The sequence below is a fragment of the Prionailurus bengalensis genome, chromosome C2 (genome assembly GCF_016509475.1).
Source record: "Prionailurus bengalensis isolate Pbe53 chromosome C2, Fcat_Pben_1.1_paternal_pri, whole genome shotgun sequence".
NCBI lineage: Eukaryota > Metazoa > Chordata > Mammalia > Carnivora > Felidae > Prionailurus > Prionailurus bengalensis.
The window spans coordinates 17871029-17943117 of record NC_057350.1 but is presented as its reverse complement, the minus strand read 5'-3'; the positions used below and the strand labels follow the sequence as shown (position 1 = coordinate 17943117).

The following is a 72089-nucleotide window of genomic DNA, read 5'->3' as shown; positions in this document are numbered from 1 at the left end:
ATTTCCTCTTTTTCTGGCAGTTAAATTGTTCCACAGGTAACAAGTTCTGTTTATTTGTTTTTCAATCTTTTTTCCCTCAGTATTTAGTTTGCATTTCCCACTGCTATGGCTTTCCATTCATTAATCTTTTACTGTCCAGTCTCTAATCTGCTATAAAGCCCATCCAGCGAATTGTCCTCTCAGATACTATGTTGGTCAACTCCATTAATCATGTTTTAAAAATCTTTAATTTTTTTTGTCATAATGTTCTTATTTTCATTTAATTCCTTGAGAATCTTTATGCCTTTTTTTAATTTAAAATGTTTTAAAAATGATTTCTATTTAATTTTGAGAGAAAGAACATGAGCGGGAGAGGGGCAGAGAGATAGGGAGACACAGAATCTGAAGCAGGCTCCAGGCTCCGAGCTGTTAGCACAACCTGACATGGGGCTTGAACTCACAAACTCTGAGATCATGACCAGGGCTGAAGTTGGATGCTTAACCAGCTGAGCCACCCAGGAGCGCCAATATGCTGCGTTAATATACTTGTCTGCTAATTCTATCATCTGTCATTTCTCAGTTTATTTCTATTAACAAACCTTTCTTCTGACTCTGAACTACACTTTCCTGCTTCTTTTCATGTTCAGTATTTTTTGTATGATTATAGACATGGCACATGTTATGGTGATAAGTGTATGGATTTTGCTGCCGTCATTTCAAGAGCGTTGAAGTGTATTTCGGCAGGAAATGTAGAGACTTGTGGATTATTTTGAGCTTATCTTTCAGCTTGTTTGAGGAGGCATGGAGTAGCTCTACAGTAAAGACTTTTTCTGGGGTGTCTATTGAATGCCTCAGGCACTCGACGAGTTTTCTCCAGTTTGAGTAGTCAGACAAAATAGTTTGAGACTTTTTCAGCTTATTACTCTGTTGTGGCTTTTGTTTTGTTTCAAGGGAGAGAGAAAGAGAGAGAGAGAGAGGTAGGCAGAGGGAGAGGGGGAGAGAGAGACTCTTAAGCAGGCTCCATGCAGGGCTCGATCTCACTACCGTGAGATTGTGACCTGAGCCAAACTCAAGAGTTGGATGCTTAACCAACTGAGCCATCAAGGCGCTCCTCTCCTTTGTAGCTTTTTTTTTTCCCCAGCCTTATTGTGTTTTACTATATGCAAGGTTTAACTTTACCCTGTGCACACATTACTAAGATCTCAAAGGGTCCCATGCAGCTTTCTAGAGCTATTTCTCTGAGCTTCCTCATAATCAGTACTCTGCCTTGGACATCCATCTGCTGTCATGTCCAAATGTTAATACCTACCTCATCCACTCAGTGGGACTGCCACGCTTTGCTTGGGCTCCCGTTCCCTGCTTTGAGACTTAGAAAGTGCTTCCAGAAGGAAAGTTGCAGTGATCACACAGCTCACTTCATGTTTCTCCCTTCTCTCCATGATCATGGAGAGAAGTCAGTTCATTGTGACCTCATGTTTATTTTGTGACTTTTAACATTTATATTATCAATCAATTTATCAATATTTTGATAGCATAGTTATGAAATAGATCTGTGTGAAAATAAAATTAAGGTTTAATTCAAATAAATTAATTAAGTTATGAAATAGATCTACATGAAAATAAAATCAAATTAGTTCTCTTGAACATTCGCATGTTCTTATTAAATGTAGGGAACATTGCATTTTTTACGTTTTTGTTACAGAGTCCAGACTGAACATTCATTCTCTCTCCCAACTTTTCCTTTTCACATTCTTTCTGTTTTACTCAGTGTCTCTCTGCCTCTCTTTATTTTTACTCAAGGCTTGATTTTGTTGGTATATTTCAGCCTCTCATTCATTCATTAAATGTGACTGGAAGTGAAATTCCAATAGAAGTTTAGCACAAACATGACTGGTTTATTTCAGTGTAAGCCCATGAACCAAAGGCGGAAAAAATTCCAAAAAATTCTATTTGCTGGAAAATTTGCTAATAAGCTTTTGGTTACTCAAAGGCTTGGTCACAGTGTGGGGCTTGAGGGTGGGAGGCCTGGGTGGAGAGAAGACAAAATGTAATAAACACAACAGAAATTCACTGGCATCAAACTGATTGGAGTGCACTAGGAAAACAAGTTATGAGGGAACTATGAAACCCGACTTTGCACTTTGGAAAAATGGAATATTTCAGAGATGCCGATTATAAAGATTGGAGCCATAACAGTGCCCCAAAGCAAGGTTTCTGTTTCAGGCCTGTGTAAGCACTTTTTATTCTTCATTCCTAAAGAAATCTCAGTTTGCAAACAGGATGCATACCAGACCCCTCAAGGATCTCAGAACTCGATCTACGTGGAGAATTAATGCAAACACAGGCTCTTCTTTGAGAGTGACAAAAGGTTAAGCTAAAATGAAACAAAAGGTGTTTCTTTTTTTCAGGTGTATCTGTTTTCTAGTCCACTTGTTGACCCTGCCATGAATTGAAATAAGTTCATGGTGTGTGCTTGGTTTATTTGACTTTTGATTTTAAAAAGCGAGGGGTGAATTTCAGTCTCTGAATTTGGGAGAATGCATTTGGAGTGAGGTTCTCCTAGCTTCTTGGAAGAAGTGACAGTGAAGTTGGTCCTTAGAAAAAGAGCACACTTTCGATAGCAAAATGGCGGGATAGAGTCCTGCCATACAGAAGGGATGGGGTCCTTCGATACAAGTACATGGGTTGAGGGCCAACTCATTTTAGATGAGTGAGAGTGACCCTGTGGTGCAGGACAAAGGCAAAGGGGCGACAAAGTGAGAAAATTAGGCTTGTGTATGCCCCAGAGTGCCAGAACGGGGAGTTCTGTTTGAACAATTGACAATCGGTAGACACTGACAACTTTAAGTAGAACTCCACGAAGAGAACGTGGGTACCCTTAGAAAGGAGGATTAAAGAACAACCAAAGTTTCAGGAGCTATTCCTCTGTGCTCTTCGTTATACAGGCATGCCAAACTCCCCATTTTACAAACAGGGAAAACAGGGCCAAGAGGTTGAAAACGTGCCAACGTCTGAACCCTTAGATCCAGGTTTGTTGAATGAACAACGCCTAAGCTTCAGTCAGGACAAGGCGAAAGACATGGCTCAGGACCAGAGATCTGGCATAAGGCATGGACGCCAAGGTCAAGGGTAACAGAAGAGATCCTCTAGCCTACGTCCAGGTAGAGCTCCTAAGTTGTATGTAATGTTACAGAAGGTGGGGCAAACACCAGAATTCTAGCTTTATTACTTTGCTCTGGCTATCAAAGTTAGTAAGATTTCTGGATTATTATTACTTTGTTCTGGATTATCAAAGTTAGTAAGATTTCAGCACACTCAGCACGCTTAATAAAATACCTCTTTTATTTTTAAGTTTATTTATTTATTTATTTATTTATTATTTATTTATTTATAAAGAATAAGTGTGTGAAGAGAGGAGGGCTAGAGAGAGAGGGAAAGACAGAATCTCAAGTAGGCTCCATGCCACCAGTGCAGAGCCCGGCCCAAGGCCCGATCTCATGACCTGTGAGATCACGACCGGAGCTGAAATCAAGAGTTGGAGGCCTCACTGACTGAGCCATCCAGGTGCCCCTAGTCTATCTTTTTTTAACTTCCTATTCCAATACACACAATGATACACAAAGTAGCGTGATCAGATATGAAAACGGACGTGTGGCTGGAAAACTTGGCTGGGATTTAAATGCTCTGAGGACCCATCATCCATCATCTGCTGGATTCCAGAGTCAGGCCCTCCAGGATGAAGAATGAGCCTGTAAATACTCTTCAAAGCGCGGAATTCCCGCAAATGAGAAGCCACTGTCTTTCTAAATGCAACAGTGCTTTGGCAGCTTGTGACTTTGGCCGAGTAAACCTAGCCAAGAAGATTTAGTTAAACATCTAGGAGAACAGGCTGCTTCCAGCATTTAGTTTTGAACTGACAGAAGGAATTAGTCACTCGCCGTCTAGATCACGTGCACAGCGACTCAGAACGGAGGTAACGTGTTCTTAGAGATGGCCCTCAATTCTGACGACTCTTGCGAACATACCAGTCACTGTGTGTCAGATTTTGAATTGAGCCAAGATCGACCCTTATGATGGAGCACCATTTCTGCGAGAGAAAAAACAAAGCACATCAAGAGCGCCAGCGTTTTTTTGTTTTGTTTTGTTTTGTTTTTTTCAAATTGTACACTCGCTTCTAGAGATGTAGCGTCTTTGGCCTCGACTTAAAAGCTGCGGTGTTGAGTCTTTTAGGAGGTGGAAGGTAATGGCTTTAGACAGCAGAAATAAACGAGAACCTCAGGAATCCTTCTGGTTTGGCATGATGAAATCCAGCGGCAACTACGCGGCATATATCTGAAAATGAGTAATAGCCTCATGAAAATGTAAGCGCACTTCCATAGTGTGTCCTCCCCTGATCCCACGATCTTACCTGCTCTTAACCAGGACGCCAGTGACCTACTCTCTACCACGCCCCCTCAGTCCACCTCACATCTTCCTAATCTTCAAGATATTGTGTATTGTGCTTTCTTTTTGGTTTTGACAAAATTTCCAGCATTTGTACTACTGGCAATTTCCTTTCTAAATTAGGAAACTCTGGAGGAGAAAGAAGGGAAGAGAAAACCCCATCCACCCCCCCCCCCGACCTTAGTCAATTACAACAGCATTAGAGGTATTCTAAAAAATCAGCTTGAGAATGTATATTTTGGCAAAAAATCTTCGTATACAAGGCTTTATACAGCTCTTATCCTTAAAACAAATTCTTTATTTTTTTTATTTTTTTTTAACGTTTTATTTATTTTTGAGAGAGAGAGAGACAGAGCATGAACGGGGGAGGGTCAGAGAGAGGGAGACACAGAATCTGAAACAGGCTCCGGGCTCCGAGCTGTCAGCACAGAGCCCGACGCGGGGCTTGAACTCACGGACCGTGAGATCATGACCTGAGCTGAAGTTGGCCGCTCAACCGACTGAGCCACCCAGGCGCCCCTCCTTAAAACAAATTCTTAAAGAAAACCCTAATATCTATCGTTAGTGACTCCCATCGAAAACTTGAATTGGGATTGTCTGTTGTATTATGGTGTTTTTGTATTTCCTAAAGTTGTTATACTTCTAAAACTCCCCCAGAAACTGAAACAGGCTCATTTATAGCGCTTACTATTTAAAAATAAATAACATTTTCACCTAAACTACAACATCATGTAAAAATGCCCTTGAAGGAACAAAACTTTCATTCTTCTCAATTCATTTCATTTGGCTATATGGAAAGTATTCTGCTTGGCTCATTCAAAAAATGTGCAAACCTGGCTTTGGGCACAATACTAATTTTCTAGAATGGATGGGCCAAGGCTGACCTCCGTGCATTTCTTGCAATCAGTTGTACGTGGCTGGAAGTTAGACTAACAGTGATTTATAATAATTGCCTATCATCAGTCTATGTCATGCTCACCTGAATAATCCGTCGATTGTCCCAACAATGCCCAGGGCTCCGAACCTACCCGAGGTTATTTGCTTCACATGTGAGGGAATACATACCAAGTGCCAAGGTCGCAAGAATGAAGCCCTGACTCCCCAGCCCCTGCCTCTCTACCTTCCACAGCAGCGAGAAGAGTCACAGGCATGTTGACTCACATCCACTTACTTAAGAAGTAGTCCTCTGAGAATGTGTATCACACAGGTAGAGTGAGACGGGAGGGATCCACTAACGTGGTGTTTTTCAATCTCACCGCTACTGACATTTTGAAGGGGATAATTCTTTGTTGTAAGGGGGCTATCCTGTGCTTTGCAGCATCCTTTGATTCTACTTTCTAGAAGCCAGTAACATCCCCCCTCCACTCCCCGCATCGTGACAATCAAAACTATCTCGAGACATTGACAAATATCCTATGGGGATAAAATTTCCCCTGAATGAGAACCACTGTACTAGGGAAAAAGTAAAACTAAGCTTTCATGATTGACAGCATTGCATAATGAATGAATACATGAAGGGAACATCAGTCTATAGGATGAATAAGATAAATATTTATTAAATATACTTAAAAGTAATATATATATATATATATATATACACATGCATACACACACACACACACACACACACACTGCATACCTTGACACTTTAAAAAAATTTAAATGTTTATTTTTGAGAAAGAGAGAGACAGAGCATGAGTCAGGGAGGGGCAGAGAGAGAGAGGGAGCACAGAATTTGAAGCGGCCTCCAGGCTCTGAGCTGTCAGCACAGAGCTCGATGTGGGGCTCGAACTTGTGAATGATGAGATCATGACTTCAGCCGAAGTCAGACACTCAACCGACTGAGCCACCCAGAAGCCCCATACCTTGACACTTTGAGAAATTTTTCACTGGAGGGAGAAGTAAGAAACCTTTATAGTTATGCTATAAAGTAAGAAACCTTTATAGTTATGCTATAAAGTAAGAAGCCTTTATAGTTATGCACAGTTGAGGCAACTGTGTTTGAAAGAAAAGCTGGAATGTGAGAATGGCAGGAGCTATTTTCTACATTGGTCCTTATTTTGACAAACGCACCGGTTTTAAATCTACCCCCCCCCCCGGTTCTATAAAATAATCATAATTTTTCTTTCCCGTGATAACCTGTCAACTATTTGAAAACGTACTACGTTCTTCTCCAGTTCCTTCCCAACCTTTTCTATCATATGAAATAGAATGTAGTTTGAGGGTCCTCTATCTTTCCCTTTCCTTTCCCCCAGTGGAGGTGCCTGCTGACACAATTCCTGAATTAGGATTCCCAGGACCAAAACGAGTCCATTAGAAATGCTTTGGAAAGAGAAAATCTAGTAAGGACTTAAAACCTTAAAAAAAAAAATTCCCACTGACAAGAATTTCAAAGGTGGTGGACTGCTGGCATTGGGTGAACTGGTCAAGGACCCAGTCTCCAGCTGACCATCTGCCCCCCATTGTTCACATGGACGCAGGAAGGAAGGGGAATGGATGTTAGCATTAGCAGTGTCTGCAACGTGCAGAAGAGGAAGAGAATCTGGAAGTCTAGCAGCACATTTCAAAGTCTAGCTCCTTCCTTGGTGACTCTCTTACATGAATGATGCTGTTTTCAACCGTTTTGTAGAAATGATTCGACTGCAAGATAATTTCTTTTTTTCTTTTGTTTATTTATTTATTTAGAGAGAGAGAGAACAGGGGAGAGGCAGAGAGGGAGAGAGAGAATCCCAAGCGTGCCCTGTGCCATCGCCAGTGTGGAGCCTGATGTGGAGCTCAATCACAAACCTCAAGGTCATGGCTTGAGCCAAAATCAAGAGTTGGAGGCTCCACTGACTGAGCCACTCAGGTGCCCCTGCAATATGATTTCTTTTTCACCTGTAGAGATCTCTTTCTGCCTTGAGGTCCTTGAATCCTGGAACTGTGTATTATTTGCTATCATGCCTTATCACAGACCACATTACATAAGGGATCAGTAAATACATTTTTAAAAATTATCAGTGTATACTAAATATGCTGTAACCTTAGGAGCAAAATTTTCACTTGCAAGTTATTTATTAGAAACTTGTCATTTACAACATGTGTATTTTTCTTTCTGTTACATTGGAATTCATGTTCAGCTTCCAAAGTCCTCGAGTTCTCTAGAAATTGTACATAATATTTTGCATACATGTGCATTTATTTAAGAAGTTGAACTCCTTATACAATATAGATTTTTCCAAAAAAAAAAAAAAGGATAAATGGAAGATCAAGGGAAGAGTACTTTAAGAGGAGGATTATTTTCAGGAAAACTGGACAATCAGAAAGACCTGTGTTGGAGATTTCTGTTTCTTCCTATGATCAAAAAAAAAAAAAAAAAAAAGTTTTAGGAATCTATCTTTATTGGATTATAGGAACAAAATCATGGGCTCCGGAGACACTCTACCAATATTAAAATGGTTTTGTTCTTTCACGAGGAGGAAGATACAACATCTAAGAGTCCTTTCTTTTCTTTTTTTTCTTTAATTTTTTTTAACGTTTATTCATTTTTTGAAAGACAGAGTTCGACTGGGGGAGGGGCAGACAGAGAGAGAGAGAGAGAGACAGAGAGGACACAAAATCTGAAGCAGGCTCTAGGCTCTGAGCTGTCAGCACAGAGCCCAATGTGGGGCTCGAACTCACGAATCACGAGATCATGACCTGAGCCGAAGTCGGATGCTTAACCGGCTGAGCCACCCTGGCGCCCCTCCAAGAGTCCTTTCTTAAAGCTCCCGACCTAGAGTTGTATGGGTGGCTCATTCATTAAGCACTCGACTTCAGCTCAGGTGGATCTCACAGTTTGTGGGTTTGAGCCCCACACTGGGTCTGCGCGGACAGCTCAGAGCCTGAAGCCGGCTTTGGTTTCTGTGTGTGTGTCTCTCTCTCTGTCCCTCCCCTCCTCTTGCTCTCTCAAAAATAAATAAACATTTAAAATTTTTCAAAAATATATAAAAGAAAAAGAAAAAAAGTTTCTGATTCATTTTCAACAGTACATACCTTCTAAAATCCGTGCTGATGGATTTATATACCGATTCATCCATAATCTGGTCTCCTGTAGGACCAATGACAGAAGAACTGGTAGGATTAGGAGTGATGTGTGTCCCTTTAAAGGAATGGGAACTTGATCATTGCATTACAGATAGTTGAATTAATGTGCTATTTGTAACTCCTTAACAGCTCATTTTCTGAGTCCTTATCCTATAATAGAGGGGCTTTACTGGCTCACGAAATGACTTGAAGGTGATTGAACAATTTATTACGCTATTGCATACAGCGTATATATTGCATAATATACTTTGGAAAATAAAGGTTTATTATTTATGTAAGTCCACATGTACGCTATTGCATACAGCGTATATATTGCATAATATACTTTGGAAAATAAAGGTTTATTATTTATGTAAGTCCACATGTACCACTGATACCAAAACCTGTCTTTACAACATTAAATTTGGGGCCTTCTTAAGTCAGGCACTTGTGGTCCCATAGAACAACGTTTTAGACATGTTGAAATGTTATTTTAGGGAAAGGCATGCAGATTGGGAAAACAGAACAAAAAAACAATAAAAATCAATTCATCTTCCCCACCCAACCCGGGGGACTCCCCAGAGTCAGGGCCGGTACACCAAGTTAATTATAAGACTATGCGACTCCTTGTCTGTAGCTTGCTTATTTTATACAGAAATAAATATAAAGGGTAATGATTTCCACTTGCTTGTTCACTCTTATGCCTCTCTGATTCTGAACAGTGTTGTTTCTGAAACAAAAACCTCCATTTTTATGTGTGTAGAAATGACAGGTTAGCCAGAAAAATTAACCTTAAAGGTTGATTAACCAAACTTACAAAAATGGCATATTGTACAATCTCTTAACTTTTGGAAGAATCAAGAAAAGGTCTTTGAGTGTTGCCAATTCACACATAGTAAAAAAAAAAAATGTGTTTGTTTATTTATTTTGAGAGACAGACAGAGCATGTGAGCAGGGGAGGGGCAGACAGAAAGGAAGAGAGAGAATCCCAAGCAGGCTCTGAACTACCACTGCAGAGCCCTACGTAGGACCCGACCCACGAACCATGAGATCATGACCTGAACTGAAGTCAAGAGCCGGATGCCTAACCAACAGAGTCACCCAGGCACCCCACATGTTGAAATTTGTAATTAGTTGTGTTAAAATGGTATATTCTGGAACTTCCAAGTCTTAGCCATAAGAAGGCTAGTAGATTCCATCTGGTAGTCTGGTAACACCCACTCTTGGAACCCAGAACCACCTTGTAAGCAAACTCAACTTGGTGAAGATACCACAGGGGAAGGCCTAAGACTGCATAAAAAGGGAAGGGCAGGGCTGACCCTGACCTTCTGAATGCACCTGTCAAGACATTAGGTGTGTGAGTGAACCTATCTTAGCCCCTCCACTCCAGTCCAGCCTGATGCATCTCACCAAATGACCCCAGTTGACCTGTGGAGTAGACATATTGTTCAACTGAACCCTGACTCACAGAATCATGAAGTTCAATAAACCACCGTCTTAAGCCACTAAGTTTGGGGATGGCCTGTGAATAGCAATATATAATCAGAACATTCTTATTAAAATTTTCACTTATTTGGTGAAAACCTCTACATTTATTTATGGCAACAAGGGATTTCTTAGCCACACTTTGGAAAACATTGCTGCGGGCAGTAGATTTTCCCATCCATCCGCTCCTATCTCTTTGAAACCTGTTTGTGCTTGTTCTTATCACTGTGATTCTGACTTCGCACCAAGATTTTAACTAAGTCTGTCCTTGAGTCTGAGTGTATATATGGACCTATCCTCTAGCAGCCCAAGTGACTCTATGTCAGTTAGCTTAAATGGGAGTCTCATTCCACAACTTTGTGTGAGTTCTAATAACTCAGATTCTGTGTTTGTCCTGTGTTCCCCCCTTGTATTCTAGCCCCAATAACTGGGTCTTAACCTTATTCATTCCACTTAAGCGTCTAAGCTAATAGCCTTTCTCATAATCCCTTGTAGATGGGGATCCTTCCTGGTTTTCACCTGTGTTCTCATTCTCTGTAGGTACCATAAAAATTGTCACACATTTAGCAGCTTAAAGCAACACCCATATATTACCCCACAATCTTATCAATGTCTAGGCTCAGAGCATGGCTGAGTCTTTGAAATGAGCCCACCTACAAGTGATTAAGAAATACGCTTTCCTGCTCCCCAAGATTTTGATGTTTTCAATAATGAATAACCACCGCAACAAAAGTCTGTACCTGCAATTCGAGGCCAACCCTGACGAAGGCTGAAATAGGGAGACAAGGTGCTGTGGGCATCTGGAGGTGAAAAGAGAAACCGAATATTACAGCCGAATTCATGAATTCATGTTAGATGTGGCCCTGGGGCTGCTCTGTATCTTTCTCTATTTCTAGGAACGACCCAGGTGGTTGATCATTCTGAGATTTGCTTCTCTTCACCTTGGGAGATGGACACGGAGGGAAACTGAGAAAAATAAAGGTGCACCCTTCGCTTGTGTCTGCATTGGGACACGTAGTCATTCGTTCTGTGGGAAGATAGGAGTTTAACTGAGCAGACAAAACAATGAGCTATCCAGAAAGATTCCCACAGAACCCAGGAATTATGGGTGATTTGGACTTTTCCAGGGTCTATAGTGCCGTTTCTAACCATCTTTGTTCACTCCACTCCTGATCCAAAAGCACCCCTCAGGACCATTTTTATGCCTGTGACCTTGTCTGAACCAGCTCATTATTAGCTGTGAAGGAGACTGTAAGGTTAAATACTGCATTTTTTCTAAAATTCTTCCCGGCAATTTACTAGTTTTCTAAATCAAATTCTCTTTCCTCTCTCTTTAAACAACAGTCCTTTGTACACTCGGAGCACTTGCCTCTTTTCTTGCTGCTTGTCTGATTCTCCATAGTTTCCTTGCTGTTTTTATTGGAATTTCAGGACTACTCTTGGATTTACTCAGGGGGCCCACCACACATAGGGCATCTAAACACTTCCCTGCACTTCTCCAATCTCACACAGTCTGCCATTCACCCCATAGTCCTTCCCTCAGACTCCCATTCCACAGGGATAGAAGACTCCCAGCGCTTCAAGAGGGTGAAAAGTGATAATAAATATCTAAAGTGCTTATAACAGTGCCTACACTTGGTAACAACAAAATGACCACTAACAGTGGGATCGTCACTGGGATTGTTATAATGGGATCGTCATCTGTAATATTGGGATTTTTTTTTAAGTTTATGTATTTATTTAGAGAGAGAAAAAGAGCATAAGCAGGGGAGGGGAAGAGAGAGAGAATCTCAAGCAGTCTCCACACGGTCAGCCCGGAGCCCGATGAAGGGCTTGAACTCACGAACCATGAGATCATGACCTGAGCCAAAGTCAAGAGACTGGCGCTTAACCGACTGAGCCTCCCAGGCACCCCTTTAATATGTGGATCTTAAGAACAACCTTATAATGGTCATGGAGAGAAAAACATGCAGGAAAGTTTGTGAGATGTTTCTCACAGGTCCTGACCCAAAGAGTTGTCCAACCAATCTTAGCAATATTATTATGGTTAAGTTTCTATACCGTCTTTTAAGAGTTTAGGTGTTTGTAATTACTTATTCAAAATCTATATATCCTGCTAAGCGGCACATTTAAAACACAACAATTCTGAAACATTGTTTGGTATATGGGAGAAATTCAACCTGAAGCACACTAAATAGCAATGATTTCAGGCTTAGAAGGAATCAGCGTCCTTAGGAACCTTAGTGCCATAAAGTTTTTCCGCAAATGGAAAGGCTTTTGCTAGTGAATGAATGTCAATTCTTTTTGAATTTCCATGTGTGCATTGTTGACTCTTTCCTTGTCTACCTAGAATAAGTTTATCTTTAAAGAAGGAAAAATGAAGGTGACTACGTTACTTGCTGTTACTAATTTAACATCAGAATTTCAATACCAGACAGACTTTAGCGAGTGATACTCAGGTAAGAACTTGAAGTAAGAATTCCAAAGTCCCGTAACTAAGGTAGAAGTACTAAGCCAAATGGAAGAATGGTAGAAACTGCAGAGAGCCTAGGACTTCCTTAAGGACTTCCTTAAGAGCTGGCTTGGGGGGCGCCTGGGTGGCGCAGTCGGTTAAGCGTCCGACTTCAGCCAGGTCACGATCTCGCGGTCCGTGGGTTCGAGCCCCGCGTCGGACTCTGGGCTGATGGCTCAGAGCCTGGAGCCTGTTTCCGATTCTGTGTCTCCCTCTCTCTCTGCCCCTCCCCCGTTCATGCTCTGTCTCTCTCTGTCCCAAAAATAAATAAACGTTGAAAAAAAAAAATTAAAAAAAAAAAAAAAGAGCTGGCTTGGTCCTACTCTTATGAGAAAATTAAAAATAAATGGACACTATTTTCCAACTCTCAAACATATTATATGCAGTACATACTTTAACCTAGTTTACAATTAACATTTATTATGCCCACTGAAACCACAAAGCCAATGTTTAATTTTACAGTTTGAAGTCACACATAGGGAAATGCTTTACAAAATAGGATATTGTTCCTCAACGAAAAATATTACAGTATAGGTCCCAAACGAGTCAGTTCAAGTGGTTTACCTGAATAACAGAACTGTCGTGGAATGCAGGCTACAAGACGCGGTAATGCTTTCAATAGCTGATTCAGGTTCAAAATTTGCCAAAGCGGAAGAGACATTTTAAACAAGACCCGTCTTAGTTTTCCAAGAGTTTTGGTTTTTCAACTGCATTACATTTACTGAAACATACCATCACTTCTGACAAATTGAAGATAATAAGCAGGTCACATTCTACTGCTTATATACAACGACATGAAAATCTTCGGTATTTTACTCTGGCTTGAAATCATGTTTCAAGATATAAAAATCTCCGTCATACCCACTTAGGTTTATTATCTGTCTTTACTCACAAGGCTCTTCTATAGAAATCAAAAATTTGTGCCACGGCTCACATCAAATTAAATATATTTCTGCAATCTGTTTAGTTATCTGCAGTCTATTTACAAAGCATGTGCATGATTTCCTCTAATAAACATACTAAATGGAAGCAGTATTTGTCAACTCCTACATTGATGTCATGGCTGAGCGTGTAACGCAAAGACACCATCCGGAGACAATATATTTTTCTTAATCGAAAGTCTAGTCTTACGAAGTCACACACAATATGATCTCCTATTCTAATTATACTCTCAGTCTGAGGTGTTTCTAATATGCTGTGGGTTGTTAAAGAAAAGACCAAGAAAGAGTTGTCAAGGGTTTACCATGGACATAAAATATTGCAAAGCTTAAAAAAAAAAAAGTCAGGCTAAATACACACAAAAGCTTGTGTATCGGAAACAAAAAGTTAGTTTGAAAGGAACACGGATGGTTTAGTAAGTGCTGAAACACGACTCCTCTAAAAGTCTGTTCCTCTAGCCTGACACTCTTCAAGTTTCGATGTCACCTTAAACATCCTGGATGTACCTATAGCTTATGTCACTGAACCCTGCTGATCAGGCTGACCATTTGATGCATTTCCCAAACATTGAGTATCAACTTGTGCCCCGCCTAGACCAAAAACTTAAAAGAGTTCTTTTTTTTTTTTTTTTTTGCAAATTGAAAAATCATGTAGAATAAAATAGTGAGTCCAAAGTAACATATTTGATAGTTGGTCACTGATCAATATTAGCACCTTGATAAAAATTACACTGGATGTGCCAAAAAGAAACTGAAAAAAAATATAAGCTGTTTTATTTACAAATCACAGTTTTCCTCACAGTGTTAGACTTTGGATCACTCTGATGTGGCCGTGCCTTATAAGATGATGGGCCATTTGGTTTTTCATTTGACCTATGACAGTCCACATGGACCGGTTGGTGGAGCTCCAGGATAAGAACCACAGGTAGCCAATTTATCGCTAAAGTGCTACTATATTTGGAAGGTGCAATTAACTGGGTTGGCTAATATGTACATTTCAGTCTTCCTCTCTTTTAAAACCAACAACTTCTAGCAACTATACCTTCATTATTTTCCCCATAAAATCTGCATTGAGAACTATGGTATCATTACACCAGAAAGACATTTGGCAGATGAATACTTTTCTGATCTGAACATCATGTGTATTTCCAGTTTCTTTATCTCACTAATGTAACAGGTTCTTGTTTCAATATGTTCCCATGCGCTAACTGATTAGAATATAATTATGCATTATAGACTGATGTGTTTCATGATCCTATAACTTCAGACGTCATTTCTCTAGTTCATGCTAGCAAGGAGGCTATTAGGGAGTTTTCTGGGTTTTTTTCAGTGTACTAATTACCTAAAATGGTCTGACAATCTAAAACTATAGGTGTTGGCAAATGAGAAAAATGATAGAGAAAACATACAAGTTCCTTTCCTGTGTGTTTAAATGATAGACTGGCTCTATGATAGCTCTGGACGACCATTTCTATACTCATGGTTATTCATTTATTAACTTTGAAATGTTAAAAAATATATAAGGTATTTTTATCACCTCCACTAAATCATAAATAGATCAGTAATATTCACCAATCCTCAGCCATAAACTATTCGCAAAATTTGGCCATTACTAAATCCAATCTTGTTTCACAAAGAGTGACCTCTAAGTCATACACAAGTCCTGGACTTCATTGAATCTGGCTGCTGTGCTCACCTAAACCATTACAATGACCTTGTTATTAAGGAATGAGTCAGTGGGGGAAACATCAGAGCCAGAGATGGATCTGGTCAGTTGAATATCCAAGGGTGCTTTGCCTTATTACTGTGACCAGACTGAAATCATGGTCAGAGGCAAGCTGATGTGATTAAAGATGTCCTTGCTTGTCCCAAGTCCTATTTTCACTCCGTGAGATTCTTTAGCAGTAGTACAAAGTGACATTCTATCAATGGAGACCCCATATTTGTAGCAACGTTCATGATTACTAGTATTTAAATCACTTAAATGCAATTTGTTTACTCTAACTATAGGATCCCGCCAATGCTAGAGAATAAATGGTATTAATTTTTAAGGAGTGTTTTTAAAGCAGCAAAGGACAGTATTTGGTTTTATCATCACTGACAGCTCTTGGGACATTGTGTGCACACAAATTTCACGTATCAACAGCTCCCTGTCCGCGTTTATCACTGGTATCAGGGATTCTGAACTGTGTCTTAGCTTCTGTGGGAAGCTTCCAGGCTATCTATACACCAAGTTGAGAACTTAGGCTTCAGTTGCTTGAATAAGTGTTTTTCTTATCTGTGACTTGGAAAAACTAGTATTAATGAAACCCAACAGACTTATTAATGTAACTATAAGTAACGAATACCACTAGTCAAGAAAGAGTAAGTTTAAAACTTCCTTAGAGAGGAAGACTACAGTATCAGAATAAGGATACGTGAGGAATATATACATATACGCCTGTTTCACGCAGAAAGCCTTCTGTAAAAAAATACAAAAGCAACCAGTGCTGTATATTATGTAAACTCACAAAGTGTACTTTATACACAAACATGAAGCATAAATTAAAAGTAGGACAACAGCAAAACTTTTTAAATATAGAATTTGCACATATTTTTGTTAAATAAGAATAAATACTTTTATCACACAAATTCACATACCAGTCGCAAAAACAATAAATTACATTTTTTTTTCAGTGCTGCAACTTTATTTTTGTTTGTGATTAATCCCTTCATTCTTAGTTTCATGGGATAAAACTGTTTCCACAGGAAGGCAAAGGACGTTGAATTTACTGAACAAATTAAAACAATGCCCTGAAACCTTTAAACAACAAGGCAGGGCTTAATTTGGCCTTTTCTGTCCCAGAAGAAAGAGATGTCATTTTCTTCTGGGCTCCCTTTATTTAGTGACACTGAATCCGGAGTGCTTAGTTTTGTGGGATTAGATTCTTACTATCCTGAGCATTTTCAGACAAACTTTCTTCCTCGAGGAAGGAGCCTCAGCATCGTGAATCCTGGACTCTTCATTCACGATGCAACTATGGAAAGGGGAAATGCATAGTCCAACATTAGACTGGACTGAATTAGATTTCATTATAGGGGATTTTCCCTTTATCATTCCTTTGATCTATTGAACACTCCCTTTCTCTGAATTTCAGTTTCCAGTCTGTATCGCTTTTCTCAGGAGTTTAGATAGACATACATTCCTCAAACTATTGATACTCGTATGAAAAAACTAAAGAAAACTCCTTAAAAGCACGGAATAGTGGTTTATTCCTTTTAAGTTCTCTAGGATTGTTTCAATGAGAAGTATAAAACTTCACTGTTTGGGGGGAAAATAAATGATAAATCATACTAAAAAAATCTATGAATACAGTACAGAGAAGCAGAGTAGGAGACAAACATGGCTGCCCTTCAATTATTTTTTTTTTCATGCTGCTACGAATATAACAACTAAAGATAAAAACAAATTTTGTCCCAGTTGAGTTACTTGATTAAAATTATTTTGAAAACTGGGAAAAAGTCAGGTTGGCCTGGCTATTAATTCTTTTGGAATAGTCAAATAGTCGGTATGATTCAAAATTCTTTTCTGAGTGATTTGAATAGCATTGTTTCCTGTCCCTGATATCTGGTGACCTCCATCAAATGTAGGTGACCAGCTCTATATAGGACTCATTTCTCTAATGAATAATTTATTAAGAGTAAATGACCATGTCTAAAGCAAAGTCAGTCGATGAAAAGCCAAAGGATGATTAACAGTTTTGTAAAACGTTATTTTGTTTCACCAAATAATTTCTTAAGAAAATACTTAAAACAGTGAGACCTCCATTCTCCTCACCCACTGAAATCAATGTGATCTAGCAAGATCAATTGCATAATTATTTTATATTAAAAATATTTTCTAATAAAAATAAACTCTGGTGAGCTTTAAGGGAACTCAAACAATTGTCCCCTAATATCTCTATATGCAAATCTCTAATAATAGGCACATTTGGTATGATTATTATAAAGTTTCATATAAAACAATTGGCTTTGTAATCTTTCATAAAGAAAAAGAAATCCCGATGAATTTGAACACCTTGGATTTTCTGAGCTATGGGGTAGAGGGGTGCAGTTGACCGTTTAAAAAGAGATTTTTAGGCAGTCAATTGTAAAAAAAATTCCATATCTAACACCCAAACGTACAACCTACCTAGACAGGCTATGGAAACAGAAGCAACAAACTTCTCAAAAATCATCCCGTTTCATCAAACACTTACTGGTACAACCAAGTGCTCTCCAACTGGGAAAAATCTTACGGACAGTATCAGTATACTTGGATTTAAAAAGACAATGCAAAGAATCACTGCCTGTATGGTGTGGAAACAGTCTTATTAATATTAACCACTATTTTTTTTTTCCTTTTGCAAGAGCCACATATATGATAATCACTTCTAGATGTGGCTAACTCCAAAGTGATCTTTAATACTCCTATCAAACTAAATCAACAAGTACAAAACATTGCGGGTCTTAACAGAACCCTTGAACAAAACATACAAGCGAAAACAAATGCATTTTCAAGGCTGGCTGGTAAGAGGTATACCAGTGTTGAACGTGTCGGATGCGATTAGAAAACTCTCTGCCGTGTGTTTTGTACGAATATTACACAAGGTAGGATATTAGCTGGAAGCCTCTGAAAGGGCAAGCAGTGTGAAGATATAAATGGAAAATTTATATTTGTGTGTTTTTCTGCCTTTTAAATTCTAACATGAGGAAACTAGTGTTTAGACTCTTGAATACGCCTAACATACACACACGCAAACACTACATCTACATCCTAATTATGCATTCATTTGGCTGGCTGCCTGAAAAAATACAGGCAGTTGACGTTTAAGTAAATGGATCGGTGTATCTATTTAAATGACCAGCTACGCGGAGATCCTTTTCCTTTTTAGAATTTCGCAGAAGATGCTTCCTGTCAAAACGGTTTTTGACTAAAATCTGATCTCCTGTAGTCTGAAAGTATGTGAAATCTTGTGAAAACAGCAGCAGGTTCTTAATTTCCAGTAAATCATCCACAGCTCTTTCTGGAAACTGGAAGGAGTTGAAATAGCTGCAGACCTACTTTGGTCAAACATTTTTTATAGAAATATATATATATATATATATTTTTAATAGAACCAAGTGATATAAAGTGACATACCAAGGGAGAATGATTTACAAACAGAAAAAATAAGCTACTGTGTATTACGGATGAAAATGATTATGATGCCTTTGAAGACATTCTATAAGAGGTAGGTGACAAAGGGGAGACTGTTCTGCCATCTTCAAATGTCCCCTGATTCTACATTCACCAGTGTTTTTTTCATTCTTGTAGCCCAGGGGATGTTCAATAACTCCCAAGTTTTTCTGTATTCCAAGGTCACTACTGTCGCACGAAGCAGTGCACATCTCCATTTGGTCACAGAGGGCAGATTCTGCCCATAATTAGACTCCTGTTGACAATGACATTGAAGCGTGACTTTCTGTGCTTCAGGTAGACCTCTTGTTTACCACGACTGATCACCACCATTTGCCACGACCGATCAGCGATGAATCATCCAGTTAGCTCTGCGTAAGCTCATGACCACAGGCTAACATTTCTTTAGCAAACATTGCTTAAACGCAGAAGGCCTCTGGGAGAGAAGGCATCCCTTCGCTAACTTCCGGTTTGCATCCTGGCACTGGACCGTCCGGGTGTGCCAGCCCGTATCACAGGTCCTGGAACAGGCGAGCCATGGGCCTGTCACCCACTGCAACTGTGGAGTGTGTGAGCCCACTTTATTGCTGCCGTGGCTACTGACAGAGTTTACTTTTTGGGTGGACTTCTTGGGAACGAAAAAAACTGTAGCGGACATCTAATGCTTTAGTCGGGTCTGTTGCAAGAATCTGCACTATTAGAATTTCCTTCGTGGCTGAGTAGCCCATCCCATGCAAGAAGTCATCCCTGTGGCTCCAACCACTGTAGTTCATGACTGTTCCATTGATGTCGATGATGGTTTCCGAGGTGGAGATCATGTACTTCCCATTGATAAGGTACTCACCATTTTTCTTCTTCAGGGCTAAGTAGGAAGTGAATCGAGTCTGGTCTTTGGCTTTGAACTGTCGGACTTTTATGTGGGTTGCCCCTTCGGGGATCCTCACCACATCAGTGTAACCCTTACTGGAAGCAGGAATGTCCACAGAGGAGAGAGAGGGAGACAAAGAAGGAAAAATAAGTAAACACTTAGTAAACGGATAAACAAATACGAGTTCTCTAAAAGTCTTACCTTGTCTTCACACGTTTTAATGTAGTGAAGAGATTAGTTAAAAATTGGCTTCAAAAATTAGTTTCCTTATAACAAAATAAAATTGTGAGTAGACTATGAGAGTATATACATTTTTATTGTGATGTTCAAAATTAGGATGATGTTCACAACCTGCCTTCGTTTTAAAACGTACACCAACTTTATTTAGATTTTCAAACACATTGCACACTCTTACCAAATCCTATCCTCTTTACAAAGCTCCTTTATGTTCTTTTGCCACAAAATGGGATATGTGTAAATACTAACAAAAATCCGCCCTCAGTCTCACAGAAATCTTTAAATTAACGAGTCTCAGATTTGTCTGCAGACTAAAATCAAGCAGAGGTCTTTTAAAAATTTAAATCCCCAGACCCCAGACCAATTAAATCCCATCTGTCAGGATGGGAAGAGACAGTAGGATTTTGGGAGTCGTTCCAAATGTGCAGAATAGTTGGGGAACCACGGATTTAACTGCTGAACTAGAGACACAGTAGAAGTTCTGTTTCTATTTCTACTAGAACTCTGGATTATTTGAGCAGAACACCAATGGAATGTAAAATTCTGTAAGTGGGTAACCATCGCTGACTAGTATCATCAAAACAAACAAACAAAAAAGTGAATCTTTGATGCCATAGCAAATTTCCTCAAATGCTGTGTCCATGAAACTTACGACAGAGGTTATGTGATGGGTTATGAGGTTATGTGATGGGTGACAAATAAGGTAGGTCTCGAACGACCCATCATATGCTCCAGAATATGGGCAAAGGCATCAATATCTCCAATATCCACAGCTTTTGAAAAAGGCCAGGACAGAAATGCTAATTGAGCACCAAGAGACTCTACGTGTAAGGAGTCATCTTTGTGAAAATCTCTGCCTCCGTAAGTAATTTGATAATAAGGTCCCCATATGTTTTACTTTCTTAGTTATTTGAATAGAAACAAATTGCCCGTGTAGTGTGGTGTGTGTGAAATTTAATGATCTGCTGCTAAATTCTTACTCAGGTTGAGGGGTTATGGGGCAACTAATTCGTACCCTGAAAATCCCTAAGGTATTTGCCCTGCCCAGGCATTTCCTCTGAATCCAGAGAGGGGCTCCTCCCCAGGGAAATCCTTTTGTGTGTTGGGAATCTGATGGACAGCGACTGCCACTTTCTATTGTGTTGGGAGAAAGAAGATGCAAGGCTGATGATACTGCTTACCCATCCAACTGGACTCATTATTTTTATTTTTGTAATACATTTTGCCTTAGAATTTGTTACGGGACTTACTTTTTTTGAAATATCTAGGATCAAGAGATCATAGGCAAACCTACCGTGGCTTGAAACATAACCTGGAGGGGTATTGGAGAGGATATCTCATCTTACGTAGGAAGCATATAAAGCGGAAGTATATTAAAGTATTTGAACAGGTGCACTCCAGAGCCGGTGGCAGTGCTGGGCTCCAAAGCCATGGCCCCTTACTCTTACTTTATGCTCCTTTCCCAACATCCCCATGTGCGACACCCTTACCTCTGCCAGTCATACTTTATAAACGTTACAGGAAAATACGTTCTGATTATATACAGAGTTTAAGTGACGCCGAACAGGATGTCAAGAAAATAAAGAATGAAGGGTAAGGGAATCAGGTAGGAGAGCTTTTTTGTTTTGTTTTGTTTGTTTTTTTTTGTTTTAAATCCTTATTCCTTAGCGTTCCTCGTATTCGTGAGAATAACTTGGGATTATCAGCCATTGCAGGAGGTCTTGAGACTGACCTTCCCAAGGCAGCGGGAGGTAGGAAGCCTAGTGCCTTGATTTCTTAGGGCCTCAATAAAATATGATTCTCTTACTCTCCTGATACTGAGTAAGAGGAGGATGGAGCTGCTATTTACTGAGGTGAGGAACATTGAGGGAGGAGTGAATTAAGATTAGGGTTGTATTTATCAAGAGGTGTGAGCTTGCTGAAATATTTTAATATGCATCATCTCCTCTGATGCACACAGCAATATTAACTTGCAAGATAATTACTATTAATTCCATTCTACTCTCACGAATTCTGATTGTAGGGGTTCCTGGGTGGCTCAGGCGGTTAAGCATCCGACTTCGGCTCAGGTCATGATCTCACAGATCGTGAGTTCGAGCCCCGTGTCGGGCTCTGTGCTGACACCTCAGAGCTTGGCCCCTGCTTCAGATTCTGTGTCTCCCTCTCACTTTGCCCCTTCCCCGCTCATGCTCTGTCTCTGTCTCTCTCTTTCCCCAACATAAGTAAACATTAAAAAAAAAAAAGAATTCTGATAGTAAAAAAAATATAAAAGCGACTCTTCAAAGATCACATGATGTTCGTCACTGAGTCAGAGCTTGACTGTCAAGATTTGAGCTCCAAGATCAATGTCCTTTCTCATATGTCACATTTGACCAAGGTAATTTATCTGGAATAGTTCAACAGTCATACCACACGATATAATCTTGGTTAAATCAACTGACAAGCTGCTGTGTCACCCACCACTTGTCGCTACTGTGAATTTCTTCATCTTTTCATGTGACAATGAACATGCAGATATTGGTGTCAATACAGAGACAAAATGCTAAATTTAGTACTTTAAAAAGTGGCTTCTAAGCTTATGTAGGAAAAATGCATAGCATATAGTACATAAGGTATTTTATTTCTTATTTGATTCTTGAACTTCTTCCCTTCCCCTTCCTTTTTTTTTTTTTTAAACAAGATAGCCTTCTCATCTTATGACCTAAGGCATAGCCTTTGCTTTAGTATTTAACAACCCTGCAAAATTAGGTAAGCCCTACATTTTCAGAGTCCCAGTTTCCTCATCTGTAAAACAAAAACGTATACTTCATCATTTCTAAGGTGTCTTGCACCTTGGCAATATATACAAATGCAGTATGTAATTGACATGCAGGGTATTTTTACAGAGATGGCTCAATACAGTCCGATGAATCGCTAGCAAACAAGATTAGTAATGCATCTTTTAACTCAGAATAGATTCTGCAGACATACAATTTTTTTATTATATCAAAGATAATTTCATAATAACATGGCATGTGACTATTTTAATAAATCCTTATTGTTCATCGGGTTTGCATATTACCTGCCGGTAAAGACAATACAGCACACACATCAAGAATGCATGCGTACCGGGCCAACACTACTCAGCAAAAGAGTGGTTTGAGAAAGGGGAAAGACAGTCCTGCATTCCAGCAGACTTTTTAGCCTGCTCCGTCCTCCTAGCTGATAACATAATATTTCATGCCAAAAATTGGGTACTTTATTTTTATCATTTTTTTAAGTTTATTTATTTATTTTGATAGAGAGAGAGTGAGCAGGGAAGGCACTGAGACACAGAGAGAGGGGGAGAGAGAGAGAATCCTGAGCAGGTTCTGCACCATCAGCATGCAGCCCGATGCGGGACTCGAACCCACCAACCATGAGATCAGGACCTGAGCCGGAACCAAGAGTTGGGCGTTGAATGGACTGAACCACTCAGACGCCCCCCAAAACTGGATACTTTACACATTTACATACTTAAAACAAAAGCATAATCAAGGACCATGACAGGAAGCAGACATTACTGCATATATTTTTTCATACAGAAGATTTAAACCTGCAGAGGTCACTATAAAATGGGATTGCTGTCTCCATCACCCCAGTTAACTTACAGGTCTTCTCAAGGAAAATACAGCCTAATGAAAAATCCTTTGTAAAATGAAATCGTTATGATGCAAACTGGCCATCCTTCCCTAAATTATGCTTCCGAAATAAGAGATGCTTCAGAAATAGCAAGATGGCTAGCAGGGACCCCACTGACTTTTCCTTCTGGGTGTTCCCACTCTGCAAAACCTTGACCCTGATCAGAGCCATTGCGGTTTATTTGCCACCAGAGGCACCAAGAGCTCCGGCTCTGCAACCAGAGCTTTCTCATCTCCCTCCCCGGTTCTCAAGTGGACCCTATGTTACTGGAGCCATGCTGGATCCCTCCACGGATGGCTCGTGACGTAGCATGAGTCACCCTTTCAGTTTCTCAAGGCTAAAGCTTTGTCCCATGCACGTAAGGGCAAGGGTTCTTTCTACCCCCTCACCTTTTTTTATTGAAGGTCCCGACCACCTTGGTGCAACTGGAGTTGTCTCCCCCGCACACTGCGCACTTGTCATACTGCAGCCTGGAGCCGATGATGCCGTCACAGCCAGTCCGGACACACTTCCCCCGGACGCACACGGAGTTACTATACGGCCTGCATTCGGTCCCATCCGTCACCTGAATAACAAGGCTCACGTTAGCGGCGGGAGATACTTGTGCCCAGGTGGTTTGGTTTGCACGGTAAGAGAGCAAGTCCTAATTTGTTGAGTTTTGAGTTTGATCGGGACAGTACATCGAGAAATGAACAAACAACCGAAAAAGCATAGTTCCCAGGAGTATCTAACCGAGACATCCTCGACATATCGGCAGAAGGAAGATCTGAGATAAATCTCAGTTATGCACTTTCTCTCTTGAGCCTAATTCCGAATGTGCCAGGAGACCCAAGGTCGTCCTCTCCCTTTCTGTATCCCGAGCATGTTCCCATGGTATCGTCTCGCCTTTTTACATTGCTAGAAATGATCGTTTCACTTCGCATGTGGGACGTGTCCCTTGTGCAGAAAATGAGCAAGCTCAAGATGGCAGAGATCTGGGGCGCCTGGGTGGCTCGGTCGGTTGGGCATCTGACTGCAGCTCAGGTCACGATCTGGCGGTTTGTGGGTTCAAGCCCCGCCCTGGGCTCTGTGCTGACAGCTCAGAGCCTGGAGCCTGCTTCGGATTCTGGTCTGCCCCTCCCATACTCATGCTCTGTCTCTCTCTGTTTCTCAATAATAAATAAACATTTTACAAAGCTTAAAAAAAAAAAAAAGATGGCAGAGATCCTTCTTGGTGGCATAATTGTTACTCTAGTGATGCATTTGAAAGTCTACACTTGACATCCAAACCTCCTTGTGGTTGAAAAGCATGCCCTATCGTGTGTTGAACTGTCAGATATTGAAATAGACACAAACATATTAGTGCAGAAAAGGAGTCTGGGGAAGTCAGAGCAAAGTACTTACTAGAAGATACTGAATACATTTGAAGTAAAGGAATCACACCCAAAAATAGTATATATTTTAAAAACTAGCTATAAAATAGCATGAATATGCACTCTGTGGTTTGTGCGTGTGAGCGTATATAAATAGCATATGTAGTCACATGTATAAATAAACCTGTATTTTGCATTTGGGTATCTACTACTATTTTCATATATGTGTGTGAGTATGTGAGTGTGTATATGTGTGCAAAGTGAAGTGGGGTATACTTCAGCAGACCCACAGGTCTCCAGATGGTGGCATTTCCGGGTGATCTTATTTGTCACAGTTTTTAAATGAAATTGTATTATTTTTTTTTTCTTAAAATTTTTCAAATTCTTTTTTATTTATTTTTTGAAGGAGAGAGAGAGACAGACCATGAGCGGGGAAAGAGCAGAGAGAGAGGGAGACAGAATTTGTTTGAAGCAGGCTCCAGGCTCCGAGCTGTCAGCACAGAGCCCGACGCGGGGCTCGAACCCACGAACCGTGAGATCATGACCTGAGCCGAAGTCGGACGCTCAACTGACTGAGCCACCAGGCACCACGAAAATGTATTATTTTACAATGAAGAGAGAAAGTATTTTCAAAATGACTTAAGGTGGATGTTAACTTCTGTTTTCAGTAATATGTCACACATATGTGAAGGCCAATTTCAGAGGTAGTTTTAAATGCAGCACCTGTTTACAAATTAGATAAACAGTATTTTAAATTGCTGCATACCATTCACTGTGAGAAATAAAACTGTTAGTAACTTAGCAAATGCTTTCCTGTGAAAAATGAGGGATCATTTCATGCACATACATCATAACGCATCTAACTATAGGGATATGAATTCATATTATGGGTGTAAGACATTTAACAGTCTGGGTCAGAGATGATGATCTTGAAACCGACCTTCATGAATCACCAAAGGAATTTTTTTTAATATGTTTACTTATTTTTGAGAGAGACAGAGTATGAACGGGAAAGGGACAGACAGAGAGGGAGACATAGAATCTGAAGCGGCCTCCAGGCTCTGAGCTGTCAGCACAGAGCCCGACACGGGGCTCGAACTCACAAGCCGCGAGACCATGACCTGAGCCGAAGTTGGACGCTTAACCGACTGAGCCACCCAAGGTGCCCCGCCAAAGGAATTCTTAATTAAACAATGGAAAAATAGAAAGCTTTCCCCATACAAACATACCTCGGAAATTCTAGTTGTTTTCATGCTTATTTTGAAGTTAAAGTCAAACCACACCTTCCCTGACAGAGAGCTACGCTTTTCAAAAGTAGCTTTTGAAATATTGACTTGTTTTGTTTGTACAGAATAATTTCTTGTTCTTTGTGTAAGGTTTGAGAACATAGACCTTCTAGAGATGAAAAGAAAACCCTCCAAAATCTAGCCACTCCAGGAATAATGACTGTTTATATTTGGTAGCTCTAGGTTTTATTCTACCAAATAATCTCCAGCAAGGCTCGACTGCTTCTGGACCGGCGGTGGGCAGTTACCTTTGGAGAAAACACCACGTAGTAGCCAGTCCCCTTAGCTCTGCAGGTCAGTTTGCACACATCCCCCAGCAGGACACCTGCGTATTTGGGGACCCATTCCACAAATGTCTTGACTCCTTTCGCATCAGACTGATACCCATTTTTGGCCTCACACTGTTCGTGACGGAAAGATTTCCCTAAAAAACAAACAGGTCATGTGATTACTTTACCTACTCCGAACCTGAGACATAATCTTGTGCTTTTAAATAATTTTCAGGAGAAGGCGCAAACTTCTTTCTTTGTGAGCCTCTTGACACACAAGGGTGGAAGGGTTTTATCCGTACATGGAGTTGAAAACGACCTTTATTTTCTTCCTACTCTGTGAATACCAAGTTGCTTTTAATAACCGTTTAAAAATCACTCATGCATCTGTTATTAATTCGCACACCGGTGGAACCGTGAAGGACAAGATTAATACTCTATTTCTCTAGCCTCCTTTATTTATTACTGCTAGAATGCATATTACAAGTCGCACATGGTGGGTTGCTGACACTTGGGAGCAGCGTACCGTTGGGTGGGCAGGGTGTGACGCTGCAGGAACGGTAGATGGCCCTCTTCCCCGTGCAGTAGCGACCACTGTTTCTGGGTGCGGGGTTATTGCAATGGCGATAGGCAAACTGCACTCCTCCCCCACACGAGCGAGAACACTGGCCCCAGGGCCCCCAGGATCCCCAGTTGCCATGGCTGGATGTCTGAAAGAGAAAATAGAAGGTATTTCTAACTCAGAAAGGAGAAAAACATTCAAGACGTGCACTTGGAAATCATCTGCATTCAATGACATAATGGAAACCGCATCCCAGGTGTAAATTTTCACTGAGTTGGGCATGGTCACAGATATTGGACGTTCTGGAATGACAATGCAATTCCAATTCTAAGCAATTCCTCTTTTCTGCTCCCTGCCATCCCGTGGCACTCGGATCTGAATGTTTCCCTGTCAGTATTGAGCACACTGCAAGGATCACTCCTGGTTCCTCTGGGCCTTCTGATACTGCCCATTTCCGTCAATAACCACGGCCCTACAGCTAACTTTTTGTCAGCTCTGATTCCGCATTTTTAGCAAGCTATAGGCCGCTGAGGCCTTTGCACGATGCCTGGCATGGCTGATCGTATTTATGGTTTTCTCCCTCTTTAGCACCTAAGTTCTGCATCCCTTTGTTGACATCATGCATCCCATCTGAAGCAGATCCCCTGTCACATGCATAACCGTATTTGACTTGAGTTTGGCTGAGTTCCTGATAAGACTAGAGTCCTTCTCTGTCGAGAGGAAATACGACAGATATCGAACAGCACCCACATCCCCACGCACTCACGCTGCGTGTTAACTGCACCACAGGGAATGATTAGCTCTGTTCTGACGCCCTAGGGGTCTACGACTCTGGCAACTGCAGCAGGAAGATGAGAGGGGCCGCAGGGAAGAACGCTATAAACTCCTTTGCGGAAGGAACGGGCAAAGAGCTCTGGCTGCTGTCGGGGCATCTGAGAATGCGTGGTTGTGTAACAGTCTTGAAAGACAAGCACTGTGCGTGTGTACGTCAACGTTGTCCTCGGGACCTTGAAAAGCGGAGGAGACTGAGCAAATGCTCCGCTTGAGCCTTTCAAGGAAAAATATCTTCACTAGGAAATAAAGCCTTCTGGTGATAGCACCCACACGTCACCGGAATGTTCTTCAGATCCTGCGTCCCCAGGCATTGCGTGACAAAATCACTTACTGAATAATATTTTTTCTTGGTCTTGTCCACACACTTGCCCTGCAGGCAAATCCTCCCTTTCCCACATGGCGTCCCTTCCACGGCTGGCAGCTTCTTGGTCAGACACACCATCTGGCCCTGGCGGACCACGGCACACCACAGGCGAGTGCACACGTCCATGCCAGGGCACACCGAGTACTCAGGCCCAAACGTCAGGTTGCACTGCTGGGTGGCATCATACGTCTGTCCAGGGAGCTCCTCAGGGCCCGATATCTGCTGGCGTGGTACATCTAGCAAACAGTTACCTGAAAGAAAAACCGAGATCGACTGCTGCTCTGTGTTTAGGCTTCTACCTACGCAACTCATGGGTCTGAAAACGCAGCGCTCCAGCTGGTGTGGGAGCATAAGCCGGCCACACATCTGCAGGCTGATGCCCGGGGGCAGGGGCTCCACAGGAGAGGGACGCGGGCGCCTCTCTGCATTCACCAACTAACTACCTCCCGGATTTTCACGGGCTACGTACGTGCTCTGGGGCATCTGTGACGATGACTGTGGGATGATCGAGTGAAATTATTTTGTAATAATGAGCTGTAAGAACAGTCACCGTGCTGAGGGGTGAGAGGAAATCGGGACGGACCCGGAGGAAATAAGACAATGGACACAACAACAGCAGCAAAAACAATAATAATAAATAAGCATTTACAACTCTGAGAAACAGAATTTGTCCATGCGCTCTGTTTATACCCTTCTCCACTGTCAGCCTAGGTCTTCCTCAGGTGCCCATCCACGTCCCTCTCCATTAATTCCGTAAATAATTACAAGGGGAGACCTCATTCATTCACTACATCAGCAAGCATTTGGTCAGCACCTACGATGTCCCGGCAAACATACTAGATACGGGGAAAACACAAAAACGACCCAGATCTACGCCTTCACGTCTCCCCCAAAGGTGAAGAAAATAGAAGAAATGAGGCGTTTCTCCTAGACTTATGTGAATTTTAACTACAGAGCACTCAAGAGCCGCAGAATAAAGGAGCCGTGGGCAAAGACAAGACCGAATCTTTGAAACTTTGGGACAAAGCCCTTCTTCTAATTCTTCTTCTTTGTCTCCCATTTGGGTCTAGTCTTGGACGCACCCAGTAGCTGTTGGGTGCTTGCAGCGTGTCACACAAATAAGTTGGTACTCTCCTTACATAGTACTGTGAGAAGCATCAAGGAGTGACGCTGGGGAATCCGTAGAAGTGGGCATACATGCAGGCAATGTGAACTCATGAGCTGATACACGCCTCCCCTCCCTTCAAAAGCTTCCCGTAAGTATCCCTGCTCAGTGAGTTAGCACCATGAATTGTCTCGGGGCCTACAGGAGCATGCCCATTACCCATCGGTTTCTGCACGTTTTTGTTTACATGATTTTAGGATTTGCTCGCTGATTATTAATAGTACTAAACGTAACAAATATTTACACTATTCTCACTTCTTTCTTAACTTTTTAAAGGTTCATTTATTTTTGAGAGAGAGAGAGAGAGAGACAGAGCACGAGCGGGGGAGGAGCAGAGAGAAGAGGGAGACACAGAATCCGAAGCAGGCTCCGGGCTCCGAGCTGTCGGCACAGAGCCCGACGCGGGGCTTGAACCCACGGACCACGAGATCATGACCTGAGCCGAAGTCCGATGCTTAACCGACTGAGCCACCCAAGCACCCCCTCACGTCTTTAAATGTACTCGCTTACTTAATCCTCACAAGAACTCTTTGAGGCAGATTCTAATATTTTCTTTATTTTACAGATAAGAAAACTGAGAAATGAAAACACAGGCCACTGACCCAAGGTCATGTAGCTATGAGGGGTTTATGCTCAGAGCCTGCCTTCCTCATCATATTCCTTCTCGCCTCTGCTTAGCATGTGGATAGATTTCTAGCTTTTATTGCTGACCGGGCAGGCGCGTGGAGGAATCTTTTAAATGGTGGATACCCTGGCTAATGGTAGAAACACCTGGTCTAAAGTCTAATTCTGGCAAAACACGAAGTGGCTGAGTATTCTTGACCAAGCTCAGTTAAGCTTCCCCTAATTTTCAAGCTCTGTGGAATGCCTCTCTTCTCACTAGGACACTGTAAGCATAAAATCAACTAACAGAAATATAAAGGGTGACCGGAAATTTACAAAACAATGACAGGTGACTCTATGCTCAACATTATTTAACAATTTTAGACACATTCAAGTCATTCTTCTCACTTAACAAAAGAAAATCACATTTCAATCCTACTTTCCACTGAGAAAAGGAACAGTTCAGCACATTTTAAGTATACTGCAAATGTTTTCACAACCACGGTCAAGTTTCTTCAAAGTGAATACCTTAGAATTCGTCAATCTGATGGAAGCATTATATGAAAATGAATAAAGAACAGAGTTCCTATTTAGTTTCCGAGCCAGAGCGTTTGAAGAGGTAAAGCTTCTGAAGGCAAGCCAGAAAAAGCATTAAAAATAAGCATCCAGCCAAAGAGAACTCTGGGAGAAAAACATTGAGTTAAAAGAAAAACATCAACATCAAGTCAATAGGAAAGAATGATAGTCAAACCTCACCAAGCTTTGTTTGGAAGACAGTAAGACCAGGCACTGAGAATTCTATGAAAAGCGTTATCTTCATTGCTACATGAGAAGAGAACATTGTATAAACCAGGGAATGCTTGACAGGTGGCTGATGTTACAAGAACTGTCAACAAACGTCTGAGACAGCAAGAATACTTTCCGATTCTTCAAAAGTGCTGTTTCAAGAAATTTTTTTATTTTACTGAAAAGCACAGAACTGTAAGACTGCCTAACTAAGGATTAGGCAGGGGAGCCTTTAATGTGTGTGGATACATGTGGCCTGGGTGAACTTCGTTTGTCTTGAGCCAAAATAATTTACCACCTCTTTGTGGGCTTGTAGTCACTGACGTCTTTCCACCTGGCTAGGAGATGGTGAGCAAAAAGAAACATAGAATTCAATTTGAAATCAACTTCTAACAAGGAGACTTTGGGATGTGGGGTCTCTTTAAAAAGCTTAATACCCAAGTGTTAAGTTTTGTTTTGTTTTGTTTTGTGTCGAGTGAAGTTGACACATGATGTTACGCCCAAAAGGTAAATTTTAAAAATGAATAACACATTTGCTTTGTTATTAAAAATATGGTGTCTCAGGGGCGCCTGGGTGGCTCAGTTGGGTAAGCGTCCGACTTCAGCTCAGGTCATGATCTCGAGGTTCGTTGAGTTTGAGCCCCATGTTGGGCTCTGTGCTGACCGCTCGGAGCCTGGGAGCCTGCTTCAGAGTCTGTGTCTCGCTCTCTCTCTGCCCCTCCCCCACTCACACTCTGTCTGTCTCTGTCTCAAAAATAAATAAACCATAAAAATTTTTTTTAAAAAAATATGGTATCTCAGTTCTATGGTTTTCCCTTACAGGTCACCTGGGGATGACTTCTTGCTTAAAATAAAATGATTTATTTCAGAATTGCCATTAATTTATTATTCCGGTGTTCTCATCAGGATTCGTTGCTGCATTAGTTTCTGTGTATCCTGAAACATACAGTCTATCAGTTTCATCTATATGCTTAATTATGTCCTTTTGCAATATAAAATAGGTACGGACACCTCTACCAAATGGAATGCTTGAACAATAATAAGAAAGAAGTCAGCCTAGAGCCTGATTCTGAATCACACGGTATACAATATTTAAAACCTAAATCACAGTGGGTTGGATATACATTGTCCATTTTTCTAAAAATGTGTATAATTTGGGGGAACAGCGAAAGAGGATATCTGTCAATCTTTCAGCATCATTTGCATTGACCTCTAAAAGCAGCCATCTACAGCTGACTTTTCTTAAAGTGTTGGGCTTTCATTCTCCACCACTTCTCCCCATCTATTTCCCGTATTTTTCAACTTATCCTAGTCTGAAATCCTATCTGGGCCCTGCTGGGCTCTCTTCCACAAATGGCCGAATTGTTTTTTTTCTTTTCCTCCCTGCTTCCTTTTTTCCCCCCTTTGTGTTCACATTTTCTCCATAGAAGAATGGATAGTTTCTAGAAGAAAGGCAACAGAAATGTGTCCATATTGCATATTCGTTTTTACCAGCCCTGTTCAATTAAATGCTTTAAAGGTGAAAAATTAAAAAAAGTAAAAGGCAGCGATTCGTGATGAGCTATTAAAGGAAAGACGGTGGTAGTCTCTCCATGGCCACAGAGAACGTTAAGGGGGATGCCAGGGAGGCCAGGCCTCCACGAAATGGACTAGAAAAGTCTCTGGCCTTTTTCTATCTGATTTCCAGCACTGTTTGTCTTTCATTTCAATGATTAATGAAAATCATCAGATCAAATGTGGTTGTTCTCTATTCTTTTCATATTTTCTTCTCTGTTTCTAGCACGATGGTAATTTTTCTGTTTACTCTTCCTTTCCAATAGCACAGGCATGAAATTAAGCATCGGTCCGAATACCCATGGTATATCAGAAATCAATGAATATTCCCAATGAAACTTGTCCCCTTTCACTTGCAAGCATATTTCCCTGGCAACTCATCTTTTAGGTGTTTATTTTTTTATATATATATTTAAAATGTATGTTTATTCTTCATAAACCTATAAAATGATCTTGAAGTTATCTTGGCCTTTCATATGTTCTTTTATTTATGAAATGTATTGTCAACTTGGTTTCCATACAACACTCAGTGCTCATCCCAACAGGTGCCCTCCTCAATGCTCATCACCCAGCCTCCCCTCCCTCCCATCCCCCATCAACACTGTTGGGGGGAATGCAAACTGGTGCAGCCACTCCGGAAAATAGTGTGGAGGTTCCTCAAAAACTTAAAAATAGATCTACCCTATGACCCAGCAATAGCACTGCTAGGAATTTACCCAAGGGATACAGGAGTGCTGATGCACAGGGGCACTTGGACCCCAATGTTGATAGGTGTTTATTTGAATGGCTAGCAGTAGAAGAGGAAGTGATGTATTACGGGCCAGGTGACAGAGACACCTTGAGGCCATTGACAACGCACAGACCATTGTCGCTAACCAAAGGCAATTCCAGGGATCTGCTGGTGACACCGTCACAAGCTTGCAGTGCCTGTTTAGCAAATGTTACGCCGAGGAAATTAGATGAAAAAGTCTCCTTGTTATAGGGTGAAGCATAGCTGTTTAAAAATACCAGTCCTTTAAGTATGTCCTGATTTGCAGACTCTTTTTAAAGAACACATTTGCTGTGAAAATCAAGATACTGTCATGATGGGCCTGGAGTTTTATGAGTATTGCCTTAAAAACTGAATGTTAAGATCTTGTTATTAGCGTCATAGTCTACACTGGATTCAGAGAACTGGTTCTGTATTACCATTTTATCTCCAAAGTTCTGTGTTTAGTAGATGGCTGTAAACTTAGCTCTTCAAGTATGTCCCATGTTAATACTTCAAAGTTGTCTCTAGATTTTCCTTAACAGCCTGTGTCAAGGGTCGTCTTGAGCTGCACCTGTTTGGGGGGTGGCCTTCCTCATCACCTCGCACCGTGGACTTCGGGATAGAGTGGACACAGCTATCGTTTTTGGCTTCACGGTTATTAGCCTTTGAGAAAAGAAATTCAGCAACCTGCTTTCACCGCACAATTTCTCTGCCGGTGCTTACCTTGATTTTGGGGGATCACAGTCCTCGCCAGCTTGCATAGAGCTAAGTTGTATAAACGCTGCAGAATGTCTACAAGTATCTTGGCGAGGCTGGTGGGGGAGTGCCCCTGAGACGTGGCTTCTCCTTTTCTGAATCACAAATCGGCAGTCCAATTATTTTAGCCTGTGCGTGTTGACTTTTCAACCGTAACCTAATTGTTACATACTTCTTGTTGGAATGAAATCAGGAAACACTCAGTATTAATGAATTTAAATTTGGCAGTGGGAGAGTGCTACAAATGTCCAGCTACTTATGGCTAATAATTTTAAAAACAAATCAAATCATGGGAATTTAACTGAGCTTTAAGACCTCATTTCTCTAGCACCGGTGGGAAGGAGACGGATGAGCTCTTTATCCATGAATAGACTTTCCAGACAAGGAACTCTTTAGACACCTTCTAAAAATTGTATAAATTTTGTGAGAGTATCTCCTTGGCTTGGCTGCCTTTATATTAGTGTCACAATCTAATCAATTTCATCTTCCTACAGAGCAAATCATTTTTTTCTGAGCATCGATCATTGTATCACATGGAAACATAGAGGTACCTTCGGGGATTATGGTGATATGATACCATTTTTGACCTTTAGGCAAAAGGTACCAGACCTCTGAGCTTTTAGGGCTACATTTTACAGCTTTTCTGGTTTCTCCTTCATTGTCAAATGATATCCCTTCTTGCTCTCAGTTTACCTGCCAGAAGTTCCCCCTGGCCCCTGCCATGATGACCATTTTATTGCTTTAAACTGTCAGCGGCCTAGAAAAGTAGTGCAGAAAAATAGTAGAACCATTTATATTAACTATGAATGAAAGGGCTTTGCATGGAAGTCGGAGTCATTTCCTATAAGCAAAGTAAAAGGATTTTACAATATGGTTTCTTGGTATCAGTCTAGCCTTTTAAGAAAGATGTGTTTGTTTGTTTGTCTTTCCTCTAGGATTTTGATGCTCTCCCTGGTTTTCTCCCAAGCTCTGAAGCTGAAACGTCAGAGCCTCAACCACCTCAAAATCAGGCTTACTAGTTCTTTTTTTTATGTTTATTTATTTTTGACAGAGAGAGAAAGACAGAGCATGAGCGGGGGAGGGGCAGAGAGAGAGAGGGACGCAGAATCTGAAGCAGGCTCCAGGCTCCGAGATGTCAGCACAGAGCCCGACGGGGGGCTCGAACTCACAGACCACGAGACCATGCCCTAAGCCGAAGTTGGAAGCCCAACAGACGGAGCCGGGGCCACCCAGGCGCCTCTGGGCTTACTATCACTGCACTTTCACATAAACTGACTTAACTCGATTTTTTGGTGGCAGTGTAAAAGTTATTAAATTATTTGAATTCCCACTTAAATCACAGTACATAGAGGGTATCACTGTTTCGGTATCTGTGTGTGCTGTTTTGAAATGAGCGTAATTGAGCTTTGCAATTGTACCCTACTTTCTTTGGCTCTCCATATTCTGAAATGACTTTATTCATTACAGGCTCCTGATAAAAATCAGTGTGTGTGTGCTTGTGTGTGTGTGTGTGTGTGTGTGTGTGTGTGTGTGTTAGTCATAACACAAGACTGCCTGACCAATATATTCAAAAGTGAGAGAGTCTAAGCTTCATGGAATGAATAAATTTAGGAAGTAGACTATGAGAATTCGCTGTTCCAAGAATTTTGGTAATTTAATCAATGTATTTAACATGTGAGTGGGAAATTCAGATAAGATTTTATCAATGCAAGTGATAAGATCCACATCGACTAAAAGTATGCTCTTGGTTGCTATCTACCATGAAGATCTCTGGAATGGACATAGAGACACATGTAAACTATGTAAATTTGTTGCAAAAGTTTTAAAAATCTGAGTGTGGACTCTTAAATACAGGAGTGATGTTTAAAAATGAAGACAATACTGAAAGCATATTTGCTGCACAGAAAGTAAGATCATGAATTCCACAAACATGAAATAAACGACTCATTCCAAAATTATGGCAATAAGGAACACAATTCTGCACAGCATTGTAATTAGCTGACCTAATACTTGCACAGGAAAATAAAAATGGTCCCGTTTTAGCCATAAGTATTTGCTGCCTTAGCAACTAAATCCATTCATTTAGGGATTCAAAGTTTAGCTCAAACTTTTGGAATGTGTAATGTGTATTCTGAAATAAAATATTAATGCTATCTCATTTTCAGAAAACCTGGGAAAAAAGCAGCAAAAGTGATATTAAGAGCGGAGACTAACGCCCCACCCAAGAGGGACTTTATTAGATACTCACTTGTTCGATGTGCACGGGCAGATAATTAGGTAAACATTCAATTGCAGGACTTTATCATCTTTAAGTCGGCATTGTAAACTGAGCTGCACTGAAAAATACCCCTTATTATTAGTCTTAAGAAAAAGTCTGACACATGGATTCTTAGTATTTTTTCCTAAATCTTTGAGATATTGGGACGTCCATCCAATGAGCAAAGAGCAGCTTCTATGGAGGGAAATTTTAAACCAGGCTAGGCCTGGATTGTTTCAGGAATAGGATAGTTTAAAGAGTTTAAAGTAGCGAAAGCATTACTGGTTCACCACTAACATAGCAAAATGGAGTTAATGAACAGATTTTGCCTCCAAGATACCAAAGAACTTTGCAGCAGAATTTCTTTGAAGGATTCATCAATTGTTTTGACGTTACTTAGCCAGCGTTCAAGATGGCCAACTCACTAAGACATTATGAAATGTTACGCCATTAGCTTTGTGGAACCAAGAAAAACAACTATCACGGGTCCTCTTCAGCTAACTCTAAGCCATGCCTCATGAGATAATTTTATGGACAATTATGATGATCAAAAATTTCTGTCATATTCAGTTCAACCACCAGTTTCGGAAAGAGACAAATTTTAAGAGGAAAGAAAGGAATGAGACTATGTCCATTGCTATAACCTGAGAAAATTGTGAACCACACGGTCTCTGTAGGTCAACTACCTCAACTCTAATGCATCTATCCTGTGTGTCTAGGACTTTAAAATAATAAAAGATGAAAAAAATAAAGAAAATAAAAAAGGATGTTGGGAAATTAGCAACAGCTTGTTTCAAAAACTACTTAAAGGTCAGAATTTATTATTTCTAAAAACTGTGACTTCCTTGGTATTTTTATTTAATTTACAGGACTAATCCTAGATTTACAGAATTTAATAAAGTGTGCTATGCTCTTGAACTGTATCTAATGGATAAAACCAAAGATTTTCCTTTGAAGTTCTTAAAGTATTTTCTCACCATTCAGATTGATTTTCTTGTTCTTTTCTGTAGTTTTCATTCTACTTCTAGGAGAATCTGCTGTCAGAATAAAACCAGATTCTTCCAGTGAATGCAAATCTAAAGAGCTTCCTTTCCTGTCTTTCTGTTGCCGTGAAGAGGATCCAACAGAATGGTCACCTACATTTTAACCACACCCCTGTAAGAGGCATGTAACAAATAATTCTGAGAGTCATATTAATAGCAGGGAAACAAGATGTCTGCCAATATTCTCACAGGAAGCTAGTGGTGAAAGACGGAATAGAAGCCAGGCTTTCAGGGCACTGGCTAGGCATTCTGTGTGGTCTCCCACACTGTTTCTCTTTTGAACTTTTCAATTCCAAAGCAAAAATACCATAGCTATAATGCCACCAAGGACGTTGGCATTATACAACAACAGACAGTCCCTTTGGTCCTTTTCTGACCCTACCTAAACAACCACCGTCTCACAGGGTGTGGTGGGTTTCATGAGGACGTAATAAAGTAACACTGGTAATAATCCCCCCTAAGTTTTGTGACTGAGCCCGTGTTGTCTTGAATGACACATACCATGGCCATCATCCAGGAATTCTGTGATGGTGGCTGAAGTGCACTTGGACCAGGGTTTGGACGCGTCGATGCTGGTTAGGATGGAAGACATTAAGCGCTTATCTTCTGTGGAACCAAAGTTTTCTTCACAGAATTTGGAATCATCATGGGAGAGGCCAAGTAGATGTCCTAAGGGAGAGAAGAGTGGGAGCGCAGATAATGAGCGATTTTGCATTTCTACTTTTCCGTGACAATTATACTAGCACTTGGTCTCCCTCCCCTGCCCCCAACTGTACATGAGTTCATTTTAACTGCTTTCTCATGCACAGACTGGACCCCCAGGGAAATTAAAGCTGTGTGTAGTCAGAGCAGTCACTTTTGGTGAACATTTAGAGGAAAACTGAAAAATTACACAAAGGAATAGACGGTCCCATAATCCATCTGGATCACACATGCTCAACGACATGTAGAAACAGGCCTTATTTAGAATCTAGAATTCGCAAGGCAACTGTGGGATTATGTCATAGCCCTGACTACATGTTATTTTGATTACTTGTCTAATTTTCCGCCTTCTCTGATCAACCAGGAGCCCCATGAGATCAGAGAACATCTCCTCCATCCACTGTTGAAACCTCTGTATTTAACTCAATGTTCTGCAAGTTGCAAACACTTAATAGACGGTTGTTGAATGTCAGTGACTTCTATTTTCTTGGCCAAGTTACCAGGTAGCTATCTAAGAGACGACAAGGGGGGGAAAGAAAGAGGAGTAAAATTAGTAACGTTCTGGCTCCCAACAAAGGTAAGCTTGCTGTCACCCTTTCGTTTCCTTTGTTTAGAGAGTTCTGCATGTTTGCTCATCCCCCAAATAAATGACAGATTTTGAAAAACATACCCATTGAAGAACCGTCTAGGGCACTAAGATGCCCACCGCGGCGTGTTAGAGCTTAAAGAGAGAACAGCTACAAGAAACGTCGGTGATTGTCCCAAACCACTCAGCCCCGTGGGTGTTAGTGCTCCAGCTCACTATGCATGCTCCCTGCAATCCCAGGCTGCCATTTCCAGTCTATCAAGCTCAGTGTCCCAACCACATTCTTATAATCTAGTCTTTTTTTTTTTATTGTTATATAAGATTTTCACATAGTCTAAGGATAAAATGACATTCTCCAGGATATCTAAAATTTTTTTTTAATTTTTTTAATGTTTTTAATTTATTTTTGAGACAGAGAGAGACAGAGCATGAACAGCGGAGGGGCAGAGAGAGAGGGAGACACAGAATCCAAAGCAGGCTCCAGACTCTGAGCTGGACGCGGGGCTCGAACCCACGAACCGTGAGATCATGACCTGAGCCGAAGTCGGACGCCCAACTGACTGAGCCACCCAGGCGCCCCTAATTTTTTTTTTTTTAATTCCAGAACAGTATTTTGTAGAGACTCTGAAAAAGTAGACAAGTAGATCCTAATAGCTTTTTTTTTGGTAAAGTTTCATAGAATCATACACAAAGGATCAAAAAAAGGGTGTATAAAATACTATAGAAAAATGATGACTGCATTGGGTTCCCGGATGCCAAAGGCAGGGACTTTGGTCATTCTGCCAAAAAACAACAACAACAAAAAAAACCCAAAAAAGTTCAGTGCACAACAGTAAAACCCAACAGAGATGAAATCTTTCATTCCACATTCCAGCTACTTTGGGCCAACTTGTTAAATCACCAACACCTCATAACAAAACTGTCCACCAAGCAGCTGCTTGCTGTTGTGGCTGAAATTAAGTGGCCAGGGCTCAGTGACCTTCCAAAGCTCCACATTTTTATGGTATTTATACAGTTATTTACTTCAATAGCATTTGCCAGCCTAGCAAGTTTTCTGTGGGAAACCCTCCTGCTCTCACGTTTTATTTCCTCAGTAGCACGAATGTGCATCAGAGTCTGTTAAGTATGTCCCAAATAACACGCAAAAGGAGACGGCGGGGGGGGGGGGGGCAGGGGTTGTCCAGTTTTTGGATGGTACATGGAGTTTTCTTCAGGCAACCCACAGCTCTGAAAAAAACAGGACCTTTCACCATGTCCTGTCCAAAATGGCTTCAAGTTACTTAGTGCAAAGAACACTTGTGGAGAAGGCACTCTGTGCTTCTTGAACTTTTCCGTCGTAGAATCTTTATCAGCTAACGCTGTGAGATTTGTGTGGAAATTTCATACTTGGGTTTTTTTTTTCCCCCTGGCATAGAAGAGAGAGAGGGAAAGTGGCCTAGGGTGACCTCTGCCACTTAACATTTATTTGAATCCAGGTTTTACACTCTATTTCATAAGATATTCGGATCTATTTAACAAAGCAATAGTCTTTTCCTCCAAATGTGTCGAAACAAATAACACTTTCCATATGAATTTTTATTACAGCATCAGGTGATTTTGGAGGGTAAATTTCAGACTTCTGAATTACAATACAGGCTGGGGCGCCCGGGTGGCTCCGTGGGGTCAGCATCCAACTTTAGATTTTGGCTCAGGTTATGACCTCACAGTTTGTGAGTTCAAGCCCTGCATCAGGCTCCGAGCTGATAGTGCGGAGCCTGGATGGGACTCTCTCTCTCTTAAAAAACTTAAAAAAAAGGAAAAAAAAAAGAATAGAATACAGACCATGTGGCAAATACCAAAGTACCTTTGAGAAGCCCTGAAGAGTACCTCAATTTTTTCTTTCATATAGAACAGCGACACATATAATTTTTTTAAAGATTTCAGTTCTACAAGCCACAGTTTATTTAAAAATATTTTGTGGGGCGCCTGGGTGGCTCAGTCGGTTGAGCATCCGACTTCAGCTCAGGTCATGATCTCATGGTTTGTGAGTTTGAGCCCCATGTTGGGGTCTGTGCTGACAGCTCGGAGCCTGGAGCCTGCTTTGGATTCTATGTGTCCCTCTCTCTCTGCCCCTTCCCCGCTCATGCTCTGTCTCTGTCTCTCAAAAATGAATAAACGTTAAAAAAACAAAAAAAATATTTTGTTACAGTTTTAGGAATCTTTTGGCGTGCCACTTGGCAGGATATTGTGAATCTTACGCTCCATCAATTTCCTAATTTATCAGTGTAACTTAGCTGCTGCCGAAGATACGTATAAGGAATTTTTATATGGCGACCAGAAAAGATTGCCATTCTGAGCAGGAACAAAGCCTAGTTCCACTTCAGTAAGAGCTAAAAGAAGACGTGAATTTTCTAAGATCTGCAACAGTGAATCGGGAATGGACGGCTTAGGGGTCAAGGGAGAGACAGAATCTTTGGAGGAATATTCTGTTCTCCGTGAAGAAAGTCTGTCGGCTGGTTGGGAGAAGCATGCTCTCTAAAGGACAATAGGAGTCATGGCCAACGCGAAGAACATTTAAGCACCCACAGAAACAGGCAGTCAGTTCCAATAGCTGGAAGCAGGGCACAGTGAGAGAGACCCATGTGACTTCCCTTCAGGAGCTGGACAGGAATTAAAATGGAAGATCAATGTGAGGAATGTTTGGATGCTCTTCAGGAGAGACGTGACAGCCATACTAAAGGCCGTGAGCAGCAAAAGTTGTGGTATTTTCAAATGTTGAGTCCCCCGATCATTATGCTAAGACATTAATGTCAGCCTGAGGTTTGCCAATATCTCTGAGCCCTGAAATGCCAAGATACATATAAAAGCGCAGGATATTTTAAAAGGACACTCACATTAGAGACCACACACTATGGCACTAAACGCTTATTAACATAGAAAAATCCAGAATCCAGGAAACTTAAGATAATAATGTCGTAGCGGACAATAATGCATTTCGAGTCGGTGTTGTGAAAGGTTTAATTAGAATGGATCACGATGTCCCTGATCTCCTAGGACATCTGCCTTTTCCAGTGAGAATTCGTTCATCAGTCACCCACGGGGATGTTGAAAATTGCAGATGTGAGCAGAGACGAAGCATTTCCCTGAGAAGCAGCCTTCAGCAGGATTAGCACAGCTGGGATTTGCACAAATGTGTCCCAGAGATTAAGACGGCAAATGAAGCATATGAAGCCTTGGTGGAGAAAATGTTTACAACCCCTAAATTTAGGGTGTTGGTTTATCAAAATGCATTTTACGAGGAGTCTTTAGAGCAATACAGAGCAGAGTTAGTTGAGGGGTGAAGTCCTTGGAGGAGGCCGAGTGATAGAACCAAGGAACCCACAGAGAAAGGCAATTCTCACCCTCGGAAAGCCAGGTATTTCTTTCCAAAGTCCCCGTAGAAAAGAAGAGCGGAGGGCACGTGGGAAACTCAGTCGGTCAAGCATCTGACTCTTGGCCTCGGCTCAGGTCACGATCTCAGGGTTCCTCAGATCGAGCTCTATGTGGTGCCCTACCTTGACAGTGAGGAGCCTGCTTGGGATTCTTTCTCTCCCTCCCCCTCTGCCCTTCCCCCTTTCTCTCTCTCTTTCTCCCTCTCAAAGCAAATAAACTTAAAAAAAAAAAAAGAAAGCAAGAAAAGAAGAGTGAGGAGTCGTCAAGGCAGTTTTGAAAGTAAAAGAAGAGATCTGAAGAAGCTCAACCAAGCTCCTAGAGTCAAACCCCTACCGAGAAGAGACAACGTAGAAAGTAGACAGAAGGTGATAACTCACTGTCAGGGTTTCAAGTAGAGGTCCCAAAGTCTCGCTTTAAGAAGGAATTAGTATTTGCATTTGCAAGAATTAGTGTTCGTATGAATATTAAAATTGGAAGTATTAGTATTTGTAATTAGTAGACGTGCAAAAGATTGAAGAGCAGTTTGCTTTAACTACGTTAAGTCATCTTGTTTACAAGGCTATCTTTTGCAGGCGATCTTTAATTCTTTTTTTATTATTAATTTTTTTTAACATTTATTTATTTTTGAGACAGAGACAGAGCATGAATGGGGGAGGGGCAGAGAGAGAGGGAGACACAGAATCTGAGGCAGGCTCCAGGCTCCGAGCTGTCAGCACAGAGCCTGACGCGGGGCTCGAACTCACGAGCTGTGAGATCATGACCTGAGCCGAAGTCGGAAGCTCAACCGACTGAGCCACCCAGGCGCCCCATGCAGTCAATCTTTAATTCTTGATTAACGTAGCTGGAAACCTTTCACCTCAAATCTGGAGGCAATGAAAGGAACAAACACACTTGTGTAGTGAGTGCACTTGTTAATGACATTTGTATTTATATATGAACTAAGAACATGAAAGGTATTACAGAAGTCAGAAGGAAACTTGGGAGAATAATGCACCTGGGTAATCCAATATTTTCCCAAGTGCTACGGACTTCAGAACTGCCTCTTGTTCTTTGAGATCATTATTAAAAGTCAAGATGTAAATTGCAAATGCTTTTGGAGAGAATACTTATCTATTCTTAATAGACATTCGATCATATCACAAATACAACAATCTTGCTCATGAGTGCCCATCACACAAAGCTCTGGAAAGAGCTTATTTGGATTACACAAGGAAATAAATTTCATGGTGAATTATGTCAAAGCAAAGTCTGTAGGGTAGGAGTTTGAATTATACTGTTAATCTCAGAAATAGCAAACAATTAGTCACCCAGTAATTTCTCTAGTATGGTAATTGTCTTTTTAAAGGCAAAATGAGTGAGATCTCATTAAATAAATTTCATCTTTGATATTCACAGTATAGACTTAAAGAGTATCTTGCCTCCTTAAATTCACAAATGACTCTGATGTTAGTAAATCTGAGAAAATGTATACACACCGGGTGGAGACACGTTACTACAAAGGGAAATGTTGGTCCAGCGTCTTATTCAGCTCAGGCGTTACTCTACAACTAGGGCTAACTTATAATATTAACCTCAGGAAGGAAATTGGGTTGTTTTTCTAAACTTTGGTCTGAAAATTACACAGCATTTCAAACTCTTGTATCTTGACCCTAAGCTGACCAACGGACAAGGGGACAGAGCACCACATCCTACAAAAAGTCACAAAAAGCTCTGTAATGTGTTTACTTAAGAAAGAACAGCTCGGATGAAGCATCTGTTTCTTAATGAGGTCATGTTTTTATTTTACCTAATTTTCCAGCTGGGATTATTGAGGTGTAAGATCATCTTGCCAGGGGTTGAAAAGTGAGCCAACAGCTCACGTGGGATCCGAATCCAGAATCCTTGAAGAAGAGAACCAGGAGCTCCAGGAACTGGATCCTACATGTCTATTCAAATGCAAAGCCTCATGCAGAAGTGATAAAACCCTTACAAACTCCCATTTCAAAACGTTAAGCATGAATGGTAAGTGTATCAGTTATAGAATTCGGAAGGAAGAAAACTTAATTTGGGGGCCTTCTAGCTAGCTGTGGATACAAAGGATATTGAATCCTTTGTAACCAAATTCAGGATTATCTCCTGGAAGATCAACACTAACGAACCATTATAGGATAGCATCGAAATCTTGGGTTTTAGAGCCAAGTGAATTGGGTTCACGTCTTACCCTAGCAGTATACTAGCTGTTGACCTCGGGCACGTTTAGAAATTTCTTAAAGATGCTTACATCTCTGTGTTTTTTCCTTTCTTGGGTGACTCACTGATAGTGCTTACCCCATGGCATTTTGTGAGGATCAAATAATATAAAAGATGCAAGGTGCTTAGAAAATACACTTGACAAGTATCAAAGGCCCAGGGATTGTGAGCTGACTTTATTGTTCTCACTGATATCCTCGCTTTGTTATGCTCTTGAGTACTCTAATCTTAAGTAGTTTTGATAAATTTGGATATTAACAGACAATTGAGGAGAGAAGGAGACGTTTGCTAACCATTAGAGGGGGAAAAAATCATGCATCAAGTTTGTGATGTCTTTACTCTTTATGTGACCTTCAACTTGGATTTCTACACATGTGGCAGACAATCTAGAGGCTTCCACAAGAGAAATGGGAATTGGGATAGGATACAGAAAACACAGAACCGGCACACAAAAAACCCTAAATCTCCCATTGCTGCGGGACGTAGAGTCGAGACCCATTTCCACCTTTCATCCGGGGGCCAAGAATGACAGTGTGGTATGGCTCCAGACTAGATAGAAAATAATAATAATAATAATACATTTAGCTCACGTTGATTAAAGCTATACGTTCGGGTTTAAATCCAAGTTTAATCCTAGCTTCCTTTCACTCCACATTCACAGTTGGTCCTGACATCTGATTCTGTGTGTTGGCTTCAGTCTATGGTGTTTCGAGGGCCTCTGCAGCTTTTCAAAACATGGCCTTGTTTAATCTAATCATCTCTGGGAGCACAGTCACACACATCAGCGCAACCAAAGAACTCCCTCTAACCACAGCAAAACAGGGGCAGCCGGGCTGCCGTGTCTCCACCACTTACTTCCTAAGCCTCCAGCTGAATACTTGGCTTTGACTTTTTAAGTTGCCTGACTTTAGCTCAGGAAGCATTTTGGAGTCTTTCACGGTGGAGAGATTCCCTTAGCACATTTTATAATTAACTACGATAAAGCAAAGCTTCAGCAAGTTCGCAAATGATGGATTTCATTAGCCTAAATAAAATCAGATTGTTCTCCTTCGCATATGGGGAGCTGGCCCAACATCAATAAAATTATTATTTTGGAGAACCATGTGTGCAACAGGTGAAATCTTTATTATTACAAGCCAATAATAAAAGTTTGACAAGTTAAAAATATAAACTCAAAATGTAAACTTACATTCACTTGCAAACTTTCCACAGTTCACACTTGGGTTATAAAATGGCCATAACTACATTCTTGCCTCCACTCAAGGCACACGGATGAGGACTGTGTTCCCGAGAGTTTAAAGCAACTTCTTAAAATGTCCGAACAATTTAGTCGATGTTTACATACACAAAACATGGCAAGGAGGAAGACAAATTATTATTGCCTGTGTAGGGTCTATATTTATCAAAATCTATTTTCCAGAAGCCTGCACTGGCATCAGTAGACTATGTATCTCCAAAATCTAGCTCTTTTTATGGAAACGATTAGCAGGAAAAGAGAAGTGTTCACATTAATATCTGGTCCAGGGAAAGAGTCACTTTTCAGAATTGTTCATTGAAGCCACTCTGATTTTAGCCTGATGGACAGAGAAGCTGTAAGATGGGTCCTTCAGGCTAGTTCAAGTACTTCACGTTAATTTTCAAGTTCGGAAACATTTTAGATAGAGGGGATACAAGACCAAAGAAAATTGTGATTCAAATCTGACTCTGTATTTTAAACCACTAGGTACAGAAATACGCAGTGGTGGGGCATAGCGTGAGAAACTTCAAGTCCGTTAATGGAAGCATTATTCTTTTCCTTCCTTAATTAAAAAAAACATTAAGTGTGTTCATTTCAAGACAGAGAGAGTGAGTGGGGGAGGGGCAGAGAGAATGGAGAGAGAGAATCCCAAGCAGGCTCTGCACTGTCAGCGTGGAGCCCGACCTGGGGCTCGAACTCACAGGATGCGAAATCCCAACCTGAATCGGAATCAAGATCCGACGGAGCCACAGGCACCCCGAAAGCATTTTCCTTAATCAAATACAGTAAAACCTTGCTTTGCGAACATAATTCGTTCTGGGCAAACACGTTTGTAATCCAAAGCACTCGTGTCCCAAAGCGAATTTCAAGAACCACTGGCTCAGTTGTGATCATGCGATGTTCAGCCTCATGTACTACTTGTATTGCAAGACATCGCTCGGTTAGCAAGTTAAAATTTATTGGACCTATTTGCTCATCTTGTGAAACACTCACAGACCAAGTTACTTGCACTTCAAGGTCTCACTGTATATCTTTTTACTGCTTATAGAAGAAATAAAGTAGAAAAATTATGGGAACAGCCTAGAAATTTTCTTCACGGCTTATGCTTGGAGCACAGTAACATACCTCCACAGTCTGTGTGCATGAAGCAAACTGCACATTTTGGAATGTTCTCAAGCAGATTTCAAAGCACTCTAGCAAAAACTGAGGTCACTTTACCACTGTCCACAGCCTATATATATAACCTCCCAATCTGGAAAGTGGTAAATGTCTAATAAAAGGAAGGGAAGAAATCACACGAGAAGAATGAAGTGGAATTAGAATCCAGAGCATGGTTAGCTCAGACCCATGGTTTCATGCAACAATCTAAAAATAAAGTGCCGGAAACAGCTCAGCGAGTGGCATTACCAAAGATCACACTGGCTGCAGAGGCAAGACTGAAATAACAGACAGATGATGAGGAAATATTTTGTGGGGTTATTGTCTCTAATTTCTTTAAGGCTCGTACTTTATAACATATGTTCACAATATCTAGGCAAGAGGTGAAATTAAAGAATAATAAAGCAATTAGAAAATAAAGAGAATGCAAGCCAGATCCCTTTGCAAAAGGAAAATTAAGTCCATATCCCCTTATCCCCAGATCTTAAATTTCTCAGATTAAGCTATATGTAATGCAGAAAGATAGATTAAGTGGGCAGTGTTTGACTGAAGAATGGATTATAGAGAATTCTAAAGAAGGAAACAGAGATGACCCAACCAAGAAATTAAAGGGAACAGAGGGCATGGTCATATAATCAAAGATTTGGGCTTGAGTTTTTCGCATAGAAGCCTATACTTCTCCATCATTGTTCCCTTGTAAAACTGCCCAATACTGTACCATTAAGAAAAGTCCTTATTGTACATATACAGCTTTAATAAAACATTTGTTCTCATCAGCACCTGTCTTCCTACTTCTCAGGCTGCTGGGCCTGCCCACGTTTACCCTTGGTTTAGGAATTCAGGAAGGCTGGGAAAGGTGATGCCAGAAGGTTCTTCATGCCAGCCCAGTTGTCTTGAGAGTCTAATGCATCCCCAAAGAGACTTACTTTACTGCCACAGCGATACTCTTGCAGAGAAACCTCCCAAATGCTAGCAATGCGTGATAACAGCCCATTGCAGGATTAAAGGGAGAAATAGCCCTTCCTTCAAGAACTTTGTAATCTCTTCTTTAGAAGATCAGGATGTAGGGCTCATAATCTTACGGATGGCTGATGTCACAATCCAACAGTGTCACTTACTCACAGAGTCTGAGATGAAGCAGCCTCTGCCTACCCACAGATACAGAACCTTTCTTTCGGAACTTCCATCGCTCTGAATAATGGTGATTAACTACTGGTGTACTTTCAAAATCATCTCTGCTTAATGATAATCCTCTGGAGCATTTGGGCTAATTCTTCTTAGCTTCTGCTGCACGTTCAGAATGTTGCCTTGGGCAGCTCTTGTGTTTTTCCCACTTACTCACTCGTGCACATCCGTCTATAGGTAATAAATACTGATTAAGGATCTATATTAGGCTGTATCATTATCAGCTTAATAGGTATAAATGAGAGAGAGGTAAAGACATATTCCCAGCTCTGAGAGCTCAAATAGCATATGTGTTTTAAAAACCTTTTCAGGCTTGCCAGGTCTTTTTTTTTTTTTTAATGTTTATTCATTTTTGAAAGACAGAGAGAGACAGAGTACAGCAGGGGTGGGGCGGAGAGAGAGGGGGAGCAGAGAATCAGAAGCAGGCTCCAGGCTCTGAGCTGTCAGCACAGAGCCCGAGCGGGGCTCGAACTCACAGACCGCAAGATCATGACCTGAGCCGAAGTCGGACGCTCAACCGACTGAGCCACCCAGGTGCCCCATTGCCAGGTCTTTTAAAGTAGCACACATCTCATCATTAGCCCACGTTACAGACAAGAAATGGAGACTCAGTGTCTGAATCTCTTGCGTGAGACAAATCAGAGACCACGGAGGCCGAGATGAGACTCCGTCTGGAGGCTACAGATGCCCAATTAATGTATAAATTAAATTATTATCAGTGATGCCATAAGGTGGTTATTTATGTTAAGGCTTTTATGTCCGTGTGCTGTTTTTTTTTCCTTAGATAGTAAGAAGAGTGTCAGTGGAGAAAATTGGAGTCGTGATTAATACTTAAGAATTGAAATTTAACCACTGATTTCCACTTCACTGTTGCATTGTGCTGACTTACACAATTACATCTCTGATTTGAAGTTATTTGACTCTCCAAGGAAAACACAGCAGCCAGAAACCTGCCCTCTGTGAAATGTTCTCTGCCTACTAGGAATGTGAAAAAGCAGCTTTTAATTTCTGTTTAAGAATTACAGTTTTAGGTTAAAAACCTCAATCTGTTTAAGAGAAATAGAGCAAAAAAGTATCAAAGCATACTCTGCTCCCAAGAAGATGATGCTAAAAGGTGAGCCATACGTCTAACGTTAAATGAATGTGCTACCTAAGAAGCAAAACAGAAGCATATGTGGTTATAAATAACAGCTGGTGTCTGTAACCTACCCAATTTGGACCCCAAAATAACTCCATGAAATCGGCACCATTATTCCTATACTTCAGATATGAAAACAAGCTTTGAGAATTTAAATAGTAAGACCAATGTGACACAGCAGAAAGTACTTTAGGAAGAATTGAGCCCAGATGTGTCTGATTCTAATATCTAATTCTAAATACTAAAGTACTCATATACCTAGGAACCTAGGTCACTGCCCGGGAAACACATTTCCTAACTGCTGGGATATTTTTCAACAATTAACTCCGTCCTAAATTCCCAATCTTAAGATTTAGACGTGTCTCTTATAACACACAAATCGGGTGACATTTGAAGACAAACCCTGTGGACTGTTGGTCTCAGTTTGTCTTTGTTATTAAAGACGAGATAGGACTGTTTGTTATAAGCTATTATTTACCTTTGACAGGAGCTATTATCGCTCACAGTGGAATAAACATGACAAATCTCTGTGCAAAACTGATTAGCCCTGGAGGAGTCCGGAGACTCTTGGGTAACTTTCAAGAGGCACCTCGCTGCATTTCATAGTCAACTGTGACAAATTCCATCTCAGAGTCATTGATGGATACACGTCACAGGACAGTAGCTGTCGCAAACTTCTCTTAGACGTTTAAATGACACTGTCCACAGGCAACATCTCCTGTGTGCCCGACTGTGCCTTCCTTCTCCCTAACCAGTTAACCCTACAAGTGCAAATATAAACACATTTAATCCCCAGCAGTACATCTGAACCTGGAGAGATCTGGAATTAATTGCCAAGTATTTTGGTTCCCGTTGCAGCTGTTACAAGTGTTTGATTTGGCGAGGGAAGAGAATAAGGCGCTGCATACCAATTTCGTGAGCCACGGTGAAAGCCGCATGGAGGCCATCATCTTCAATCACAGCACAGCTGCGCTCCGGGGAACATATGGTCCCAACGTCTGCCATTCCCAGGGTGTCACATGAATGATGCCCACATAAATCCTGCCGGGGAGAAAGAAAGAAATCATTAAAATCAATTTACATCCAGAAGGAGCCACCTTGGCGAGTCACTTGCTCACTCCAAACAGCAAGAGGGGGATAGGTTTATGGGATCACCTGTTCAGCTCTGGAAATGCTCCAAAGACAGATTAGTGGCATGGACTCTTCTAAACATCTCCTGGCCCCAGAGGGGATGGGACTCAACTGCATTTAAAAAGAAGTCCTGGGATTGTAGCTTGTCCGTTACAATAGCAACCTCGGCTCTCACAAAGAGGTACAGCATATACACAGGCACTTAACGGGCAGGATCACTTTCACATACAGTCATGCTTACCAAAGCCCTCAAATTCTGACCGAAAGTCATGCTAAGCTTATCAGAAGCCCGGCCTAATAATTTATTTTGCATCACAGGGGCAAACTGCAACCACGTGTTTGTGGCAAAATACAAGTGTATCAGTAACTCAAATAGGAAACTAAATTGCAATCCAAAAGCGTAATCCCTTGAAAGATTGGCTCTTCATTTCCAAATGCAGCTGTAATTTCATTGGTTACGTCTTCAAAAATGCATGCATTCTTACTCATAGCATCCGATGCAGCGTTTCTCAACCTGATCAATCTGCGGAAAATATACGCGATATATTGTGTTTATAGAAGTGAGTGGGAGCATTTTTCTGATGAGAAGTTGTATAGCTTTGAAAAGCTTCTCAAAGAAAAACATGATCATATCCCATTAAAATGATCATTAAATATGATCGAGTTAGCTGAAAGAGACATCACGAGACAATTGTAAGTTATGAAGCATAAAGAGAAAATATAAGCCAGGATTTTGTACATGATCGATCTGTAATAAGCTTTCCCTTAAATGCTATTTGAGTATTAAGAGACATCAGAACTTCTTGTGTTTGACCACCGTCTTCAATGAAAATTAATGAACATTGTGTATTTCCACATCCCCAAATGCAAGATAGTATCCTAGTGAGCCATAAATGAATTCCAGAAGAAAAAGGTTTTTTTTTAATACCATTATAAAAGATGACTATTTACCGGTTGAGATAATAAGTATTGTTTCCATCATAGCTATTATCTTTGCATCCCCAACTACGACAATGTCTGGTTCATTTGCTTAATTGAGGTGAACTGGGACATAGAGTCAGATGCAGCGTAGACCTTGCACACCTTCTAGCATACACGGTATGCTAGAAAGCTCTCAGCAGGTTCCAGGAAGTCAGTGCACGATGTTTTTACTACATAACCAACATTACCCACTCCATGTCAACATAGTCATCTAACTCTTCCCTATTTTGCTGCATACAAATCTAACCAAGGTAAAGAATATTTAAAACATATACCCTACGATCTTCTCTCTACACTTTCAGGTCCTTATTGTGTTCCATAGATTATGAGATCCCAGCTGTGACGCACTACATTGTTGCCTCCATGTTATTATAGCTTCAGACAGTGGAAATCTCGGCCAAGTAGCCTTGGTGAATCAAGTCCCCAAACCAGCAATAGCCTCCCCAAGTTTCCTGTGTATCCTCATATGTCATCCCGTGGGATCTCAAATTACAGCTGTTGAGAACAAATTAGTAGCTTTTAAAATTGAAACTGGAACACGCTTTTGCATAATAATCAGTCTTCGAGATAATAATATAGCACAATACATTTTCAATCCAGTTTTTCTCCAATCATCTCAGTCACGTCAAGACCAAAGACTCACTTGTCATTGCTAGACACGACAGGCTTTCCCTGCACACATTTTTTGTAAACCCAGAGTGACGTGTATCGTCACAAGTTGGGGGTCGTTATCTTCAAATAACGAAATGCAGGAATTGTTGTCCCTTCTTACTCCGTATGTCGTTCAGCAGCTCAGATGAAGAGTCACAGCAAATGGAAATGGCCCTCCTGCTTTGAACAAAGTTTAAACTGGATTCTTAATATCTCTCTGTGTGCTTGTGTCAATTGCTCATTAGAGGCTATCAACTCTCCTTGTTATCCGTGAATTGCATTCAATGCAGTTGGCCCTTTGCCACAGAAATGTGTGCATGTGCCAAAATTATGAACAGAAGCAGTTGTTCTTTTTTTTTTTTCTTTTTGTAAGCACAACTGATTAAACCCCTTGATGACACGGCCATACTTTACATAATTTCGTAACTATAATTATGTAAACTGGCAACCTCTCCACTTCATTCACGCATTGCAAACCTTGGCAACCCAGATACAGTTTCATCCCCAAGATTTCGAACGAGAAGTCTGTATTTCGTTGTGATCCGATGTTCATGCCAATGCGTAAAAACTCAACTTGTGCATCAAATTACTGAGAATACAGCACATCACACCTATACCAATTTGTGGTAGAGATTTATGACATTTACAGGTGCACACTTTATTTGAAGTTAGTAGGATTTTTTTTAAATGTTATTTCAGATTAGGAGTAAGGAGACAAGGGGGCGATAGCACCTATCTGTCTATCTATCTATCTATCTATCTATCTATATCTATCTCTATTATCCATCCATCCATCCCTCCACCTATCTGTCTTCTGGATCTGGAGGCAGGGGATATTGAAAAAATGGTGACTCATACATACTATCCACATAAAAGGTAATTAAGTGAAAACTGCTAATAAGAGTTTCTGCTTGGTCAGTGTAGACCTGAAGGTACGTTATAGTTTTGTTATGTTAAAGATGGCCCTTTTCATGCAGGATCCAGATCTTATCACCATGGTGTAGATAGCACTGCAAAGGAAGATTAGTAAAATATAAACGTTGGAAAAGCATGCAGAAACTTAACAGGTGGCTTGTGGTGTAGGCCAGGAGATATGACTGGGACATTGGATCTAACTCAAAAATAGAGCTTAGATGGTCAACAAGATCGATGAAGACTTGACAAGGAAGTCATTGACACGGTGACCACTCACCAGATGTGGCCGTTTAGGGGATTATGAATGTGTCAGCATCTGTGATTCATCATGAAATTTAGAAGGACTAGTAGCACCCCAGACCTATTCTTGGGGATGGAGTCAGGGGGAGGGAGCCAGAAAAGTATGCTACCTGGAGAAGCAGATGCCCAGAAGATAGTACAAATCCCACTTGACCCACTGGTCCCAATGACCCCTTAGCAAATCCCAGTGGTCAGTAATGAAGCAAGAAGACATGAGAACGTGCAAAGAGGAATGAATAGCGAGAGCCATGGGATTTCTTGCCTTGACTGGGAGACTGGCCTCTCATGCAGCATAAATGCGCTGCGGGAAGGAGCCAAAAAGCAACACAAGGTAAGAAGAGCAGCCATCATCACACCTGCAGCAATGGCAGCCCCAATTAAGGGAGAGTTCCTCGTCCAATGGAATCCTGAGTTAAATACCAGCAACTTCTGTTTATATAAATATTACCATCTCATAAGGGCAAGCATGGAGCTCAAGAGAAGGGCACAGAAGACGGATTAATAAGCCTAAGATGCCTGTCTGACTTCCCAATTCCTACGAAAAGGGATTAAGACAGAAGAATTCATCTTGCATGGTACATATTTTAGTCTTAAGTACTATTCAAACATATACACCATAATGCAGACTTATCTGTGCATCCAATTCTTGAGGTGTCATTTGCCTTTCTGGCCACCTGTACAGCAATCCCCAATAGCAGAGGTCTTGATTTAGATCTCAAGTGAAACTGGGTTCATCGGGTCTGTTGGTCTGACCATTATGGTGACCCATGGTATACAATCTCTGTCCATGCTTCTGGATACAACTAGGTGATACAAATATACCGAGGCCATGGATCCAGATGCATCGATTCCTAAAACAATTATGATGTGCCCCCAATCTGCTGACGCTGTGCTCAGTGCTGACCCTGTGATAAATAAATAAGATCTGATCTTGGCCTTAAGAAGCATCGCGATCTAGTGAGCAAAACAGATATGCCAAGAAGGAGGCAAATTGTGACATGCTATTACAACTGATTTTTGAGGGAATGGAGAATGAATCTGAATCAATAAAAGTGTCTCAAAGGAGGTGACTGATACTGAGGGATGAATAGAAGTCTGAAAGTCTTAGAGGAGGGGTATCCCAACCAGGAAAGATTGGTCAATACATCAGGGGGTGGTAGAAGGCAGGCTCTGTTTGGGGGGAATGACAGGGAGCTTGTCATGGCTGGAGAATGTAGGATCTGTCGGGTGAAAGGCAATCAGGGGAAGCTGGAAAGATGGTGTGGCCCAAGTTCCAAGATGGGACATTTTGTCTGCTAAAGGTAAAGTAAGAAGAAGGGAAAGACGGAAGCAGCAAGCTGGAGGTTAGGGGGAGGAAATGCTTGGGAGAGTCCTTTTGGAGAACAGGAATGGAAGCTGATTAGACACAGTCAATGCAAAGTAGACCACTGCTTTTTTAAGGTTTTATTTATTTATTTTGAGAGAGAGAGAGAGATAGAGGGAGCTCGCAAGCAGGGGAGGAGCAGAGAGAGAGAGAGAGGGAGAGAGAGAGAATCCCAGACTCTGAGCTGTCAGCACAGAGTCCCACACGACCCGGGGCTGACCTGAGCCCAAATCAAGAGTCAGTTTTAACCAACTGAGCCACCCAGGCACCCTTAACGCAGATCACTTTTTAATTCTAACACTACTAGTCAGAGTCATTACCTAAGTTGTTTAAATGCTTTGAGACAAAGTTCCCTCATCATTAACATAAGGAATTTTGGACCAGGGGATCCCTAAGTCTTTCCAGCTCTACCTGTGTTGATATTAAATGGAAACACTCCAATTTATAGGTGGAGAAATTAAAGCTCAGGGCAATCAGTGTCCCAAGTTGCAAGCCTGAGACGGGTGAAGCCAAAATTTGAACCCACATCTAAACGCCCCAATTCCTAAACCACCTTCACCATGGTACTGGTAAGGCATCACACATATTTTCCTTGACAGTTCTGTTACCTTTTACATTTATAGCCTGTGCCTGATCAAGCAAATTCTTTCCTACAACAAATAATGCAGCATGGTCTTTATCTCTACAGTGTGTTCAGTAAAACTCAGCAATTTAGAAGCATACTAAATGTATAAAAGCACTGAGAAAGATATTCCAGAAAAGAAGAAAATGGAAGGGCTGGATAAGAAACCTGGACTTCATTTACTTGTACTTTCTTTCTCTCTCTCTCTCTCTCTCTCTCTCTCTCTCTCTCCCCCCTACCACATCTGATTGGTCACCTAAGTCACTGATCCCACCTACCAAATGTCTCCTCCTCTTCCTTCCATTATGGCTTCCTGCCTGTACCATCATCTGAGGCTTCTAAGTGGTCCCTTTGTCTCATGTAACTGCCCTGCCTGTACGCAGCAGTCAGTTACCTTCCAGAGCCCAGATCTGATTAGCATGGCATTCAACCTGCAAGCCAGGCTTCCTGTCAGCCTCCACTGCACTGTCATGTCCCCTCTTGTCCGCTATTTCCTGCATATCTTATCAACATTTTGGGGCCAAACCTTAGCCCAAGCACTCCTTCTGTTGGAAAAGGCTAATTAACTCACAGCCACCTCATTTTAAAATCTCTTGATTTGGTGCCTGCTTCTGTATTGCTAATGCCATTCTTTTCATTTTGATTATCTCAAGTCTCCTTTTGAAGGTTACTGATGGAGCCTGCAACAGCTCCCCCTGGATTGAGTCCAACTACTCCCGCTGGAAGGCTCATCCCAGAACATACTCCTGGTCACGGCCGTTTTACATCCGTAGATTACCATTGGATTTAATTAACAACTTAAAATCTTGGGGCGCCTGGGTGGCTCAGTCGGTTAAGCGTCCGACTTCAGCCAGGTCACGATCTCACGGTCCGTGAGTTCGAGCCCCGCGTTGGGCTCTGGGCTGATGGCTCAGAGCCTGGAGCCTGTTTCCGATTCTGTGTCTCCCTCTCTCTCTGCCCCTCCCCCGTTCATGCTCGGTCTCTCTCTGTCCCAAAAATAAACGTTGAAAAAAAAATTTTTTAAATAAAATAAAATCTTAAGTGTGGTGCTTTGAACTGACTTGTGTCTCCCCCAAAACCTCAAATTCGTATGCTGAAGCCTTAATCCCCAATGTGACTGTATTTGGAGGTAAGGCCAAAAAGAAGGTAATTAAGGTTAAATAAGATCATAAGGGTGGAGCCCTAATCCAATAGGATTAGTGTCCTTCAAACAAAAGACATTGAAATCTCCTCTCTCTCCTCTCCCCTCCAACCATCAATGCCGGACCCTGGAAGAAAGGCCATGTGAGCATACAGCGAAAACGTGGCAGGAAGAGATCTCTCACCAAAAACTGAATAGGTTGGAACCTGGATCCTGGACTTCCCAGGCTCCAGAACTGTAAGAAAATGTTTCTGTTGTTTAAGCCCCCCAATCTATGGTATATATATTTTTTTATAGCAGCCTGAACAGACTAGATACACATGACACACAATTTCTTCTATAATCTAGTTGTCATCGTCTTCTCTAGACTAGACTCTATCAACCTCTGCCTTCGTATTGTGTGCTGTATCACTTCCAACCCCTTTTGTCCCTGGGCCATTGCACATGACAGCGGGGCAAGTTTGCAACGCCTACTTCCTCCTTACGGTCTGGTTAACTCTGAGACTTCTTCCAAATTGAACTCAGCTGGGTTAGGCAACCTTCTAACGCATTTGCATGATATCTCATGGGCACATGTGTCATAAAAATCATCATGCTATATAGCAATTATCCATTTCCTTGTCTGTTTCCTGGGACAGATCCTTAGGAAAGGGGTCACATTTTAAATTTCTGAATCCCTCTCTGTTTATTAGGAACATACTGACTGTCTGACTAAATTAGTCATACTATTTCGTTTAGAGAGCATTAGGACTACGTTCTCTCTCTGCCACTTGTCAGTTATTACTCTTAGAAGACTATTTCTTTTCATTAATGTCTTCATCTGCCCAATTATGATGATATTTTGGTTGTATAACACAATGATAGCATGATATCACATACACAATGCCATTATGTTAAGATCTATGGGCAGAATTGATTATTCCTCCCTTCTCTTTTCACATACTTTGTTTATAACTTGGTCACAACATTTACCCAAATTTTCCTTAATTAGAGTGATATATGCGTGCACCTGCTGCCTTTCCCTTGGTGATAAGCCCAGTTGGGCAGGGAACAGGTATATTCCACGTATGCTGCATTCAGTTGCATCAATGAGTGCCTCACACATAGAAGGTATTCATATCCATGCGCCAAAAGTGAGAGAGAGAGAGAGAGAGAGACAGAGAGAGACAGAGACAGAGACAGAGACAGAGAGACAGTAATTACATAAGTCCTGTGTGTTTTGGTATATTGTCTGTAACGAACCTTAGATTTTTTAGAATATTCTTCACTGTATTTATCGGTTTATTTATCAATTGAGATATAATTGACTTGTATTAGTTTTAGGTGCACAACATGAGGATCTGATATATGTATATGTTGTGAAATGGTCACCACAATAAGTCTGGTTAATATCCATCACTATGCATAGTTAAGTTTTTTTTTTCTTGTGATGAGAACCTTTAGGTCTATTCTCTTAGCAATTTGCAACTCACATTTGTTTTTTTCTTTTTAATGTTTATTTATTTTTGAGGGGGGAAGGGGCAGAGAGAGAGGGGGACAGAATCTGAAGCAGGATCCAGGCTCCCAGCTGTTAGCACAGAGCCCAATGCAGGGCTCCAACTCACTAACTGTGAGATCATGAGCTAAGCCAAAGTCTGACGCTTAACCAACTGAGCCACCCGGGTATCCAACAAATTTTTTTAAATGTCTATTTATTTATTTTTGAAAGGGGCATAGAGGGGGTGGGGGAGACAGAGAATCACAAGCAGGCTCTGTGCTGTTGATGCGGGGCTCGAACTCATGAACTATGAGCTCACGACCTGAGCTGAAACCAAGAGTCTAAGAGCTAACTGATTGAGCCATCCAGGCACCCCTACATTTGTTTTTAAAATGTCAACTACAGCTGCTTAATCTGCTCCCAGTCTTCCCATTTCTGAGTTATTTAGATGTTTATTGATTAGGATTGATCTATACAGGCTAGGAACCCTGGCTAAGAGTTCACTTTGGACTTTAAATGGGATTTGAACTCAGATGGGCAAGTGGATTAGTCAATCTAGTCAGCAAGCAAGTAAGAAACAGCACATCCTTCTTCCTCCTAGCTTCAGGTCACCCGTTAGGGCTCCCTATTGTCACAAGCTAACAAGGGGCTGGCTGCTGGAGGAGAAATGCTCTCTCATTTCTCAGCACTGCAGAGCAGAACATACGGAGAGGTGTTAGCTGAGAGACAATTGCCTATTAACTCGCAGAGCGATAACTAATGAAGGCGAGTGCACCTTGTATATTGCACAGTCTGTAGCTGGTTCATTTTCAGTCGAATGCTTTCGATCCATGTTAAGTTTGGGATGAGGGGGGTCTTAAACAGTCTCCAATTTTATCATCCTGCAGGTAGGACATTTGTTCCCAAAGAAGAGTGTGTGGTCTCCTAAATGGGTTTAAGAGACTGTCTTTAAAGACCTATTTTAAAACAAAAGAGGAAACCAGGGGACAAGGAAAAGATTCTGGAAAGCCAAACGAAATCCTGGGGAGATCAGATGTCTACTGTTTGATGGCAGAAGGGGTGCGAATTCCAGCATGAGCGCTATTCCAGGATGAAAATGGTTCCTCTGCCAGAAAATTGACTGGTGCTAAGTTTCTCTAATTAGAGTGCCAGGTAAATGAATTACTAGCACCATTCTGCTGACTCCCAGACACAACGTTCAAGGTGGCCCGGGCCAGTAAACAGGGGTGGAAAACATATCCTCACACATTCGCTTCGTGCCTGAAAAACAAGCAATTTAAGAGAAGACATCTGGACACAAAATTTGAACGGTTCTCAGAGCCCATCAAAACATGGATTTGATGGCTTGGCGTCTGGTTGCTAAGCAACGTACTTCTTACATTCAAAACAGAGTTGTAAAAGTAGGTTCCAGGTGCCAACTTCGGGTATTTCTCATTGAAGAGAAGAAAAAAAAGCCATGAACGTTTCTCTTAGGTCTTAGGGTACCTGATTTCCACGGTGGAAGGGCTCAGATGATTTCTGCTCTCGTCCCCTTATTTCTCACATTCTGAAGCATTAGGTGGAGTTTAACTTTACATTTCAAGGTACTCTTACTGGATGCTGCCTAAGGGTCTTGTCATATTTTTCTCAGCCCCCCAGTGAACAGCATTCTTTGAAATTAAGTCTATATAGTCACAATACACATGCTTTTCAAGTATTTGGTTCTTCTCAAGTTAGATGTATATACCAGAGGGCCAACCACAACCTAAGTGAGATTCGTTTTACCAAAAGTATGCTTCTGCTTGGCAGGGAGGCGACGGAGGGCCCACATAAAATATTTTCCATGTGCAGACTCCTTTGGAAAATGTTATGTTATTACAATCCTTGTTAACATTAAGATAGACCATTAATCTCTTGGTCCCTTGCTTTTATCTACTTAAAACGTACTGATAGGTTTCAGAGCTTGGAAAATAGGAATTGTTAACTCCCCAAATAAAACACAAATCCAGAAAAGCAATAGGCAGATCATTTAGAACCACTAACGGATTTCCCTTTTTTTTTTTTCTTTCTGGGAAGCAATTAGGAAAATTATGGGGCAGGAGGAGGTAGGGAGTAATGGGGTCTTCTATTAATTTTTGTTTGTTTTAAAAATTATGGAACGTGCATTTGTATTCCAAAATGAAAGTGAACTATTAAAATGACCTACTCATTTGGAGTAGTGTGCCTACAAAAGTATTTTTTCCTCTGTCTCTAGAGAACTTCCTTCCATAAACTCTCTGAAGCCTTCTTCTTGGCAGCTTCTTACGATGCAGCAGAGCAAGAAATCCAGACGTGGAAAATTGCTTACAAGAAAAAAAAAAAGTCTTGGAAACCAAATAAAAAAGGACTAGTTTTACAGGAGAAGTTCACTCCATACAGAAGGCTACAAAACGAATGTTCTTCCATTTCAAAGATTAATGTAGCGCAGAGAAATTACAGGATGGTTTTTAGATCACTTAATGAGAAGGAAGATTTTCCATCGTGCGTAGCCTCATGTCCTGCCAGGTTCTTCCTAAACTGTTGCCCTCTGGCATCTTTGTTTACATGTGGTTTACATTTATGCCCCCCCCCCCCCCCCCATGGACCACAAGTGTTTCTCCATTCCAAATTTGTCGACACTTTTCCTTCATACCAGGGGTGCCTTGGTAAAAACAGAGAATTAGGTGGTGGAGCCCTGTGATTCTAAAGCCTGCAAGCCATCATGGCATCTTCTATCCTAGCTCTGGGCACTCCATTTCATACCATGCATTTGCATGATATTTCAAACTTTCAAATCCTTCAGCTACCCTGGGTGGATCCCAAATACTTAAAGAATGAGCTTTCAAAGGCAATTCTTACCAGGCAGCTGAGAGGCAGGACTTAAAACTGCCAATCAGAGCACAGTCATGAAGCAGGCTCAGAGCTCTGAGGAAGCCAGGCTCAAAACCAGCCCAGGCTCCGTGTCTGAATGTCACATTTAGGTGGGGACTGAATGATTGAGCAAATAGATATTGTGTTCTTCCCAGAACCTCCGGCCTATAGAGATCAGTTTCTTTCCTTCCCCTTTAACCATCTCCTTAAAACAGGGAAATCCTGGGAAAGCATTCCTTCCTCGTGTCTTGACTCTTTGCCCAGGTCTTTCCACACTGGGGCTTCAGAAACATGTTCATCCAAAACGCAAACATGCAAGCTGGATGTGACCCTTCGCTGGCAGCTCCGGAGGGACAGGCAGTGCCTGACTGGAGGACGAGGCAAAGGAGGCACTAAGCATCCTGACAAGACTGGGTTATCCTCCTTGCCCTCCCGAATCCCTTCCTTACCAGAAACAAAAATTCACCAAGGTGGACACGTAAGAACGTCCTTAAAAAGGCAAACTAGAAAAAGAGTCTTTCCTTTGAAAAGTCTTTCCTCAGCTTATGCCACAGGAGTGGTTCCAGTAAGGAAGTATGGACGTTGACAATGAGAGGTCATGGATGAAAGTGGCTACAACGGATGAACCAACAAGCCCCTCCCATGAGGTTGCACCAAGTTGTATATTTAGGCTCACTGAGAGGTGGAAGATCCCCCTTCCCCACCCCCACAAAAGCAGAAGAGGGAGGAGGAGGAGAAAGAAGAGGAAGAAGAAAAGGAGGAGGAGGAGGAAGAAATGGAAGGAAGGAAGGAAGGAAGGAAGGAAGGAAGGAAGAAAGAAAGAAAGAAAGAAAGAAAGAAAGAAAGAAAGAAAGGAAGGAAGGAAGGAAGGAAGGAAGAAAGGCCACCCATTCCAAAGATAAATTTGCTTTTGAGGTGCCTGGGTGCCTCAGTCAGTTAAGCGTCCCAGTTCAGTGCAGGTCATGATCTCCCGGTCCAAGAGTTCAAATCCCGCATCGGGCTCTGTGCTGACAGCTCAGAGTCTGGAGCCTGCTTCAGATTCTGTGTCTCCCACTCTCTCTGCCTCTGCCCTCCTCACACTCTCTCTCTCTCAAAAACAAACACTAAAAAAAAAAAAAAAAAAAAAAAAAGATTTGCTTTTCTCCTTCTCCCACTTAGCTCTGTACGTTTTCTCAACCATTCTAGTCCCTTCTTATCCTATTTGTGCCTCTAGGACACCATATCTCAGACTAGAGACATCCAGCCTGATTGATCGTCTACGCAGGTCTAGCCATTCAAGGCAGGGATTGCTTCTGGGGACACCCAGACCACGCGAGCAGGGCTGCAGGCTAGCTGGGTTATCCTGCAAGGAGCACTCCGGCAAATCCGCAGCGGCAGGCGGCGTGTGGGAGAAGCCAGGCGGTCAGCAAGGCTGAACCTCTGACCCACCTCCTTCCACGGGCGCTCGGACCACCCACGCAGGTTGGACTCACCTCCCGCGTGAACAGAATGGCCGCGTCGTGATGCTCCTCGTGGTCATCCTCCAGCTGGTTGTGCTGATGCTGCCACTTGCAAAAGTTCTTGAGCGTGGTGGCCGCGTTCTTGCTCACCTCCAGGCTCTTGTCCTTGTCACCCAGCACCACCACCTTCACCACGGCCAGGCGGATGTGGTTCTCGATGCTGGCGTGGCTGTACAGCCGGTTGGCGATGGAGGCCAGGGTCAGCAGATAGTGCTGCAGGCCCCGGCCGTACATCCGCGCCATGGACGCGTCAGCCACCAGGAGAAGCTCCACCTGGCGGGCCCGGGAGATGGAGCGGCGCCGCCGCCGCCACCACGTCTGGGGTCCCTGGGTCCCTTCGGAGGAGGGAACCGTCTGGTCCGGGAACTGCGGGGCCAGCTCCCAGCGTGGGCCTGGGGCGCCGTGCGCCGGGGGGCGCTCGCGAGGCCCTGGCGGCGACGCGGGAGTCTCGCAGCTAGCGCGCGGCGGCACTGCCTCAAAGCTGAAGCCCTCGCGGGTGTAGACGTGCAGGACCCGCGAGGACCCATCTCCGTACACTCGCCCGGCCTCTGCCTCGGCCCGGGGCCCGCGCAGCAGCGGCTTCAGGGTGTAGCGCGCGTGCTTCACCGCGAAGAAGCCGTCGAGCCCGCCGCAGAGGTCAAAGACAGCCAGGGAGCGGGGGCTGCCGTCCACGGTGCCGCGGTGGAAGCAGTGGTCCCGGTGGCGCCGGCTGGCACCCGGACCGCTTCCCGCGGGCGCAAAGCCAGCGGCGCCCAGCGAGCCATCGCGCTCCAGGTCCAGGAGGAACCTCCGGCCGCCCGCGTAGACGAGGTAGCCCACCTTGCCGCCGCCGGCGTAGATCTGGTCGATGTTGTGCACCAGCCCGCCGCTCCTGCGCTGCGGCGCCAGGGGGTGCGGGTGGCCCAGAGGCTCGGCCCGCTCCTGCGCCTCCTCCCCCTGCCGCCCGCGGGGCTGGGCGGCCGCTGCGGCAGCCCGAGGCTGCCCGGCTGTATCCTGGGCAGGTGCCGCGGCGGGGCCGGCCGCGACCGGGGGCAGGCGGAGCGCGCACAGCAGCAGGGACGCCCACCCGAGCAGCATAGTGCGCCGCCCGCGGGGAGGGGCCGCGCGACGGGGACTTGATGGGTATCTGTTACTCGGTGTGGAAGTGACCGGGGCGGGAGGTGGGGGGCTCAACACACACTTGCTTGCAAGGCTGAGTCAAGTGTCGGAGGGAGGAGGGCCTGGCGGCAGCGCCAGCCGGTCCCGGCCTCGGTGCCAGCGTGCGAACTTTTCTTTGTTGCTTTGGAAAATGTTTGGATGCGTGCTCCGGAAAAAAAAGGGGGGTAAAAAAAGGAAAAAAAAAAGGGGGGGGGGACGCCGGGTTGTGGAGGTTCCGCAAATACAAGGAAAGGGGGTGGGGGGAATAACCCAAATCCAGCCCCCAATGCAGCCACTAACGGTGCACGACAAAAAGTAAGGATGGTGTCGCGCACCAGGCTGGCAACTGGTGCGCGCGGCCTCCCGCCCCCTCGCTGCTCTGGACCCGCCGGCAGCGGGGGTTCCAAGCTCCGGAGCCCAGTCCTTTTCTTATTCTGTGGGTGTCCTTGACTCTACTAGAACCAGGAGGAAAGGAAGAAAGAGAGGGAGAAAAGCCATAAAAATTGAAACAAAAAATGCCAGGCGCGGCCTGCGGGCAGCCAGCGAAGCGGCGCGTCCGTGTCCCTTCGGATGCAGTGTCGTCCTGCCCGCCGTCATCCCCAGTCGGCCGCTGCGAGCGCGGAGAGCAGCGCGAGCGCTGTGAAGATGCGAGGAGGTGGAACAATGAATTTATAGCGGCATGCCATCCTGCAATGGCAATTTCAACAATTCGTCACTGCAAGCTGCCTCTTAAAGGGAGAGCTTCCCCCACCCCTCCCACCCTTCCCGGTCCGCGCCTAATCAGATGGGGGAGGGCGGGCGAGGGGTGGTGGGGGGGGGAGGGTTGGGGGGGTGATCGAGGAAAGGAAGACCGAGAGGGACCCGGCGAGGTGGAAGGAGGAACGAGGGAGGGAGCAAGGGCGAGAGGGGGGGGAAAAAAGTATTGGGGTAAGAAAAACAGATTTCCTTGGCCTCATTTAAAGCCACAGTGGCTCCGGGTTTGTCTGATATTTCACAACCAATCGGGGTTGGCTAACCCCGGCTTACCTCATCTCCTGAAAGGGGTGTTTTGAAAGTTACTGAGACAGTGCAAGTCTCTCCCTGCCTCCTTCTCTCCTGCTCCTTCTCCCTGGGTAGGAAGTTCCTGCCGCAAGTTTTTTTCCTCGGTGCACGCCCGTGCGCTCCCGCCTCGAAGACCTTGCCACTCCGTCCGCCCGCCCGCCCGCCCGGGGCTTTCGGCTGCCCCAGCGGCCCCTCGCCCCGCGCCCTCCCCGCCGGCCCGCCGCCGCCCCGGTCCCGGGGTGCCTCCCCTCCCCAGGTCCCCGGCCTCTTCGCTGCGGGACGCTCGTCGGGCTCGGGCTCCGGGTGACTAAGTTCTCCCAGCCACCGGCAGAGGGGCCGGGCGGCCGGAGAGCCTCAGGCGCTTCCTGGCGCGTCGCTGCGCCCAGAGTCCTGCGGTGTCCGCGGCAGGGTCGCCCGCCGCCTGGGAACTCCGCGCCTTTGTGTGCGAGCCCGGGGCTCACTCCCCCCCCCCCCCCCCCCCCCGCCTTTCTCCGCGCGCCGATCCTCGGCGCCCGCAATCTGTCACTTCATCCCGGGCGACTGGAACTTCCTTCGCTCTGCTCTAAGAAGGCAGGGTGAGAAAGAGTTAACTGTGGTAGAGAATTGAGCTTTTTTTTTTTTTTAAATAAGCTTAAAAAAAAATATGTGCCCATACTTTCTCTTCTTCCTCCTGCTTAAATGAAAATCAGATACCCGTTATTTGCATTTATGTGTCCTAAAACAACCGCTCATCGCTCCAGGCCCTGACCTATCCTTCTCAGAAATTCCCATTAGGAGAAAAAAAAAAAAAAAAAAAAGACTGGAGAAGAGGGGAGAGGGGGGTGCAGGTAGGTGCTTATTGGTAGGTGAGTGGCATAGTCATTGTGACTAGGTTTCTCCTAGTTTCTTTGTTTCCTGTCATTATGGACCCTAATAGAATCGGAAAGAACATCCCAGGGCGTTCTGACCACTATCTGGTAATGGGTAGAAGATCTTCTAGAACAGGAGCACCTCCCACTTCCCTAAATTCTTCAGGCTAATTAATGAATCCGTGGGTAAAATGAATTCTGTATAATCAGCACTTTTCTGCCTTTCTTACCTTTCACTTACAGAGATGCCCAGGATAGTGGGCCTTCCTCAGCGGACCCTGAGCTACAGGTGGTTTCCCCTGATCCTTGCTAAGAGGTGTGATCGCTTTTTCAGGGAGTGGTTGGAGGTCCTCAGAGTGGCGGGGAACCCGGTGTGGGAAGCTCAGATTGCCCAGCAATGGTGCCCGGTGCCCAGTGCGTTGAGGACCCTCTGGAGTCAGTCATGGGGGGAGGCCGGGTGATGCATATCCTGAGCATTAGCTCATGTGTATAAATGAAATGATCGCTTGGGGACCCTGGACCACCCAACAGCCCCTAGTGGATTCTGAAATACCTCCAGACTTGGCAGGAAATTGCTGTTGCTTAAGGCCCGTCATCCGCTTTTTATTCCACACCCCCTGGGCTCTCAGTGGTCAGTTGCCCAAAGCCAATTCTAAAGTTGAATAGTTGGAGGGACCGGAGGTGTTCAGGATCAGGATAGATGGAAGCTGTCTTCTCTGTCCCTCCTCAAAACCTTGTGGTCCTTCGGTCTTAATAGAGAGCAAACTTTTTTTTTTTTTCCTTCCAGTTTCACTGAAAAGTGAGCACCAATACTGGGCACTAAACACCATCTCTAAAACAACTTTGATTTACTAATGTTAACCATTTCATCATTGTTACTCCCAGAGGATCATTTTGCGAGATAAGCATTGTGGATGACAGTGGCTTGAACTTGTGAATTACAATTATTTGCCTTCACAGGCAGGAAATGTCTTCTTTAGTACTTATGGGAATGCCAGCCGAATTTTCCTCTTAGTGAAAGTTTTGCTCCTCTTTCAAAAACACGGTATTTCTCATGTGAATCATGCCTCTGAACTTTATGCCTTTAAGCTTAATTACATAATGACATTTGTCCTCAGACTATTCAAATGTTTAGAAATATGTTGAAGAACAGGACAGGGCAGAGAAGGCCCCAAACATGAGTGTCAAGCACTAAATATTTATTAGAACCACATAGTCACAAAGGCACTGTAACGACAGCTTATGAATAGGATGAGTGGATTTCTTACATAGTCAGACGATTTCTACTTGGGGGTGATTTTAACTTTTCTGTGAAAGTAACTTGGATACTTTAGGAAGTTCGTTTGGTAATGCTTTTCAGATATTACCCTCGTGGATTAGGATGAAGTGCTAAGTTCCAGAACGATGACTGTCTTGTCAGTCCGAGGAAGTCATTTGTCCTGGATGAAAGTAGTCCAAGTTGTCATTTTCCTTTTACAGTAGAAGGCTAAAATATATTAGCAGTCGTGCGTAGGTGGGCTGACTGCTACTTCAGTCTTTGATTATTCCGAAAATACCGTTGTATTTGTGCATTTTTAACGAGAACTTTTCGCTGCGCTGGTGCAGGACGTGATCACACCTGATAACGTAATTTCACATTTCCCAAAAGGAGGGGAGACTTTCTCTGCCGGCCAGTGGGAAGTTACAGTTGAAATTTATCCCGGCGATCACCTAAGGCCGCTTCCTCCGGGTACCAAAGAGGAGCTGAGAGCAGAGACCAGAGCGATTGCCTGCGGTTAACAAGTCCACCGGTGGTCAGCTCTCCTGAATCCTGAAAACTTGACTCCTTCAGTCGGTGCTCAATCGACAGCACCTCTTAAAATCTATCCAGTTTCGCAAATGTCTGTCGAGGGCTGGCTACCAAGTGCTGTGTGAAGTTCTCCGGAGACACATAAACGTGAATAAGCCATGATTGACGTTCAGAGAGGCTCACGGTTCACAGAGGAGCCAATTGTACCAGGAGCTGCTTGGACTACAGGCTGGAAAATGCAAATATGGAGGGAAAAAGGCAAGAGAGTAACTAACCCCTGCGGGCGCTCTGAGCTATGTATTTCCAGGACAGCTTCACTCCATAGGACTTGTGTATCCTTGTAAGTAGTATGTTCTCACATTTCCATTTGCTGAAGTGTCATTTCCTCCCCTCCCCCATCTATGATTTTAATGGTAAGGGTGAGGAAATAAGTGACAATAAAATACACCCCCTCTAGCCAAACACCTGCTCCTCACCTCCCGTGCAGGAGAATCACAGCCTCTCGACTCTGCGCAATAATTTTCCTTTCCCACACCCAGATTCCCTACCCCAGGCCTTACTGTATTTCCAGCTTCCTTAGTATCGTCTCCCTTTGGGGCCTGATGGTGGATGCGAGGAAGACAGCCTCTCCGTGGCTACTTAAGGCCCTTTATGAATGCCTTGAAGACTCTGGGCCAGCCCTTTCCTTGGGGGGCCACTCAGCTTTTCAAGTTCTAGTTCTCAGAAGACATGCTTCAAAACCAGAGGTTATTTTTAGTCCCTTCGTGTTGTGCGATTAGGCAGCATTTGTCCTTTGGTGATGGCCTGTTTCTCTTACCGTAATGGCTCCAGGTTCATCCGTGTTGTCACCTATAAAACAGTCAAACTCCTGGAATCGGAGTACAGTGATGGATGCCAGGGCCCAGGGAGAGGGGGAAATGGGGAGTACAGATTCAGTTCTGCTAGACAAATGCTAGAGATCTTCTGGACCACGTCGTGCCTACAGTTAACGATATTGTATCGTGCACTTAAAAATGTATTGAGGGTACATTCCGTGTTAAATGTTCTTACCACAAAGCAAAGCAAAGCTAAAGGTGACAGTCTAGGAATGTGGGAAGGGTATATTTACTATACTACCTTTGATACGAATCCTAAATGTTTAGAAGATGAAGCTATACCCGAACGGTCCTCTCCTTTTCCAGCCCCTTAACTCCGTCTCCAAATCCTCTTATATCTCAGGATGGTCTAATATGCATCTGGACCGGCCGATACACGTACACAATCTCCCACACATTGAGCACACAAGACACGTCAGCATGCCTGTGCGCACACACGCACACGCTCACCCCTAACTGAGTGTCCCCTCTGTGCCGCACTGGCCTGTGCAGAGAAAAGTTCTGATCTGATTAATTACACCAATTTCTCTTTGCCCCTCGCAAAGAAATCTTTCTTGCATAGCAGAGATTGTTTTTCCAGCGAAGTTTGCTGCAATCCTGGTAAAGCTATTGTCTCTGCTATGTGCCTAGGACATATTACAGAACATTCTATCTGTTGTGATGGATAACATCATACACTTCAGAATCAGTTTGCTGAAAATAAAAAGTAAGTTTTTGGAAAAATAGATTTTCCTTTTTCTTATTCACACAAATTTTAAACTATAAAAAGTCTTCGAGTGAATAATGTACACGTGTATTATTTAAGACATACAGGTGCTATCTGTAAAGTAAAACCAACAAGTCAGTTTTTATGTTGACCAGCTGGGAAATGTTGTTTTAGCTTTTCTTACACAATTATGCGCATATTACTTGCTTTTATGAGTTACCCCAGTTCTTTTTTTTTTTTTTTGCCCCTTTATTTTCCGGAAATCATCTTGAAATCAAACCTTACTGGAAACACATGGAAAATCAGGAATTTCCAGCCTACAGTAATTTGAAACATTTGAGGTCTTTATTTTTCCCTTCATGGAGGCAAATTTAAGAAAAAATTTCAAATTCCTTAATGAGTAGTAATTGTAGTAGGTAGGAGTTGTTGTTCTATAGCAACAATTAGTTGTTGCTGTTGTTGTTTTAATTCAGGTTTCATGGTAACAACACCTTGCTCAAGCTCCAGAATATTACAGTCCTCTTTGAAAGGATTCGATCTATCCATGTTAAATGTATTTACCTTATTCTGGTCAGTAAAGTAAGAAGAGGAAATTAGTCTAAACAAAGTTGATAGACACCAATTGGTTACTGTTTCACTCCCCACTGGGCAGGAAGGAAATGGACAAGGTGACTGGGGAGTCAACAAGCTTTCCTCCCGCTGACCATGCTGAGGTCACTGCAAGTTGCTTAGATGATTTAAGAAAGACACTCAGTATCCTTTTTTCATGGCTGTCCATAGGCTAATACATATCTCTCTAACACACATCTGTCCCAGTCAGGGACTAATAGATAGAAAAGCAGATGATCTTACACGCAGATAGGTGTTCAGATGAAGGCACTGAAGTCTTTAGTTACTTTCTTTTACTTAGGAGGTGATGCTCATCCTATACCTCTCTTTCTGTCTCCAGAATCATTTTGGAAACATGAAATGAGACTGCCTGAATGACGATTTGATTCTACATCGCAGGAAGAACCCTACCTGTCAATCACCATCAACTCAACTGAGCCTCCCACAGTCGCTGAAACACTCCAGAATCCCAGCAAGATTGCTACATCTCGGGGGGACGCTTGGGTAGCTCAGTTGGTTAGTTTTGGCTCAGGTCATGATCTCTTGGATGTGAGTTCAAGCCCCGCATGGGATTCTCTCTCTCTCTCTCTCTCCCTCTCTCTCTCTCTTTGCCCCTCCCCTGCGCATGTTCTCTCTGTCTCTCTAAATAAAGAAATACATATAAAAATAAAAGATTGCTACCTCTGATCGCTGAAAATAGGAGCAGATGAGCCTCAGGCAGCAGAAGAGACAGGGAAGTAGAGACTGATTGATTTACCTAGTTCAGGGAACTGTTCCTTGACCACATTTTCCTGCATTCTTCCCAAAAGCTAGACTCCTGCTTTTGTTTTTCTCCTTTCAGGATCTTCTTCCAACCCATCTACACCCTTTCCAGTCTAGGTAAGTGATGAAACCATGATTCCCCTTGTCCTTCAGGAATGGGGGACATCAAATTTTTAGAGAACAGATCTGGGTAGGAAAGGATAAAGTTGTCACTCAGTAAGACTCAGACCTGTGTTTGAAATCATCCTGTCAAGGGGAGTCCTCACCAGATCTGCCCACAAAGGTTATCACGTCCTTGACGGCCCATGTCAGCTGAAGCCCAGATGATTTAGGGGACTCTGTTGAGTGATACCTGAAAGGTTTCTTTTTGACTCATTACTTTAGAATTATTTACCAGTCGTTGGATGTGAATTACTGAACACACACTGACATGTGATTGTGTAATCTCTAGCCTGGTTCTCTGCATCTCGGATCTTCATTTATTTCTGCCACTGCATCGATCAAGATGTCATCATTTCATTACACCTGGTAGTGTATGAGGTGGCGTTCTTTGAGGAAAGTTGGATGAGGAAAACGGTGCAGATTAAAACGGAAAAGACTGGAGGCACTTTCAGAGGGAAACTGTCAGTCGGGGACAGCACAGAGAAAGCCTCTCGGGTGTATTCCACAGATAAACTCTATGGAACCTGCAGAAAATTTAAAAATGACTTTAAAAAATTGCTGATGGAGGGTTAAACAGCAGAGGATCCCGTGGCCTCTCTGTTAGCTCCCAGCCAAACAGATTACCCTCCAAGAAATGCACAACGATGTCTTGAGACTATGAGGTGTCTTGGAGTTTTATTTTTCCTTCGCCGCATTTGATTGTAAACCTTGTTTTGCCTTTGATCACTGACAAGTCTCACGGCTGGGTCCCTCCTACACAAGTCAGTTTTGGCATGCTGAATGTAGTTCAGTGTCTCAGAATTATTCTTGTCTTTCCCCCTTCCTTCCACACTCTTTCCCTTTTCCCTGCCCTCCCTCCCTTCTCTTTCTTTTCTTTTATTTTTTTAATGTTTATTTTTTATGAGAGCGAGGGATCGGGGGAGGGAAAGAGAGAGAGGGTGAGGGAGAGAGAATCCCAACCAGGCTCCTTGTTGTCAGTGCAGAGCCCGATATGGGGCTCTAACCCTCAAACCATGAGATCGTGACCTGAGCTGAAATCAAGAGTCAGATGCTTAACCCACTGAGCCACCCAGGTGCCCCCTCCCTCTCTTTCTTTATGTCCCGCTTCTCCACTGGAATGCATGCTCCATGAAAACACCAACCTTGCTTGTCCTTGTCACTGTGGTAACTCCAGTTTCTAGCCAGGAACAGGCACCTGGAGGCATGCGTAGACATGTGCGCTCTACAAAATATGCATGTTAATTATTTTTTAAAGTCTATTTGCACGTGTTCACTGAAATTTGTCTGACACTTAACCATCTTCTCTCTAATAATAAAGCCCTGTCTTTTCTGAGAAACCCATGGCACGTGTTTGAATAATGATGATCTTCTTCCTGCCCCCTTCCCACAAGCCTGGGCACTGGATACCCAACCTGGCAGCTCAGAGCACCCACACACATGGCCATCGCGGTTTGTTCCAGAAAGAGTCTGCCCATTGGAGTCCCATGGGGGACATCTGCCCTAGTCATCTGCCAAATGTACTCTTTCTCCATAATCAAAGATACAAGGACCAGGCACGAAAAAGAGAAATCTAGTTGCTATCATAAACACCCATAAATTCTCCACGGTTTCACACAATTGAAGTTTAACCGTTGTAATCAACACCTTCCAGTTCCCAGTGCTTTTGCACAATCACATTGCAGTCCTTACTCATATCCTATTTCATTGTGGGTCGATGGCAGGTGGAGTTCTACTGCTCCATGCAAGCATTCAGAAATTCAAGCTCCTTCCATGCTGCGATCCTACCCAGTCTCCATCTGTTGTCTCCAAGGCTGACTTAGAAATGGAAGGAAGAGAGAATAAGAGGGCCGCCCCTCTTCTCTGCTTCTGCCTCTAAGTAGTGTCGTTCATTGCTTGCAGTCCTTTGGCAGAAGTAGCCATGTGGTCCTATCCAGATGTCAGGGGAAGGCGGGAGCTGGGGAATAGAAACAGGTATGAGCCCAAGAAGAAAGGGGGAGAATAAACGCCTAGCCAGGGATGCCCATCAAATGGTAGAAGGCTAAGAAGGAAGCCAAGCGGTAGAAAGGAGAATAAGAGAGAGAGAAAAGAGAGAGAAGATAATGCCATTAGAACCCTTGAATCCGGCGAGGTCATTAAAATCTTGATTTTTGTTTGCTTTCATTAGGAATTCTGTCACCCGAAGGAGAATCCGGATGCACACACTTCTGTTTCGTCGCGTTCTGTCCAGTCCCCAGCTCAATGCTCTACATACAGTAGGCGGTCTAAACATTTTCTGAATTGAAAATAGTAAGATCGCATAGTCAGTATTATCATATTGGTCTGATGTTAGCGATCAGGCTTATCCCATTATCCCCGAGAACTATAGTCTCAAGTAACTAATACGTGTGAACCACTGGTTTTATTAGTGTTTTTTTTTTTTGTTTTGTTTCATTTTTGTTTCTCTGATTCGGATCTGTGTTACCTGTGCATGTCTCATGCTGGTCTGGATCAAAATTGCCAACACCCGTTATCCCAGCCGATACGCCAGTTCCAGAACTTTCACATTTAGGATTAGTTAAACCTGACTTCAACTGTATTTCTGTTATTCTAGGTCTGTTACATCCTAGTCCGTACCGCAAATG

General features: G+C 42.6%; 1 protein-coding gene across 1 annotated transcript; it reads right to left on the bottom strand.

Moving 5' to 3' along the window:
- Positions 1-12863: 12863 nt before the first annotated feature.
- ADAMTS5 (ADAM metallopeptidase with thrombospondin type 1 motif 5) lies at positions 12864-63867 on the bottom strand. The gene is given in 9 exon segments (XM_043593797.1): positions 12864-19241; positions 19243-19561; positions 23753-23928; positions 26250-26425; positions 26797-26980; positions 27998-28281; positions 37447-37614; positions 49500-49632; positions 61513-63867. Coding segments are annotated over 9 exon segments (2793 nt in total). The 5' UTR covers positions 62617-63867; the 3' UTR covers positions 12864-18992.
- Between the last annotated feature and the right edge of the window lie 8222 nt (positions 63868-72089).